Here is a 61,713-nt window from a genome sequence, read left to right as displayed (position 1 = left end):
TTCCAAAGCCTTCAAGTGGTAAAAATTGATTAAAAATCCTTTAAAGTCAGAAAAAAAAAATCCAAAATTTTCTTGGAAATTTACAAAAATATTTAATTCTATTTCCAATGCCTTCACCTGGTATAAATTAGTAAAATATCGTTTATAAAACTGCAAAAATTTTCTATTAACATATTGAACAAGTACTCTACTTGAACAAGCAGATTTTGTAAGCTTTTTAGTATTGATGATCTGTAGCAAGGACACTTCCATAGTGAAACTGTGATATACACACAAAAATTGTAAAAGTTCCTCAATGTCATTTGTTTATCTAGATCAGTGGTTCCCAACCTTTTTGATGCCCAGCACCCCTAAAGTCTCTTAATTTGATCTCGCACCCCTAACACTATATGCTATAATCATTTATTAATAATTTGATTATAAAATTTTTGATTTCATTAATTAATAATTTGTATTTTAATTTTTATGGTAGTGTACTATATTAACAAAAATAAAATACTTGGAAATTAAAAAATATAACAAAATATTTTCGAACAAGTTTTATCTATTAGAAAACATTAGAACTCACTTTTCCCTCTGCAACGTTAAACGTTTTCTGAAAGTCAAGCAAGTGAGTTTGGAGCTCATCACTTGTAATTCTACCTGCTCATTTTTAAACTAACTAAAGTTAATTACTTTTTAATTAACCAAAAAAAATCAAATCTACCTATATAAAAAACAAATCTTTCTTTATTGAAACAAAATTTTATTCAATTAACATTATATATAAAACTAAAGTAATTATATATATTTAGTGAAAAAATCCTAAATGAAACGTCGTTATACTCACAAGGTAGTTAACAAATTATTGGAATTCTATTCATGCAATATTATTTTAAAAAGATTAAGAACTTAATTTTAAATATACTCTAAATTTAATGACTTTTTTGTTCCTGTTTATTGCACAAAATTTTCTGAAAACGTGGCATTTTGTTTCTGATAGCAATTCGCATGTCTACCTGTGCATTCAATCGGTTTCTTGATTTAGTTTTTATTGACAAAAGAGTACTAAATCCAGACTCGCACAAGTAAGTCGTCGCGAATAGAATTAGAGTATCTAGTGCTTTTTCACAAAGTTTTGGAAAAATATTCATTGAATAACACTAATATTGTTCAAGAATTTTGCTTTCAAACTGCTTTCTGAGAAAATAGTTCATGCATAATTCAAAATTTTCATCTTTTAATGATTCATCATCAGACATGTGATTCAAATAAAAAGAATATGGGTTTATTATCAATTCTTCAGAAACTTCCAGTTCTCTTATTTTAAAATATCCGTCAAATGACTTGAATAGTATTTCCAAATGGTTCATAATTTCTTCTCGCACACTTGGAACTAAACACTGATTTTCATCAGTCATTTCTTTGAGTAATGAAAAGTTTGATAAATTACCTCTTTCAACTCGTCAACACCAGAGATTTAATTTTTTTTTAAAGCATATAATTTCACGGCATTTTAAAATATTTACATTTATCCCTTGCATGGATACACTTATGTCATTCAAGCAGCTGAAAATGTCTAAAAGTAAGCTAGTATTTGAGTAAATTATTTTCAAAACTATTAGCAGCTAGCAGGTTTCAAAATAATAAAGGTTTGAGTTAAGATTTTAAAAAGTTAAAATATATTTAGTCTTAAATTGAAAAAAGATATGAATAAAAGCAAATACAAAAAAAGTTTGTATGCTTACAACATAAATAGAAAAAAGTAGATTAAAAAAGGTAAACGGTTAAAGTTCAAAAAAGGAATGAATAGAAATAAAGTTGATGCATTGAATACTTTTGCTAATCTATAAAAATTGGTTTCACTAAAGCTAAAAACAATTTTTCTTAAATGGTATAACATACAGTAATTGCTGTGAACTTTACAACTAACTGATGTTAAATCTTTAAGCACCACTTTCTGCACAACTAATCTTAATAAAAGATTACATTATAAATGTAATAGACTTAACAGAACCTGTTCTTAACAGCTAATAAAAAACCTGCTGAAGATACTAATTTTTATCTAAGTATTGCAATTAAAATAGATGCTAGCTAATAAAATATTTAAAACAATTAATGGCCAGTTAAGAAAATAAAATAATTGAAGAATAGATGATTAAAATTCACAGGTGTAAAACTCTAAAAAAGCTTTACTGAAATGTTAATTCTAAACTAACAGCTATGAAATGAAATTAGAAAAATGAATTTACTTCTAGAGCGCTCTTGCTCTATAACGTATTAATAAAGTTAATTTATTCAGAAAATTAGCGCCAACTTCTTTTATAACAAAATGTACTTTTTAATTTTATAAACTTTATCAGAGAGTGAAAATCTCCTTATTTATCATACAAAAATGAAAAGCCATCTCGCACCCCCTGAAATGCTGCCTCGCACCCCCAAGGGGTGCGAGCACCCCTGGTTGGGAACCCCTGATCTAGATGCATTATGCTAGGAAATGCTAAAAAATTCTGTCTTTTTTCAGACAAGCTGTGTTTATAAGGTGATAATACAAGTATTTTGCTGATAGAGCTGTTTATTACTAACATAAATCATACACATATGGTTTAAGTGATGTACTGGAAGTTTGATAGAATTCAGCAAAAAACTGTTGTTTTTAACCTGTAATAAAACTAGATTAAAAGCTTTATATAGTTTCAAGTGTTAGATTATGTATTTTAGAGTAAGTTTAATTTAAGAGTATGATTTACAAAAGTCAGGAAAATTTTGGTAAAAAGTCAGGAAAAGTCATGGATTTTTTTTCAGCTTGATCAGTGGCAACCATGCATTTTATAAAAAACGGTTAATTTTATTTTCACTTACTCTAACAACAAAACTACCGTAAAAAATTAAACTTAAATAATTGTATTTATATTTAGAAATATAATTATTTAAAGAAAAATTGTATTAGTAGTATTATGAAAAATAATAGACTTAGATAGAGTTTCTAACCTAAAACATGGATAAACTTTAGTATGCAAATGTCTTGGATATTATAAATATCTATGATATTTTAAGCAACTAGCACTGTTTTTATAAAAAAAAAATTAAAGATTATAGTACAAAGTTACAAAAAAAAAAATTCAACTTTTCTCGAAACAATGATTACAACAGTTGTAAAAATGGCTTTTTTGAGATATAAATAAAGGCAAATGTTAAAGTAACTAGTTATTTTTTTACTTTTAATAACCGAGGTTTCATCTTTTGTAAATGTATTCAATTAAAACTATATTTAAATTATTCTTAAACTTAATTTTGCAATATTGTATAAAACTAGATAGCAATTTTTCTGTGTTAAATACTTTGTTAATTTAATTAATTTTAGTTAGTAGACAAGGTTTATAATGTTAAAACAGTTTAAACTTACACTGTGGATAAAAAATAACTTATGGGCTCTACATATTTTATGTAAAAGTTTCTTCACAAAAAACGTTATAATTAGAGGAGACACAAAAGCTAACTTTTATTTAGTTTTTCTTTAAACTTCATTGCTTTGTTTTTTGATTTTCTTCAATATGATTACGTTTCTATATTATTTTTAGAGTACATTTTTGTTTTCTATTTTTTATCCATTCATTTCTAAAACTTCAACCTTTTCAAATCTTATAGTAGCTTCGTGAGTACAAAAATTTAATCTTTTTTTTTCAACTAAATTCAATACTTCGCATGAATCTAAATTTATAAATAGTTTTACAAAAACTTTACAAGTTTGTAATTCAGATTATTTAACAACTCTTGTTTGTTTCTCTTAATACTTTAATAATACTGTACACAGAAGTGTATAACTTAAGCTCATTACAAGCATGTGATCAACAATCTTTAACTATACTTTTCTGTACAACTAGAATTTTTCAAGTATTTAAAAAAAACATTTCTACTGTTTTCTTTTAATCGGTAAACTGTACTAAGCTAGACTTTAATTTTCTTTAAACAAGCTAAATATTTACCTGCTTCATTAAAAAACGTATACAGGAAAAAACATTTAAACTAGTATGTACAAAGCAAAATTCTTACTTTGTTAGTTTTTTCCATATCTTTTTCTTGAACTTGTTAAAAAAATCCATTCTTGACCTTTTGCTAATTTGAAGTTTTTTGGTCCACCTACCAATTTAAAATATAATATTTTAATCAAAACAACATATTATAACAAAAAGTAACCGACTCTAACTGCCTCACTTATACGTCATAAGTAGTTTAGATTACAATCTTTTTTAGTATATTAAACTATTTCATATAACTTTTGCGCAGTTTTTCTTAAACTTACACAATTTTTCCTAAACTATTATTTTTTGTAATAAAATATATTATTTCCAATAAAACTGCATTAACTTATTCAGGGGTCGGCAGGTATTTAGTAGTCGGCGGTCAAATTTGAAAAATAAAAATTTTGCTGGCCGAATTTTCAGTTTTAGTTACAATGTGACCTTTTATTACTTAACAAACAAATTGTTTCCAAAAGTTTTTTTTTCTGTTTGTATAACTTATTTCAACAAAAAAATGATGTAACACTATAAGTAAATAAATTTCAATTAGGGGTGCACTGAAAATTGATTTGCAGTTAAGTGTGCACAAATTTTGATTACTCTGAAGACCACAAAACTGCAGTATTACAAAGTTATTGAAAAAAACTTAATACTTGTAAAACTTATATAGTATACTGAAATCACTATTTGTCTCTGCGTTGTGATAATAGTGAATAAGTTTACAAATTAAGTAGTGAGCCATCAGTATCTGCAAGACCCGTTAACTTATTTTTTTGTCTTAATCCCTTCTTAGTCTTTATCATTTCTAATAGTATAGTAATCACTTAAATAGTAACTTAAAATTAAAAACAACTGGTTATAAGCTACACAGCACAATTTAATATACAATATTTAATGACAAATGTAATTTAAAAACTACGTATTAACTCAAGTAAAATTATACAAAAAGTTAATAAAGCTAAAGAATAATTTAATAATTTCTTTAATAAGCAACAAAGTTCAATCTATAATTTGATACTTTCTTTTAAATCAACAAATTTACAAAAGTTCAAACGCTTAACTGAAATCCACTCAGAGATTCAATTCAATTCAAAAGTGGAACTGCTGTCATCAATCAGAGTTCATCAATAACTGACCGTTGTTACAACAAGAATAGCAACTTGTATTAAAAATTGGTCGTTAAGCAAACGTCATATTGCTTTAATAAATTTAAACTTCTCAGTGTTTACAACTACTCAATTTGTAAACTTATTCACTATTATCACAACGCAGGGACAAAATAGCGATTTCAGTACATTTTCCTTTCTTTTTACCCTTTTTTTGGCATTCTTGGCCAGGCTCCAATGATAAGCCTCTAAGTCATGAGTAGACAGGAAAAAAAATCACACATACTGGTTCGCTAAACAACTACTGACGTAACTCATTAAACTGCTTCTCTTCTCTTGTAGCTGAAACAGGTTGCCCGCCTGCAACTCGTCACACTTCTCTAGACACTGCTGGTGATTTCACAAATGTCACGAATCCATGACATGTCAGTTTTTTTAGTATCAAATTAAAAATTAAACCACTTTTGATTACATTAAAAAAAATTAAAAAAAGAGAGAAAAACTTGTATTAAATTTGTACAGGTATTTTAACCAAAAATAATAGTTTAATTGCACTAACTAAAAATAAAAATCAACTACTAATAGAATCATTAAATAAACTAGTTACCAAAGCAATAAATAGAAAGAAAATAAAACTATAACCAGTTGTTTTCCATTCACAACCCTTAAATATACATAAACGCTTAAAAGCAGTAAAAAAAAAAGATACTTACGCCGAATGAACGCTTAGAATTCATCCGAGCTAGATGCTTCGGCATAACTTATGGGGACTTTTCGTTCCCTTAAATTGTACGTTCTAGTTTCCTCACAAGTCGTAACTCTGGGAACATACGCTTTCACGTTCCTTATAGAAACCTTTACCAACCCAGAATTCTTTTGAATAATCATACTTTGCTCTGAACAAGAAAGCACTTTATATGGACCATGGTAGAGTGTGCTAAGTTTCCGCTTATTTTGTCTCCTAAGCCAAACCCATTCGCATTCGAAAATCCCTGGTTCATAATATGATTTATTATTGTGGCGCTTAAATTGCCTACCAATTTTAGCCATCATATTCAAAAATACTTTAGTTTCTAGAGTGTTGGGTGTGGTGATAACGTCAGTACCCTCAATTTTGTCGAACATTACTCTCCCCGAGAGATTCTGGGCCGTACCGAGAGCATATTGAGCTGGGGTATAAGGTGAACCTTCAACGAAGGTATTGTTTAAATCTGTCGTTATCAGAGGCAAATGCAAAGCCCAATTTGTCTTTTCAGATAACGCGCGAAGTGCAACATTGATAGTCTTATGTTGCCTCTCAATGAAACCGTTAGATTGAGGGCTGTATGGGGATACCAAACGATGATCTATTCCTAACTGCTCGAACGCTTCGGTTAACGCGGTGTTAACAAATTCACGACCGTTATCGGAAACAACTACTTGAGGGACCCTAAATGGACCTACCCAGCATTGAAAAAAAGCATTCCTGACAGTCAAAGCTTTCTTATCTGTGATAGGCATAGTTACAAGAAACCCTGTGGCTCGGTCTTTGGCAGTTAAAATATACTTATTATTACAAGATGACTCATTTAAAGGACCGACAAGATCTATGTGAACGAACTGGAATCGTTCCGTATTGTCTGGAAAAAAAAACAAATTTTGGACGATTATATCTTGTTACTTTGGTCGCTTGACATACCACACAGCTTTTGACCCAATGAGTCACATATTTTATTAATGTAGGCCAGTAATAGTCTTTTGCAATAGACTTGATTGTTTTATCAATACCCTGGTGCAACCTATCATGGGCCACATTAAATGCTGTTAGGCGCATAGGTTCGGGCAGAATGACCTGCTTATTATTTTCGTCTACCACTACCGCTAAATTTTCTGGTTGTAAATATTCGACCATTTTCTTCATGTTACGTGAAGTATCTACTAGCCCCAGTTCATTACATTGCAAGACCGCAATAACTTCCCTATTTATCATATTAAAGCTAGTCATATTTTCCCCGATCACTTCATTTAACGGACTACCTAAAATTTCCTCTTCACCGTCTAAATCACTGTAATCAGACTCGCTGTCTTCAGCCTCTGACTCAGACGTATAAACAAAGTCAGAATCCTGGTTATACGCACGAACATGCATTGCCGACTGTGAGGGTCGGCTTAAACTATCTGCTACTACATTATCATGGCCATCTATATGCCTTACTATTGGATTAAATTCCTTGATTGCGCATATCCAACGTTGTTCCGCTGGAGAATGATTACCCATTTCGTTTGTAATGGCCCTATCTACTGATTTACTATCAGTTCGTATTATTAAGGATCTCCCCAATATTCTGCTTTTAAAGTGCTAAGAGACAAATACACTCCGCGAAGTTCCTTATAAAAAGTAGAACGTACTTGCTTAAATGGAGGGAGCTTCTTTAAAAAAAACGCAAGCGGTTATTCCCCCATTTCTCCCTTCTTGTTCCAGAAATGTGCCAACGTGGCTGTCCGAAGCGTCCGTGAAGAGAACTAGGGGTTTTGTGTGGTCTTCATAGCTTATTGTTGCTGCTTCAACTAACAGAGCTATTGTGTCATGATAAGCTTTGATTTGACCATCAGTAAGTTTAATAATTGCCTTATTGATTGCCTTAGATCCCCCCGAAATTTCATTAAGCGGTGCCATTACTTCGGCTAAGTTTGGTATGAATCGATGATAGTAATTAATCATACCAATTACCCTTTTTAACTCTTTGCGCGTGTTTGGTAAGGGTAATTTTTTTATAGCTTCTACCTTAGATTCCATAACATCAACCCTATCAACACCCACTGTATGACCTAAAAAATCTACCTTAGTTCTAGCAAAAGAACATTTTGCTTTATTTAAACATAAACCGTTTGTCGATAATGTTTCTAGAACCTGTTTTAAATGTGATATATGACTGTCCGCGGAATCTGAAAACACAAGAATATCATCTAAATATACAAAAGTGAAGGCCCCACATGAGGACAAGATACTATCCATAAACTGCTGGAAACGAGTTGGCGCATTTCGCAACCCGAAAGAAGTCACCTTAGGGACGAATACCCCGGAATTAGTTATGATAGCAGCATATTTTCGTGAGTTTGGATGAAGAGGTAAGCTATAGTAAGCTTCTTTAAGATCTAACGTGCTGAAAAAACGGGTACCTCCCGGAATTCTTTCCGAGAGCGTATCTATGCGCGGTAGCGGGTATGAAAATGGGCGTGTGTGGGCATTCAAAACTGTATAATCAACACAAATACGCAAATCACCATCTTTTTTGGGCACTACCGTTATTGGTGATGCACACATGTTGGCATCCCCCTTTACAACCGCACCTCTCGCAATTAGGTCTGAATAATTTTTATCTACCTTTTGTTGACAAGTTAAATTACATCTTCGCGCCTTAATCATTCGAGGTTTATAGTTGTCAACTATAATTTCTAGAAAGTGGTTGTGTTTTCTTGGAGCAGTATAATCAGGAGTTTTTGTAAGCTCAGGGTAATTCAACAGTAGTGTTTCACACTTAGTCTCTAACGTAGTTATGTTATTACTATCCCTAACTTCCCCCGTATTAATTGACACAACTACCGACGCAGGCAAGTCAGCGGCCCTAAAAAGTTTAGTCGTTTTGTTAGACAATTGATGTGTCAATTCCAGCGTTAAAGGGCATATTATCAGTTTGTTTGTCATTAAAATGTCCATACCTAAAATTCCATAACTCCTATACTCTTGAGTAACCGAAAAATTATGTTTAATGGTTTTTAAATTTCCTAGCTTAAGGTCAACGTAAGCACTCCCTATGGGGTGGATTTCAATGTCGCCAATACCCTTTATAGTTCTACTGAACGGCTTAAAGTAGTGGTTTATGCCATTTGTTAGATTTTTAGGCAATATAGAAACTTCGCATCCAGAGTCAATTAAGAAAAGAACGTTTGTAACATTGTCCTTTGCAAATAATAAATTTTGAGGCAAAGTTTTCGGATTAATAGACGATTTATTTGAAATAGCAAACGACTAATTAGTTTTTACAGTTGGTTTTGTCGTGATATCATTACGCAATTGAGAGTGAGAGTTTGTTTCAGGTGACGGCTTACTAGGTTGCCATGGTTTGGCAGAGGTACGAATTGGTACGGCTTCTACCGGCTTATTAAGAGGAACTCTGTTCCCATCCTCATGTCCTCTCATTGTTTTGAAGATGGGAAATCGTTTTTTTGATCGTATTGTTGCCGTAACGGGGACATAGGGCAAGTTGCAACTGCAGCACAATAGTCTGCCCTATCTCCAAACTTTGCATGTTTGTGACAAAGCGCGTTCTGTTCGTAATTCGTGCGCTTGTTATACCCTTCCCCGAAATAACCCTGACTACGATTGTGTTCATAGCTGCGGAAATGTTCCCTTTTTTGTGGGATGTTCTCAGGCCATTTTTGTTTGTAAGAGTATCTCTTATTGTGGTTGAAACGCTGAGGTTCGTATGAAATTTTTTTTAGCATTTTCAAAGACCCTCTATTGTTCAATATCGCATATAAAATCCGTGCGCCTAATAAACTCGTTATATTCGAGCCCAAAACATTCCTTAGTTTTGTTTTTTAAATTATTAGGGGCATGTTTGTGCATAAAGTATTTAATTCTGTCTTCCTCTTTAGACTTTGCCCATTGCTTAGCTGACAAAAACAAGTCCTGGAATTGAACTGGCTCTGGCCATGATGGGCTTGCACCTAAGATACGAGGCAATTTGCTCCCTTTGCCTTGTAAAAAGTTAACAAGACTGTTATACGTTCTGTCTTCGTCATGTGTTTCAACAAAGTCTATTATATAAGAACGGGACCAAATTCTCTGGAGAATTTCAAACTTCTCCATTTCAGAGGTTATACCATAAGCCGTACACCGGTCTGCAAAAAAACGTAACTCCACAGCCGGATCACGTACGGCATCAATTTTTTGAAAAAGCTTACAATTTTCAAGAGTTTTATTCTTGAAACTTCTTTGTGTTGATATTTCGCCTAAAGCGTGCGAGGTCTGATTGTTAAGTGTGAGGCCGCTGTCATTTATGGTGTTTTTTGTATCTCCTATAAATTGCTTTTAGTTCATTTTTTAGTTTATTTTTTTTCTCTAAAACCTTAGCTTTCTCTAATAAGTGAGCTAAATCCTCAACATCTAAATCAACTTCATCTAAAGCATTAAAATCTACAATTTCATTATTTTTCCTAGTCTGCGCGCTTACTTCTGTGTCATGAGCGCTGTTTATGGTCGCTTGAATGTTGCTGGGAGATTGTGAGTTCGATATCACGTTAGAGTCGCCATTGAAGTCAGCAGATACTGATGGCTCAGTATCTGCAAGACCCGTTAACTTATTTTTTTGTCTTAAGCCCTTCTTAGTCTTAATCATTTCTAATAGTATAGTAATCACTTAAATAGTAGCTTAAAATTAAAAACAACTGGTTATAAGCTACACAGCACAATTTAATATAAAATATTTAATGACAAATGTAATTTAAAAAATACGTATTAACTCAAGTAAAATTATACAAAAAGTTAATAAAGCTAAAGAATAATTTAATAATTTCTTTAATAAGCAACAAAGTTCAATCTATAATTTGGTACTTTCTTTTAAAGCAACAAATTTACAAAAGTTCAAACGCTTAACTAAAATCCACTCAGAGATTCAATTCAATTCAAAAGTGGAACTGCTGTCATCAATCAGAGTTCATCAATAACTGACCGTTGCTACAACAAGAATAGCATCTTGTATTAAAAATTGGTCGTTAAGCAAACGTCATATTGCTTTAATAAATCTAAACTTCTCAGTGTTTACAACTACTTAATTTGTAAACTTATTCACTATTATCACAACGCAGAGACAAATAGCGATTTCAGTACAACAGAAAAAAAAAAAAAGATTACAAGTTTTCAAACAAAAATATTATTAGATAAAAACTGTATTTATGTAAACACTATTGGTTTCAAAAATAGTTAAAAATTTATATAATTGGTCATTGAAAATATTCTCTTGAATAAACTTGACTAGCTTTTAATTCAGGATGAAAAATAACTTCTATAACAATATTTTATACTTAAAACTTAAAAAAAACTTTAGAAGTATATAACTTTTTTATTCATATTGGTTATAATTTTTTTAAACTAAAATGAGATAATTATTAGTTAGATATCAAAACGAAAACCGTCTTAGAATTAGAAACATTGGCAGTATGTATAATTTTAAGCAAAAAGCATATATATTTATGGCATTCAAGCTTTGTTGAAAAGACTATTTATTTAATTATCAACATAAATTAAAACCTTTAAAATATGGTTCTCAAAGTTTATTTTGCTAAGCTATAACTTAGTAGAATTTTTTTTAATAGAACTCTTGTTTGTTGTTTATACTTTTTTTTTAGTAACTCACTTAAATCTTGTGCTTAAAATTAATCTATCTAATTGTACTTAAAAATTATTTAAAATCACACCCGAAAGTTATTAAACAAACTTTTAATGTTTCGTTTAAATCTCATTAAAGATTCAACAGCTATTTATTTTCAAAATTTGTAAACTCAGGTTTTTTTTTATACATAAAATTTTAATTTATAATAATAATAACATTCTATTAACACTTAACCAAGGGAAGATTTTAGATACTTAAAACTATAATATTCTTACTGCAATAACATTCTAGATAGAAAAATTGCTATTTTTTTTAAAGTATACTCTTGCAAAGAGACTCTATTATAATTTTATCAAAATCTTATATTCTTGTAAATTTTTTCTTTTTGCGTTTTGTATATAATTTTTAATTTTTAATAAAAAAAACTATTAGATTTTACGTTATAAAACAAAAATTTTATAATTATAAAACTTAGTATATTGGTAAGTTCAGAACTAAAAAAAGATAGAAGATGGTTTATAAGTTTATATTTTAAAAAGACTGTATACTTTCTTTAAAAAAAACTTTACTGCTCATATTGAATCTCTTATATAAAAAATAAGTAATTACATCTTGTGAACACATTATTTAGCAGACTTATGAATTGCCGTAATTGTTTAATTCTAAATAAACCTTTAATGAAAGTAGATCTGTACTATAATATAGCTAATATATAAATAACATAAAAATACACATTTTAATCTTATTTATAGTCAATATAAATCTAGTAAATTGTAAAGAAAAATTTTAAAAGTATTTTACGAAATCGTTCTTTTATAAAATTTTCTTTAATAAAAACTTTTCTAATAAGACTACTGTTTAATTTTTACTAACATTTATTTATAAAAGATTAAAAAAGCATTTCGACTTAATGTTTCAAATGTTTATTAAATATATTCATTGAAATATATATAAGGTTTTTTAAAAGAATTTTTTACTGTTGATCAAAAATTTTTTTTTAAATATACAAACTAGAAATGAACAATAAATAAAGTCAACGAGTTTGTTAGTTTATTTCAAATAAAAAACAACCTGTTAAATTGCAAAAAGAAAAAATCAGATATGATAACTTTAGTATATAATTTTTAACAGTACAAAAAAATAAAGTTTTGCTAAAACTATTGCTGCTAAAACTTTTATTTCAAAAAATATCTAACAAATTTGTATGAAAAAATACGAAAAGAATTCTAAAAACATATAACTTTTATTTTACAAGTATAATTTTAGTGAAAATTATTATGTACAGCATATTTATATTAAAATTGTTATTTTATGAAACAAGGTTATAAAAGTTTGATCATAAAACAATTAAAGTAAAAAAAAACAACTTATATCAATAATAGGTTTGTTTGTACAGTTTTCTTAAAGATAAATTATAACTTCATTAACTACATAGTTTTGTCCATACCTTTTAAAACGCCCTCCTTCGATTTGTTTGAAGATGTTATAAAGGCTTATGGTTTTTAGGTAAATTTAATGATTTTTTTAAAGTTTCAAGTTTACATAAAACAAAAAAATCCATTGACCGTGTAAGTTTGGACTTTTACAAACGAGAGAGTCATTAACTTTTTTTTTTATCCAGAATAAAACCGGAACTTTCATCCGGCCCGCTATCAAAGTGTTCTACTTTTATGACAACTAAGTTTTTTTACTTAAAAATTAAGTTAAATTTAAAATTCTAATTTTATAGTGTTTTGTTACGTAGTTTTAAGCCTTATCAGATTTTTATACGATAAAAAAATCACATTATTAAGCTTTTCTATAGACATTGAATTATGTTTATAGCTTTAGTTATAAGTTCTGAAAATATTTATAGCAACAATTGATCTAACTCTAATACAGTTGCAAGTTATAGTTTACATATACACTTTAAAACAGATTTTAAAACGTTTTTAATTTTTTTCTTTTGTATACATTTAGTTATTATTTATGTACTGTTATATTATTTTTACAATTAACTTTTTTTTTAATCAAACAGAGAAAAATTGCTTTGAATAAAACTAAAAAAACAAAACTTTTTTTTTTTTTAAATTAAATTATCATACTTAAGTTGCATAAAGTTTTTAGACTACAAACAAACAATAAAAGTTTAAATCGTGATCAACGCTGTTTTCAGTTTTTAACTACTTAATGTTTACTACACGAAAACTGTTAAAATATGTTTTAAGGATGTATTACAAAGTTGAAATTGTTTTTCAAAAGAATTATTTTTTGATACAAGTATTTTAAACTGTAAAGGTAACCTGTAAAAAAGTAACAACATTTCTAAAACAACTTATTGTTAAAAGTTAACTATATAACACCTTTATATAAAAACTTATTATGGTTTTTAGGTTTTATTAGCTTATAGACAAACATTTAGGTATTTAGGTATGTTAACCTAATTAGTTTGCTACTTTTGAAAGTTAAAGTATACAATATAGTTTTGATCTTTAAGGTCTAGTTTTTACGTAATATTTTAAAGTTTCAATTATGATTGTTTGCAAAATAATAAAAAAAGTCAGTTATAGACAATTTTAAAACTTTTTGCCATAAACATGTTATTATTTCAGAATGAAAATTATTAGCAAATTACTTCTGGTGTTATAAAATAGCGAAATTTGTAGTAAAAAAGTTTATAACCAGCTATGAGTGGAAAACTATTGTTATTATTGGTGTTTATTCAATTAAACGAACTCTGTGTTGAATCATATACATTTTTAGAAGTTAACAGTTTGCCATGCCGTCGAATTTATCCGAAACATACAGGTAATTTCGAGTTTTATATTAAGAAAGTTTAACTTTGGCTACCTTTATTGAACAAAAAAATTATCCGAAAACTTTAGATATAAGTTGTCGATATTTGAGTTTTATCAGCAATGTTTTTTTTTGTTATAAGGCTTTATTGCTTAGTTCTTGATTTACATATAGTTTATAATAAAGAACCTTTACAAATTTAAAAAAGATTTAAAAAACGTGTTATAATTTTACATTTATTACACGAACAACCTAAACAACTCAAAAATGAGTTAATTGTAACAGTTTTTCCTAAAAAAGCATAACTCACTAAAGTATTTATAAAATTATATATTTAATTTGATAACAAATTTATGAAATTTTAAGTAGAAATTGTATGAATGTTAAGAAAAATTTCTGGAAAGTTTGTTGGTTGATAAACCGTTTCTTAAGTTACCTTAGTTTTACATATATACTCATGCACAATATAACTTTAAACCTAGAACTTCAGTACTTGAGTAAAAAAACATTTTATTTATGTCTATAGAAAAAGAATTTTAAAAGTGATCAAAGTAAATAACCCTTTTGTAAGCAATCTCATAAAAATCTAACAAATGCATAAAAGTTTATGTATTAACAATTTTTTAAATTAGTCATAATTTGTTAGATTATGATTACAATTAGTTTCTTCGGCGTTGAAACTATTAAAGTCGCATTTATTTTTTTTTTATACAAAATAAATAAATATTTGTAAATATTTTCAAGAAATTAAAATTTAAAGTTTACATATTATTAAAATTTGACTATATAATCTGTATACTAAACTGAACAATAAAAAAAATAAAACAAAATTAAAAAATGATATAATATTTAATTTATTCGTTAACAAAATTTAAAGATAAAAAACTATGATAATTTTTTTCTATACTGAACGAAATATTTCGAAAAAAAAGAAGAATTACGACTTGAGACTTTTACTTTTACCATTTTGTAGTGCACAACAGTTATTACTGCGTTTTGTTAATTAAAGAATGAAATAATTTTTAAAAGTCAAGTTGTTTTTAGTTGTACTAGCATACATTAAAAAATTTTTGTCAGTAATAGATTAAAAGAGCATTACTCATACAAATATTTACAAATAGTATGTCATTTAAAAAGTACTTTGTGTACTTGGAAATTTATGGAAGTTGTTTATGTTACGTAGGATTCTATTTATGTTTAAGCTTTTTAAAACTAATCAATCACATTTCTCTAGTAACACACATTTAATTAATATAAACATCCACCTTAAGGTAAAATAAAGTTTTACTAGCTTATTTACTAAACTAAGTTCAAGTTAAATACATTTTGTTATTTTAAAAACAAACTAATTAGGTATTTTGAATAGAAAAAAACCGTTACACTGTTTTTGTAGAAACTTTTTTAACAAAACTTGAAAACCGACTCTGTTAAAAAATAACTTTCTAAAAATTACTGTGCTGTAAAGTTTCCGTTTTCTATTAACTGTTTTAGCAACCTTCTGACTAATTTCTTACGACAGCTGTTAAAGTTAATGCCACAAAACGAAGACCTGACATGTGCTGTGGGTTGAAACCGTTCAACTCAACCACCCATATTTGCTGTGCTGGTAAGGTTATTTCAACCGAAACTCACCATTGTTGTTTAGATGGTTCAATTTTACCGATAGGAAAAATATGGTAAGTTGTTTAAAGTTTTTCATATTCATATATTCTAAACGTAGTAAAGCTAATAAGAGTTTGTTATTTTAATTAAATTTAAATTGAGATTTTTAATTTTTCATCAAAAAGCTTTATTAACTGCAAAAAAAGTTAATTACGTTAAGAATAAACATATAAAAGTTTAAACTGTAATAAACTACAAAAACAATAAATTGTTTATAAAATAGTACTTGTTTTTGAAAAATATGTACATAGATACAAAAAAAACTAGTTATAACATGAATACTGTTTATTAATAGAACAAATGTTCATTGCACTTAAATGGTACAGTAAACATCTTATTAATATCTATTGTAACCATTATGAACATATGGATAAAGAATAAAATTACGAAATATTTTATACTATAATTACTTTTCTTATAAACACATAAACTTGTTTTTAATAAAATGTACGCACCAGGGTTGTTATATTCGGCAAACTAATGACCCATGCTTTTTATCCTGTACTAACACTGCAACATAAACGATTTAATAATTACGAGAATTTCTGTTTCACATGCATTTACATAGTTTTAAAAGTACTCTAGAGTTTTAATTTAATTTGACTACAGATACCTTTGTACCAATCAACTTTTTGTTTATAAAACATCAGTATAACTAAAGATTTTTGCAGCTCACTACTTTTATAGGTGTGTTAGATAAATCAATAATTACTTTAGTTTGTTTATAAACAAATTTTAGGTAATTATTAACTGATGCTTTTAAAAATAATACAAGTAAGCTAGCTATTTTTTGAGTTTGTTTAGTTTATTTTTTAAAATTAGTTATTAATAAAAAAGGGAAAATTTTAAAATTTTATAAATAAAAATATTTATATTTATAAAGTTTCAGGAAACTTTTAGGTAGTATACACTGTTCAGTATAGTTTTTTTGTTATGAAACGTTTGTTATTTTTAATGGAGTTTTAGTAAGTAAAAAAAGTAAAAACAACTTTAAAATATTTAAATAAATTTTTTCATCGACGTATAAAGTATAAACAGTTTTAAGTTTGTTAAAAATTTGTAAAACTAAGTTAAACAGGATTAAAAAACGTAGATTAACGCTTAATGGTTTTTGTTTGTAATTTAATGTGATATACATATATGCTGTAAATAAGAAAACGTGTGTGTAAAATTTCGTGCTAAAATTCAAGTGTTTTATTAAATAAAGCATAAAAAGTATTAGGTGATAACAAATCAAAATCTTATTATCGAGGATTTGCTTTTATTTTAAGTTTAAAAGTTGTGTTTTCTTAGTTTTCAGAACCTTGTACATAGTAAATTAAATCTTTATGTAAAAATATCTCTTATAAAAAGACATAGTTTAAAGACATTCAATCTTTTTGCATTAATTTTTTAAGCAAGTAATACGTTATATAAAACTGTTAATCAACTTTAGAAAATAATTTTTTTTAAGTAGTTAGAAAAATTTAAATAGAAAGAAAAATTAGTATAAATAAGATTGCTATTTTTTAATTCAAACAATAATATTTCAATACAAATTCATTTGTATGGTTTGAAATTGGTAAAAAACAAGTTTATAAATAAAATTAAAAAAAAACTGTATATCTTAAAATTTTGTTATAAATCTAAAAAACTATTAAAAAAACCTAAGTTTTTGTGTACAAAAAAAAGTTTGTATTCAACAATTAATAGCTTAAATAAGACATTCTATAAGTTGTAATAAGCTAAAAAAAAATGCTTGGATCTCACTACAACTGTTCTTACAAAGCAGCACCTAGCACCTCTCAACTGCTACACAATTTGAACGGACGACAAGAGGCAATATTCTGGTTTTCGGTCAGTTTCCTCACATTCACACTTGGGTTCACAGTTTACCACTTGTGGACTTTGTTTAAAGAAATACAACCAGGGACGTCTACATTCAAAACTAAAAAAATGCTGTTCATTCAATGTACTTACCTCGTTTATTCTGCAATTTCTTTCGTTTCGCTCATTTCGCCTCGCACAAGCGTGCTGGGGCAACTAGTTTTTTCTGTCTACTTATCCTTCGCGCTGAAAGAGCTGATGGTCGTGATCATGCGGTTGCTTTTGATGGACAACGAAGTTTACGAGCTGTACGGGGCTGTCTCGCTTTCCCAGCCCCCTCTCGCCTGCTGCTTCTGTTGTTTGTGTCCTTCGGTGAAGCTCAGCAAGAACTTTTTCTACTTTGTAAAAATCGGAGTTTTTCAAGCTGTTTTTCTGCGACCCCTCTTGTGCTACTTCGGCGCCGTGATATGGTTGAACGGAAACTCCGAACTCGGCATAGAAAGCGGTTACATGTCAATCTTGGATTACATCGATGCTGCGTCATTGTTGATTGCTATGTACTGTATGTCCATGCTTTACAACGGCACCCAAGAACAATCAGACCCAAACGAGTTGAGCACAAAGTATTCTTGCATTCAGATGGTATGTCTGATATCTGGTTTACAGCACGCAATTTTGGGATTGTTATCGAAACATCAAGTTATCCCTTGTGACCCGGTGTTTAATTCACAGCTCAGAGCGTCAGATATTCACAGCTTTTTAGTTCTTGGCGAAATGCCAATCTTGTTGGTATTGTCGTCTTTCAGAAAGAGAAGAAGACTTTGTCAAAAATCAAACAGTATAGAGTAAAGTTATTTAGTTTTAAAGTATTAAACTATAGTCTTAAAAGAACTATAAAAGCTATAAACTTTGGAGATCCACTGATAATAAACTTATAACTTATAAAAAAAAATATTGTTTAGAGCACTAACTTTGCAAAAAAAAATATATGTCTTGATTGTATAAGCTGTAGACTATACATTAAAAACTAAGTTAATCATTTAACTAATTTTAACTTAATTTTTTTACAATAATGTAGATAAAAATATATATTTTTTTTTAACAAATTTAATATATTTTAAGATAAACTTGCCTTTTAAATAGTCAGTTAGGTATACTGAGACATTTTGCTTTAGTTAAAAGATTTTGATTTATGTATAATATCAAATGAAAATTCATTTGTAAAAATTACTAGTTTTTTTATTAACTTTTTGTATAAAAAAGTAGACTATATTTTTTGTTTACTTTATAAGCTTATATGTTATCAAACTTGATTTTTTTAAAACAATCATCGCAAACTTTTAGTTTAAATTGTATCATAGTGTAAACAAATACTTGTAAACTTTTTGTCAAATTGTAATACTTTATAGTTTAATACTTTATTTTAAATGTTCTTAAAATCCATAAAAAATAAAGTTCTAGCTACTAAAACGTTGACCACTAGAGACATTTTCAATGATATAAAGTTTAGGTAAAGATCATAATTTGTGTTTTGCCAAAATATGTGTACTATTGTTAATATTTTTGTTATTCTATTAAAATATTTACAACTCATAACTTTTATTGATTTATATAGTAATGTACTTGTTAGCTTAAAGCTAAATCTGTTATAGTTACTTTTGTTGATTTTAGCAACTAAAAATAAGTTATCAAAAGTCATGCAAATTCAAATTTTAAAGTTTTAAATTTACTAAAACTATTGTTGCTTAAAAGAAAGTTTCAAAATTATTATAATAAGGTAAACTTTTTATTAATCTAGACATTCTAAATAAAGAATTGTGCTTTTAAATCATTAAAACGTTCTTCAAACTTATGACATGTTTTTGAACAAGAATGGTAAATATACCTTTATATACAAAGTTATATACTTAAGTAAAAAATTTCAAAGTTTTAAACTAATAAAAAATTATATAACTTTCTGAAAAAATAACTAAGCTAATTACAAAAGCATTAAGTTTTTTACAAAAGACTTAATTTTTTTATTTAAATATTTTATGAAACTTAGAAATATTACCTTAATTAGTAGTCTAGCTATAAATCAGGGGTAGGCAGTGTATTATCAGTAAAGGGACAATTCTCCTAAAAAAAGTTGCTCGTGGGCCGCACTCTATAGAAAAAGTCTTCTGCCAACCGTAGCTTTAAAAAAATTTTTAGTAAACAATAAAAAGTACGATTTTCAACCACAAATGTTCTTTAACAAAGCACTAGTAACTGATTCTTAACAAAGTTAGAACCTTACTGTGAGTTTAATTTTTGTTTGTTTTAAAAACGTAGGTTATTCGCCTAAAAGTACATACCCACCCTGAAATAATCTTTAGAAACAGAATTTGAAAAACTATAAACAAACAAAAAATGCACACATTTAATTTTAAATACAAATTTATAACCATAAATGATTTAAAATTATTCTATTAAAGCTAATTTATTGATGCTTTTTATTCAACTGGTTTGAGTATCAAAAAAATCCAAAATCTTATGTAAATTTCAGCAAAAACACCATATATATAAATAAGTTATTTTAGAGCTTTTCTTTTTTAACTAAAAAATAAGGTTAGAGTGCATGAATTAAATAAAAGAAAAATACTAAATTTAATCAACTTATCTAAATCAACTATTTTTACTAATCTGTAATAAAAAAACAAGTTTAAATAAATATAAACTTCGTAAACTGTTTTTACAAGTAAGTAATTAATCAAAAAATTTGCTTTAGCTAAATTATTTTTTCTAAACAAGATCTCAGACTCAAATTTCTGCTTTCGACAGTTAGTCATAGGAGCATGTCCAAACAATTTCGACAAGGACATCTGGTCTTTGACCAAATTATTTTTATATAATAAATCTGTTATTTATCCATAAATCTGTACATTTTTGTACGAATATTTCTATTTTAATAATCAATAAAATTTTATTTTAAAAACCAAGTTTCGTAAAGTAAGGAACAACAGAGCACTGGTAAAGAATGAATATTAGATTAAGAACATAATTATAAGTATTTACCACCAAACTTTTTTTATTGTTTAAATTAAGTGTATTTTTATTCAAAAAGTACCTCGTAGACCGCATATTTTTCTTTGCGGGTTGAATTTGGTCCGCGGGTTACCGTTTTCCGATCCCTGCTCTAGTTCATAGACCAGTTTTCTTACTAGCTGCACACTATTTAAATAACAACACCCTACTGTGTGCTGGTCATACATTTAAAAAAATTGGTCTAAACTCTATAATACCTAAACATTTTTAAACAAAAAACCAAAAATCAGTAATGCTATTGTGATTTCGATTCAGCTATATAATATTTTGCTAAATTAAATAACATTCTGATCTATAAACTTGTGTTATCTTTTAGAATATGTGTACTACAAAAAAACTGGTTTTTAAGTAGCCGTATTCTTTAACAATTCTTTAAGTACACCTGGTTAAACTTTCTATAATTTTATTCCTAAACTTTCTAAATAAACATATACAATTTTAATAGATATAATGTTTAACAAATGTGTTAGGTTGACTGTTACAAATTAAAAAAAGTAGAAGAACAATACAATAAAAAAAAAACGAAAGTATCTTTATAAATGCTAAGCATATATTAGCTACAAAACCTTATTATCTATTACTAATTGAAAAAGTCGATCAAATAGCTGCTGCTTAGAAAATATATGCATTAACTGTTTCTTATATGTTTTTATAACCTCTTAACTTTGTATATATACCATTCGATAAGTTTTATAGTTAAGTTATAAGAAACACATTAATAAGTTAAAGTAGTTCTAAAGTAAGCTCGAAATGTAATATATCAAATAATAATACCAAAACTTTTGTTATAAAGTTGTGCATTTTTCAAAAATTTTTTGGATATTTTATTTAATGGTTATATATTTAAAATCACAGGTAAAGTAGGCAGTCAGTTTTTAAAAATTAGGTACTGGACAGTTTATATTCTTCATAAATTACTATATACGACAAATACAACTTAAAAACTGTCTTAATTTTATGCACTAAAGACTTCTAAGATTTAAAACATTATATAAATCATACCTAACATTACTAAAAATTTTCAATATACACATACTATGTTAGTTTTAATCTTTTTTAAAACTTGTCTTTTAAATCCTAATTAAATGTTTTGTTACTTTTAAAATTACTTAGTGCTTGAAGTTATTAGAATAGTTTCTGTTTAATATGTTTTTTTTAATAAAAGAAGCTATTAAGAACTACTTTTACTAAGATTACGTATTAAAAGCTGAAAGATAGAACTAAAATACCATTTTGGTTAACAATTTTTGATTATTACAACAACACTTTAGAAAACATTTGTTGCTTGTCAATCAAAACATATCCATAAAAAGGATAAAGTGATAAAATACCATTAAATTTTTTTAAACGTTTGTAAAAAATTTTTTGTCAGTTCATTAAGTTTGAAAATTAACACTAATGGGCAATTTCCCGAACATTACGTGCAGTAAATATTTTCTAATATAAGTTTTTATACTATCAGTCATTGCAACCCAGTTTCCGCTTGGGCTATCAATAAAACTTGGCAAATAGCTGATGGGAAAGCCCAACTAGAGTTTCTTAAAGAAGAGGCATACGAAGTTATAGTAAACCACAAAACGTTAGTTTTATTGATGGGTATGAAACTATAAAACTAAATGATTGTATAGTTTAATCTGTTATGTTAGTTTATTTTAAACAATAAAACATTAAAATAAAATATGAGTTTTATTGATTTACGTTTAAAAGAACTTAAATAAAATATTTTTTTATGAAGTTTTGTGTGAAGAACTATACTTATACAAAGAGAGTTAAACTTATTACTTATACTTTTATGCTTAGACATATTTTATTTAAGTAATAAAACGATGTTTATTCAGAACATAAAAATAATATTAGTAGAACTTAAGATAGCAAACTTAGGTTAGTATTTGTTTTTAATTCAGACTTTTATCGAGTTTGGAACAAGATATTGTAGTTGAACATTACAATGCAGATGAAGTTTATCAAAGAATTTCTACGTTTTTTAACGATTCGACTAATAGTCATCAAATTGAACACATAATAAACCTGGTAAACACTTGATTCACTTTTCTTAGCAAACTAGTTTAGCTTTTGTTTAATTTAAAAGACCTAAAAATTAAACTGAATTTTCATCCCAAATTAGTATTATAGAGAAACATTACAAAAGCTTCAAACTAATTTCAATACTTATGAACTTTTTTCTTAGTAAATGTTAGTGCTGCTTTAAATTTTCAAATAAAAAAAGTTGCTTGTAGAAATAAATAATTAAAATCTACTAGAGCGATCTTATTAAAACGTTTCTACAACAAAACTTTTGTATTTTAGGTTGTTTTCATTGAAGAAAGCAAAGCGAACATCTCCAGTATGATGCAAGATATTGTGAGTTTTTATAAAAAAATACTTTTCACCTTGCTTTTTACAACTTTACTTTATCTACTTACTATAAAAGAACGTGTCATATTGATGAAAACGTTTAAATAATGTGTTTTCATATTTTTAAAATTTAATTAACGATAATAAAAGGCAATAAAACTTTTTAATAATTAAGTTTGCAATAAATGTAATTCTCTCGTCAAGAACAACATATGGTGATCTGATTAAGTCGTAAGTACTTTATAAAAATAAGACAAAACTATACGCTTAGCATTACCATTAATTAGTTTTCAAAACTGAAAAAGCTAAATTTTAGAACTAATAAGGTTTTAATTATATATTCTATACAGTTTTTAAATTGCACTACTGGTAATCAGAATTCGCTGGTGTTTATAGCTGTTTTTTAGTATTGAAGTATAAAATTATTAAAAAATTAAATTTGTAAGTAAAATAAAATACGAAACTTTGAACGTTTATTTCAAAGTTTATCTAAAACAAAGTTTAATCTGTACAAAAATTAATTTTGTTTTAAATTAGATAACAAAATATTTTCAAAAGTATAAGTTTTTAATTGCCAATAACAAAATAATTAAGGTTTTTGAAGAAATACAACAAAGTTTAGAGAATTATGCTGATATAGATGAACTAAGGTTGCTTGTATTTGAACATAAACGATTATTAGAACAAATATCGAAGTTAAGCATAAAAAGAGAAAAGTACTTGCATCACCTTAAAATCGTCAAAGCAATTATTTCAATTGTCAACAGTGACTTAAAAATGTTGTCTCACATGAAATCGGTTTTCAACAAGCAAGCAACGTTAGTGAGTGAACTAGAATTCGCAATACTAAACTACACTAACTCTCAAAAGTTTGTACTAGATCAAAACAAAAACACATCCACAACATTTCAAATAAAAGTAAATTCAAAAAGTCTCGGTTTTGTTTTTCTGACTTACGAAATGTTTCGCGATCCTAAAGTATTTACAATCCCGTTTATCAGAGCAAGCAAAGTTAGGACGATGAATGTTGATGATAAGCACGGGTGCAATTTAAAAATGTGGTCAGAATTTTATACTACAGTAATAAAAAGAATACCTTTGGTTTACGAAGACTTAAAGCTTATCATGTCTAAGGATGAAAGTTTAGAAGCAATAAAAAGTAAAGTTATGGAAAACTTTTTCCACTATGGTATTGAAATAAACTAGTTGTATATAAAAACTGGCAAGATAAATATAGGTTAATGGTTTTATACTTTACTAGTTTGTACTTTTTGTGTATCATTTTTTTATTGATTAGTACTTTTGAATTGCTGCTTAGCACTAGTTAGTGTAGAATAAACTCTTTTTGAATATCCTTTAAATTTTTTCTGTCAAAACAGATGTCGTTTTTATTTGTTAAGTAAAGACTTTATACAAAACTTTTTAGTAAAATATTTGTTTTTAATCTTTGAAGTAAAATGTTTTAAAACTGTAATTTATTTTTCAAATAAGTAAAAACAAGTTGAATTACTGTATAAAGTATTATTTTATATTAAGTTTTCGTATAGTACTTAAAAACTTTAACCAAATATCTAGTCTAGCATACAAAGAAAAATGATTTATTAAAATCATTATTTTAAAGGCTAATTAGAAACTTAAAGTAAAAAGTAATGACAAAAAAAAAAAAAAAGTTTTAAAGTTGTTATTTGTTCTAATATTAAGTATATAGGTGTTTTTTGTTAGGTGTATGTAATTAACTTTGTAAAATTCAACGTAATAGGAAAAAGTAATATGTATTAGTAAAAAACTAGTTAATAGTGAAAATAAAATTCTTTTAAAAACTTTAAATTTAGTTTTTAAAAAGAATTTGAATTATTTTTTTTTTAAATAATGATTTTAGTTTTTTCAGTTTTATGAAATTAACTTAAAATAAAACTGCTTTAAGCTCCGATAAGTTCTAATATAAACTTTAACCAAGTTATCAATTATACCATTAAAAGCAAAAGGTAGCTAACTAAATAGTATCTAAAAAGTAATGTTAGAACAGGCCGGTGTATAAAAAAAAAACTTAAAATTTTAAATGCATACTTTATACATTGCAAACATTAAATAGATTAATAAAACATTTTTATGATAATCTTAAATCTAAAATTTTGTCATGCTATAAGCAGTAGGCTGACTATGAACGGTAAAGTGGTCGCAATGGGTAAAGGATATTTTAAGGAGACGATTTAAAAAAAGGTTGAATATTATTATGTTGTTACTGCACTACTGAGTAAGAGAATAATTTTGTAATAATACTTGATCGGTTATCGTGTATTATAGACTATTAGTTAATGGTTTATTTGCTTCTAAATTTATATGTTCAGATACGAATTGTATATAAAACCAAAATCTTATTAAAGTTTAAAACAAATTAATCAGTATTAATAAAGGCGATAACTAATTAAAATAGTTTTCGATTTTGAAGAAAAATAACGAGTCTAACTTAAATAAAATTACGATACATGCAAATAAATAAACATAACACGTAATTAGCACATAACGAAGCATTTTTAACTACACATAACGAGCTAATACTACAACAATACAGTGGGATTTCCGAGGTTTCCCATTCAATGGTCTACACAGGGTTTGGTATAGGGGAATGTTTCGAGGTTAATATTAAGAATTTAGGAAGGGTTAAATATTATATACCTCAAGCTGGACAAAATGCTGTTGCTGTCCAAATACTAGAAGTTCGCTTATTTAAGCTCCTAACTGATTAGAAATCTCAATTGACGATTAGTAATTAAAAAAAAACCGTCACTTAAAAGACTAGCTGATGATGATACAGTTACCGCAAAGCTGGCTAAAAACTTTACAACTTCTTAATCTAAAAAAGCGCCAAACTGGTTAAAAACTTCGAAACTACTTACAATAGAAAATCGCCCCGCATTAAGAAAATCCTGTCCTTATATGCGGTAATTTTTTCGAAAGAATTGATTTTTTTTTCGGCGATTAACTTTATTTTTCGCGGAAATTTCCTATAACCTAATCAAGAACATTATGGAGAAATTTCCTAAGGCGGAATTGTTTCATATTTTTTTAAAAGGCGGCAAAAAAGACAAACTTTTGAAAGTTAATATCTATATTATATTTTAAGAAAATTTACAACGCTAACATACCTTGTTTACCATAAATACGACAGACATAATTTTTTTTCGTATAACATTACTTTTAATTAAAAAAATTCTTTGAAAGTACAATTGAGTTTTTGTATTGATAAAAATATTTAAACTAGTTTTGTTTTAAATTTGCTTCAAAGTCTTCTTTGTTATAGAAAACAAAAATTGTGAAAACAAAATAACTTTGGGTTATGAAATTTTACGGTGCACAAGTTTTTACTAAAGTATGAGTTATTTTTTGTTAACATGATATTTTTTGAATTTTCACGTAGATAAGTCTAAAAGAAGAACCTTACTGATACAAAGAACCTCAAAATTAAGCCTATTTAAGTTTTTTATAATTTTTTAAAAAACCAAAACCGAAGTAAAATCATTTAGTTTATAAGTAACAAGTTTGCTAATGGGTCATCCATCAATGATAAATATAATTATTAATAGTACCCTAATTATATATATTTTTTTTGTATAACCTCATGTAATATATCACAAGAAATAATTCGGCATCATATATCTACAAAATTCATAAAATTAATGTCTAAAAAAGAATTAAAATCAAAAATGTTGAATAGTTTTTTTTTAGTATTAGAACTTCAATGGAATAGAGTCGAAATGTAAAAAAGGTTGTTTTTTCAATTTTATCATGAATAATATTTTAGATCTAAAAGACTTAAAAACTCATAATAAAAAAAGTTGCATCTAAGATACATAAAATCGACAATTAGGTTTAATCTAAAAGTATAAAGATTGTAGATACAAAGCATTCTCAAAACCAGCTTTTAGCAAAAACATTAACCTATCCATCACAAAGTAGCTTATTTAAAAAAACATAACAAACCAGAACAAAATAAAAACATACTTTGTTTTCGGTTTTATAAAAGTTGTGGTTTCATTATTCGTTTGTAAATAATCTTGATATCTTTTTTCATTTGTACTATTTCTAAAAAACATATTTTTTTTATTCTTTAATTTTTTTTCTAGTACATACTGCAATTAGAAAATTAATTTATCAAATTTACTTATTTCAAAATGGTAAGCATTATTTGAGTAAATAAAAACCTAAGTATTTATAAGGGTTGCTTTTAATGTTACAATTTAGACATAAAATAAGTTATAACGTTTTTAATCTAATTGTATTTTTACGATAAACTTTTCGATATGCAATATAATAACTGACTTTATTTTCGTTTTTCTGTAAAAATTTTGTCAATCAGTATAATTTTTGTATTTTGCGTAAACGGACTTTAGACTAATTTCGTTTTATGAACTTTTCACAAAATTTAACCTTTCCAATTGTTTCTTAACGACGATTCATTTTATTGTAAATTTTAGAGTTTTCAAGCCTTAAAATACTTGTTTTCATTTTCCAATTGTATACTCCATATTAAAGTTCAAATATTTGGTCAAATTCAAAATCTCTAAACACTATTAGACAAACACAGGATATTTATTTGTTTGTACTTTTATTCTTTTAACAGTCTATGTCTGAGATTTTTTAATATTAAGTAAGAACAAAAAAATCTTTAACATTCTCATGTTTTAAATTTAAACAATTTATTTTTGTTGCTAGATTTAAAAATTAGACCCAACAGAGTCTCATTTCAATTTTATTAAAATTTATCTTTTTCTGTTATCTTTTTGACAAACATCCTGTCAACTTTTTTACTCAACTCTACTTTATTTCAAGGTTTTAGTAATTCTTACGAAGTAGAAGTTTCTAATGTTCTCTAAAAGCACTACATCTCTTTATAAGATTATAACTTTGTAAGAAAGTGAACAAAATTACTTCTAACCAAATTGCATACTGCAAAAATTGAATAATAATTAAATAAAAGTTGTATTAATAGTATTATGAAAACTGATAGACCTACATAAAACTAGATTTTTACAAGCTAAAAGTATATTTGCTTCCGTAAAAAATGTTTATTGGATGTAAAAAAACTGTATATGAAAAGAAGTATTTAAACTAGTATGTACAAAGCAAAATACTTACTTTGTTTAGTTTTTTCCATATCTTTATCTTGAAGTTGGTAAAAAATCCCTTTTTGTTAACTTAAAACTTTTTTGGTTCAACCAACTAAAAAAAATATACTTTAATCAAACCAGCTCATTATAACAAAAAGTAACAGACTCTATATACCTCAGGTTTACGTCGTAAGCAGTTTATTTTATAACTTTTTTTTTAACAAAATAATTTTTTTTTGTGAAATTTTCTTAGAATTACACAAGTTTTACGAAACTAATAACATTCACTAATTTTTGTAATAAAATTTATTATTTCTGATAAATTGGTCCGGCAGGTATTTGGTAATCGCGGGCCAAATTTCAAAATAAAAATATTTGCGGGCGGAAGTTTAAACGTGACCTTTTATTACTTTAAAAATAGTATATTTCTAAAAATGTTTTTATTGTTGATATAATTCATTTCAACGAAAAAGAATTTGAAATAATAAATAACTAAATTTAAACTTGGTGTGCAATTTCTTTGAAGTTTAGTGTGCACAAATTTCAACTAGATCAATATTATAGTATAATGTTCAAAGTTGACGTCGAAAATTTTTTTTTTTTAATACTAGTATTTTTTAACAAGTTTATAAGAACATAACAAACACAATTTTAGTTTTATGTTTGAATAATTATTTAAGAGTATTAAAAGGTATTAGTACTTACTTTCTTACAGAACTTTTCAAGTGATAAACACTAATAAAATGTTTAACCTTGCGACTTATTTAACATAGTGTTATGTAGTTCATAGAATATAAAATTTTAAGTAGTTCATAAAAAAATTTAATTTAGATTTTTGTTTAAAATAAGTTTATTAAACAGTTTTGAAATTATATTAAAAAACGTTAAAGTTTGTTTTTTATTAAAACACAAACTGTAGTGATCTACCGAATCCAAATATTATGGATTCGGCCGAATCCGAATCTTATTTTCAAATTAGGATTCGGTCGAATCCGGATCCGAATATTTAAATAATTGGAAACCTAAAGATTTAAGCTGCTTGTAATTTAAATACAATATAAGTTTATAAATAATAAATACTTATTATATTATTACTTATTTAGTAAACCAAGTTTGAACAACAATTGTAACGTGTTAACAATTTTTTTTTGAGAATAATTATTTTAAAAGCAAACAAAAAACGAATGTATTGCTGAAAAAAAATTAAGTTACATACACAAGAACTTAATTTTAGTATTTTGATATCCACACAATCAACATTAAAAATAACTTTTAGTTTTGTTATGCAAAATTAATAAATCATCGAATTTAATAAATGCTTAAAGCAGAAAACAAATAACAAAAAATGTTAAAACGTTATACATTTAATTTGAGAGTCAGTTTTTATTGTGAAAATAATCGAATTAGAACATAAACTTTTGCAAGTGTTCATATTTATAAATAAAGTGTAATTAATAATAACATGGAGCCGAAATCAACTGAAACATAATACCAACTATAGTAAAGGTCTAAAAAAGAATAGAAGTTACAATTGTAATAAGAGATTTTTAATTTCCACTTAGGACTACACATTTACCATTACAGAAAAGAAGTATAAATTAACCTTAGCAACTGTTTAAAAATATAAAACGAACTACAATTGCAAAATATGTCTTTTTTATGCTTCAAAAGACTATTCTTGTTTTTTCAAGTTGTGGTGGAGAAATAAAGTTTTTCGCCGGTCTTTAAAAGCAATCAATTACGATTTTTTTCATAAAAATTACCATCTTCAGAAAATGATCTTTTAAAATACACAGAAGATGATAATGCAGCAAGGTATTTCCTTGCATAGCTGGCAAGATGTGGATATTAAAACTTTTATTTCTGCTTCAATTTCTATATCAATAGAATCCTGTTGCTCGTCCTCCTGGTTATCTGTGTTTGATTCTACTTTAAACATAGAAAAGTAAGTTGAAAACTTATCAGGATAAAAATTTACAGAGGGTTGTGGTTTTGGTTTCTCTGGTGACAATATAGGATAATCAAATTTTTGATCAGCCTCTTTTTCCTTTTTTAAATGAACTTTAGCTGCTCTATAACATTATTTTTGAGGTAAGAAAGGAAAGTCGATATCGTGGATCAACAGCTGTTGTGACTAGAAGTAATTTGTTGTCATTCTTGTTTAAGTTCTTGTTATTGGTATAGTTTAGTGGTGAGCATTGTACGACCAGAGGAGTTAAAATGACCGGTCTCCGACCGTTTTTGAATTACAATGAAATCCGGCCCGCAGATGAAAATGACCGGCCCGCGATAGAAGTGTTTAGCCCGCAAAGATCAATATTACAAAATTTTTATAAAACTTTTTATCATATTTTTACAAAAAAAACTGTAAGATTTTGACATAAAATCATGTTTTAAAATGAATTTTCAAATTAATATTTACGGATAAAAAACCATTTTTTCCTAATATTTTGTGTTGTTCTAACTTAGTTAGAATTTTTTTTTTGTTAAATTACCCGAAGCAAATTATTTTTTTAAATCTGATATTTTACATACCAACCTTTGTTAATTTCCATGTCAATTCTATTTGTAGACATTATATAAATATCTTACATGTCTCAATTTACATCTTAAGTTGTCATGTTTGAGAAATTTTTGTGAATTAGAAGGATTCAGAAACGTAATCAACCGTATCTATAAAATTAGATTTCGGCCAAATCCGATTTTTTTTAAAGTTAGAATCAGACCGGATACGGATGTCGATTTAAAGTTAGTATCCAATCAGATCCGAATAATGTTTCAAACTACGATCCGTCCGGATCCGGACTTAAAAAGGCATTATCCGGATACTGGATCTGGTAAATCATCAATTCGAAATGCTCCGGCCTGCCAAAGACAAATACTTTCCGGATCCGCCCCGTTTAAAAACGTAGCCCACCCGTTTCGACTTTCTTTCGCAAGTATCTCCTATACTTTTGGCTAAAGTTTGATAAACATTTGATAGTTCTTCTAATTTTTCATTAGTGTTAACAAACTTCGTAAGTGTTTTTGCATGCGGGATCAAGCTTGAGAGCAATACATTGTTTTTACTACACTCCTTTGTTATAAAAAAAAGGTGCGAGCAGTAGAATATTTTGATAAACCAGTTGCCATTCTTTAGCTGTAATATTCTAATCTTGATTGATTTTTATAGTTAGGCACATAGTACTAGACACCTGTTTTTAGCTTATTCAGTCCCTCTAGCATAAGATATGTTGAGTTCAACCTAGTATCCACATCTTAAACAAGAAACAAGGCTTTTTGTTTTGTTTGTGGTTTTGAATGTTTATTGCATTGTCTCGCAAAAAAAAATTATTTTCCGTCTTTAGAACATTGTTTTGAAAATGAATTTTATATTTGTTACAACATAATGTCATACATAAAAACTATCAATTAAATATGTAAAAAATATTAATATAAAAGTATGTAAGCATCTACTACAATGTTACAAATTTAAGTTGGATTTTTTTTTCTTTGTATAAATAGTTGACCTTTATATGAAAAATATCAAAAAACAAACAACCTCATTAGAACTGAGATTTCATTTTAACTAGAAGGCTCTCCAAAAAAAACAGAATAAGATTATATATATTTTTTTTAATTAGGAAAAAAGTAAAATAAAATATATAATTCCTACAATCTTTGTCACAATTCATTTATGACTCAATTAAATAAATAATCAACAAAAACTAAATGGAGACTGAAAACCATATTAACTAAACAAATGATACTTTAAACAATTACATGGTCTTTGTAAACTATATATCCCTAGTAAAAATTCAATAATAAAATAAATTTAATAATTTTTCAAGTTAACCTTAATAGAGATGTTTAGAAAAAATATCCTGGTAAAGCCTGAGCTATGCAGATAAGATTTCACTGAACTGAGGAAAACCTTACTAAACTGAAATAAATTAAATCACCTTCAAGAATATTTAGTTTTTATACTTTCGTAAGAAAAATCCAAAATGTTATTTGAACCGAAATAGGTTCACGAGCAAATATAAAAAACTAAATATTTGATGAATAAGTAAGAGCGGTTATCCAAAAAGCTGAGATTAAACGCCTTAATTATGTACTTAGTTTTATTTAAGAGTCTAACAAAAATTATATATCATAGTCTTTATACTGTGTGCAAAACTCTAAATCAAAATTGATAAGGCTTTTATAAGTGTAAAAAACCATTTTATTATCCACTCAAGCGTAAAATCATTAACTAGTTTTACATTTCATTTAACTTTTGACAAACAATTAAGTAAAATTCAAAAAGTTTAAAGTGGTCTACCGAATCCAAAATTTCGGATTCGGCCGAATCTAACTTTAAAATTAGGATTCAGCCGAATCCGAATCTAACTTTGCAATTTAGGATTCGGCCGGATCCGAATCTAATTTTGAAATTAGGACTCGGCCAAATCTTGGATTTTTTAGATCACTAACAAACTGTTATCTATTTTTAAGAGCAGCTCATTTGATAAAAAAGGAAAAATTTATATAAAAAATTATTTTGTTATAAGATATTTAAAGTTAGCTCAAACATTATAGTTACTATCTCATACAAACGGACAAATTTCAACAAACTTATCAACAAAAGTTAGAATATGTTAAAAAATTAAAAATACAAAAAGATTCTTGATAAGGTTTTTGTGAACTTCAACTATTTTTAATAAATTTTTCATGAAGTTCAAAAACCCAGTTGTAAATTATAAGCTATTTTTTATTAACTTGTGTTTAACAGGTATAAGTAAATAGGATAACATTAAAATCTGTTGCGCAAAATTAACTAAATGTACTTTTGACTCATTATTTTCGTTAGTGGAACTCATCAACTTTTATTTTTTTCGATTCGAGTTTTTTTTTTCTTGGAGGAACTTATGATATACATACATGAATCAAATTTAAACTATGTTCATTTAAAATTTAATACAGACTTTTGTTACTAAAATATTCTTTAAAAATAATTTACTGTTATTTTCAATATTACAAGAAGTCATGTAGGTGCATCATTTGAACTTGCATCTAGGTATCAAGATGCAACCTACTTTCTTGAAACTTTGATTCTTGAAGCGTCTTAATTTAGCTTACAATAAAAAAGTACTTTATTTTTATTTTTTCAATATAATTCTGATGCTTTCCTAACCTAGAAAACGATTTTAATTATTTGAAACTTAATGATTATATTATGAAAATATGTTTATTTAAAACAATTTAGAAACAAAACTTTTTTAACCATATAAAAGAAAAATAGTACAAGCCTTGATTAAAAGCAAACAAAACGTTGGTTATATACTGAATAAAGTTTGTAAAAATGGATTTTTTTCTTCTTTTTTTGCTCAGTTTGCTTTGCCTCGTTTTTATAGTACGATGCTTAATTTTAATAAAACAAATGACAATATACAAAGAAGTTTAAAAAACAAAAATTGTCATCTGCCGACTCAAAACCAATTAGCGATAAAACGCTCTAATTGTCTGCAGCAGAAACTTTAATGGTTAAAATGGGAAATCTCTCACACCTAACTAAATATTCGGATTTCGAAGTCTCAAGTTTCAGTACACTTAAATCTATTTATTCTTAATATAATTTGTTACTACAAACTATTTTTAATAATAGCATTTTTACCAAAAATTCAAAGTACTTGATATTTAAGCAACGAAAGTTTTTATTACGAAATGAAACAATTTACTATTGAAATTAAAAAAAGAAATCTATTCCAGCAGTAATCTAGCTAATAATTGATAAATTAGACAAAAATATTGCAAAAAAATCAGCTCAAGCCAAAAAGAGACTTGAGGTCATCGATTGTAAGTTTGCTTTTCTTTTTGTCAGTAGAAGCACCTTCCATTAACATATTAGCCAAATTTTGTTTTCTGTTCTGAAGCTGAAAGAAAAATCAAACTTGAGTTTATTATCAGCTGTAAAGAACTGTAGCTGATTTTGTTAAATTATTAAAAATTTGCGTTTAAATAGACATTGCAGCTTTAAAATAAATTTTATAATTAATTTTTGCCGAACTAAAGTAAGCTAAACATTAAAAAAGTTAAGTTGATGTAAAACCTTACAAAAACATAAAACTCTTTCTTTACGAATAAACAGGTAATTACACATCTAGTTTCAATTTGTTAATTTCAATTTTCAACAAAACGAACGCTACTAAGAAAATACTTACATCTTAACAACCTATTTAAAAAAATTAAACAATTTTAAAAGTTACATAATACAGCCTTTAAATTTTAAAACATTTGTACTATGCAATATATTTTGACTCCGAGCTTTATAGTTTTACAATGATTTTTCAATTTTTTTTCACCGTGGAAGACACTCAAACATACAATAAAGTTAACCTTAACTTTACAGACAGAAATAATTTTCATTTATAATAAAAACATTAAAAGTAGGCTAACTTAAAATTAATTTTAATAGTTTTATTGTATTTGTTTTATGTAAGCCTCTTTATTTTTTCTCAAGTGTTTATTTGCAGTAAACTGTTGGACTGTTAGAAAGCTTTACGTTTTTAACTCAAAAAAAAACATTCAATTGTTTAAAAATTTTAATAGCACGGTTAAGTACGTATATAAATGCTTTATAAACATTTACACCTATTCTGTAAAATTAAAAAACCAGAAGTATTCTAAATCATACAGCTTTGAAACTTTATAAAACTCCAAAATTACGAGTCTTATTAAACAGATCTTGATATTTTTTGACAGATCTTGCTAAACAGATCTTGTAGTAACAGATAAACTTAAAAAACAACAAACCAACAGCTTTAATATAAAGAATTACTAATAAAAAAAAACAGGGAAATAAAATTTTAAGTAGGAATTATCGAAAAATAAAACAATTAAACTACTTTTTAAACTATATATTACGAAAAGTTTAATTTTTTACAGAGTAAAAACCGGTTTGCTTTGTTTAATTAGAAAAAGTTGTACAGTTAAGTTAATGTCTATAGTTACACTAATTAAACCTTTAAGTGATTAAAATTTTAACATAATTTATAAGCAATATGAAAAAGAACAAACATACTTTTAAAATACTTTCTTCAACAGAGTTTTTTACTACAAACTTGTGGACAAAAACTTCTTTCTTTTGGCCAACTCGGTATATTCTATCAAATGCCTAAAAAATTAATAGTATTAAAATAAATATTCACAAACCCCAGCTAATAGTTTGTAAATACAGATTCAAGTGAAGCAAGTTGGCTGAATTATATAACACACTAGAGCACTTAATATACAAAAAAAACTTAATTGAAGAAAAACTAAATATTTAAATGCAACTCTTTTGTACATTATTTATCTTACTCAAAAGAGGAATACAAAATTATTTTGTTAAATATAACTATTTTTTTATTAATTGTGAAGTATTTTTAATTTAATTAGTAATATATATTTTTTTCTTTTAAAAAAGGCATCTTAAAATAGTAATAAAAAACTTTTTTTTTTGTTAGTTTAAACCAAGCATATTTTTAACTATGGTAAAGCAGATTTTTTTATTTTAGCATATTTTCGTAACTTGTTAGTAAACAAACAAACGAACTTGTTTTTCTAAAGCCGGGTTCCAATGAAGATCGAGCATCATGAGATGATTCGCGCCAACAAGATTCAAGCCGACCCCGCCCGCTTGTAATGATACCAGCATTACCTAAATTGACAGTTTGGTTCTTCAAACAAATAAGCTTAATTAAAAAAAAAACATATACATATGTAAGTTATTATTTGAAAAGAAAAAACAACTATCTACCCAAATGAAAGTGTTTAAGCAAATAGTAGGATACAATTCATTTTATTTATCTTTTCACCATACCATGGGTCTTTTAGGGTTTTTGTTGAACTCATCAACCAGATCCATTCTTTTGCTAGCCGACACGCTGCCGTCAATTGATGCGAAACTGATGCCAGCTTCTGTGAGGTGGTACTCAACTACTGACAAAAATTTCGTCCACTGGCTGATGATCACGCACTTGTCAGTTGGGTCATTTTTCCTTTGAAAACGTGTTGAGTTAAATATTTTTTCCAGCTTCTACTGAGCTGTATTGTTAAACTACTAATGTAACACATGTCTTGTCACAATTTTTATTTTTCACAATTGATTTATTTATCACTCATACAACCTTTTTTTAAGCTATAAAAATTTGTCTAAATTAAGCTATGTACTTTATGTATATTAGAATGATAAACTGTTTATGCTTTTGAATTCAATTATAATTCTTTTTTTTTATACAAGCAGCAGTTAAGTTTGACACAACTTTTAATTTAAAAAAAAGTTCAACATTAATTCAAGATTTTTTTAGTATAAGTTAAAAGTTTTCCAGACAATATAAGGTTTCATATATACGAAATATTAATGGTTTAATAATTTAAATTATGAAAAACAATGGATTTTAAACAACCATATAAGATTACTAGGCAATAAATAGAATTAAAATACTTAATGTGCAAATATTTTGATGAATGGAAATTTTTTATTGATATTAGTTTTCTATAATGTCCTGCATAAAATGTTAAAAGGTATCCGTGGTGTGCGGCTCGATAACCAAAAGGTTTTTTCGTGCACCAGGTTCTAGGACCAAATATTTTGAGCGTATTTTTTTTGTCGTTCAATAAACTATATATTCTAGGTTTTATTTTCAATTAACCTAATTAAAGAAACATCTTTTTTACATAAGTATGTTTAGTTTTAAATTTAGGTGTCGTCAAACAGCGGCCCGCAAAGCAAAAATATACAGCTTGCGAGGTAATTTTTAGATAAAAGATACTTTTTAAACACAATAGAAACAGTTTTAGTGGTAAACACTTACAATTAGGATCTTAGTCGAATAATTATTCTTAAGTAGTGCTTAGTTTGTGCATTTTTGATTATAATAGAATATTTCTACATTGATTACTACAATTATTTCAAAATAACTGCAACCTATGAGATTTTTTCTATATAGTGCAGCCCGTGACTTATAAAAGACTGCTGACTTCTGATGTATTTATATAATTCATACAAAAACAAATTTAAGGCTTAAAATAGTAACTAAGCATCTAAAGTTTCTCTATGACGTTTGCGCAAAACTAATATCCAGAACATAATTAGAAATAGTTTGGTTTTGGTACTGGTTTTAATTAAAAAGTTTAAACATAACTGACTCATTTTCGAAAAAAGTTTATCTATTAATTTCGTTTAGCTCTCTTCAGAATAACTTTGCTAAAAACTATGAATATTGTAGAGTAATTTTAGTTATATATAATGAATTTGAAAAGTCTAACAAATTTCAGATTCATTATATATAACTAAAATTACTCTACAATATTCATAGTTTTTAGCAATGTTATTCTGAAGAGAGCTAAACGAAATAAATAAATAAACTTTTTTCGAAAATGAGTCAGTTATGTTTAAACTTTTTAATATTTAGAAATGATAAACATGAAAACAAACGGTGATTTGTGATTTTATATTGCATTGCAATCCATTGAAATGAATATGTTTAGTGGTCCAAAGCCTTCAGATCAAATTATGAAACGAATGGAAGAGACAATTAGGTCAATTGGCGCATCTAAAAGAGTCGCAAAAAAGGGAGAAATTTCTGTAAAGTCTGTTTAATTTTACAACTGCCTGCTCGTTGGTCTTTCTGCTGAAAATGGTATAAAATTGAGCTGTTTTTTGATGCTAAATTCAGTTGACTAAAGTTCATCAATAAAAATAGTTAAAGAAGATTAAAAATTATTATTCAGGATTATAAGTTTGTTTTTATGCGTAAAAGTTTGAATTTTTTGTTTAAATTTTTGCAAAAACTTATTTTTTATAGATAATCTAAGGGTCGGTAAACTGCTGCCCGTAAGTCATGTGCGGCCCTCAAGGCATAAAATTGCGGCCTGCCATATACTTTTGAGCTAAAAACATACCTATGAAAAAAGGAAAAAAATTGCAATATTTGTTTTAATATAATTGTGCTTTGTAATTGCTTATTTTAGCACTTTTGTTTACTTATTTATTTTTTATTACTACAATTAATTTAAAACACTAGGACCCGAGAAATACTTTTTTCTATAGTGGACGGCCCGCGAGAAACTTTTACTAGGAAAGCTAACCTTTACTTATAAAAGGCTGCCGACCTCTGGCTTAATCTTTTATTGACAAATATAAACTGGGAAACTAGGTATGAATATAAGTAAAAATTTAAATTTTACAAACATGCAAATACGAAATATATGACCTTGTAATATGGCAGTGTAAAATAAACTTTATTTTGCAACAGACCAAAGTCAAAAAAAAGTATCAAAATTAATCAGTTTTTTACAGAATAGAAACTAGCATAACTCAACTTTACTTTTAGAAATTTACATCAACTGTAAAAAATCATGCCTATTGGTAAACAATTTTTTAAACAATTTTATATCTTATATTAAAAAAAAACTTGCACATACGAAATAAAAAATACAAAATAAGTAATATTTTTAAAAATCAGCGTACTTTTCCAAGGGCACATAATAACCATCAACCGTCTTTTTCAAAAAATTCGGTTTTATGAAAGTCTAGTTGCAAAAATATCTCCCAGTTTTGAAATTGTTGAAACTTTTTGTGAAGAAGAACTAAGTAGAAAATAGTTCAAAACTTTAAATTTACAAACACCATTTTGTCGATTTGTTATGATAAAAATATTTTAAATAACTAGTTATTTGGATCATAGTTTTAAGAATTACTAAATAATTAGATTTTTCCTGGACTGAATTTGGAAAGATTTTTTTATTCAAAACTTGTCTAGATTCGTGAAAGTTTTAACTTTAATCGAGTAAACTACATCTTTAGAATGATACAAAACACGGCATCAATTTTGGATAAAATCCTAAACTAAACTAAATGGAGCTAACGAGACTATTTTGAAAAAAACTATTTCAATAGATGTATAAATCTAGTTAAATAAAATTAAAGTTAAGAGGGATTAGTAGATATCATATCCAACGCAAAAGAGCCGAAGCAAATCAAATACCTTTAATATATCACCGTAGTTAGTTAAATATTTTATTCTGATTCTTTTAACAATGAAAAAATTAAATTGTACATCTAAGTAATAGAAACATGATCGTTATAAAGGCAGTCAATGTTAATCTAAAATTTTGCACTTCTTCTCATTAATGGATATCTTTTAAAAGCATGGTTAAAACTTAATTTATTTTTATTTTTTGATATATAAGCAAATAAACAGGGTGGCCGCTTGTTTTTGAAATAAAACTTCCAGGTTTTCTAATTTTCTTACAGATTTTTGAAAGTACACGTTTTGGGTCTATTTTTAGTTTAAAGTTAAGTTGAAGATAAAAAAAAAACTGTGCTAAATAGTATAGCAACGTTGAAAAGATAAAGCTACTTTAAATGTGTTTTTGATAAAAAAAAATTTTGATGATGACAAAAAATGTTTATCTATATGATAGATTTTTTGTGTCAAATCAAATTTTTACTACTTACATGTAAAAATTGTTAAAATTCTAGGTTTTTTTTCAAAATTTCTTAAATTCCAGGTTTTCCCAGGATTTAAGGTCTAGTGGCCAACCTGAAATATATCTTTGATAACAGTAAATTTTTATAATTGTATGTTTTTTTCATCATATTATTTCAAAATAATTTTCAAATATTATGCCGTTAAGATAGACGAAACAAATCTTTACAAATAAGAATATAAATAGTTCTGTCAAATCTATTAACATTATAATTACAATCATAATCATTCAATAAAGCAACACTAAATTTAATGACTAAGTATTGAAATTTTTTATCCATTTAAACATAATTTAAAAAGACATTAAAACATGTTATAAATTGAAGTATTTCTCTTTAAGTACTTAAGCTAGATTTTTTACTTAATTTGTGAAAAGTTATCAATAGTAATTCTACAATGTCGACTTTAGTTTTTTATGTCATTACTATTAGATAGCTTATAACTCAAGATGTGTAAAATTATGCAGGAAAAACTTAAAGTCTTGATATTTAACTGTTTTAAAAACTTCAATAGAAGATTTTCAAATTTTCTAGATGAACATAAATTATTTAGATAATATTTAATAAAATAAAACGGCTCCACAGTTATTTTTAAATTTTTTTACTAAATAAATACAATTTTAAAATTTTACTCCAGCTTTGCTTAGATAAAAACGACTATAATCATTTAAAAACTAGTTTCAGCTTCTAAAACGGATAAGTAACAACTTTTTATTAAACAACATGTGATTTGCCTCAGTTTGTTTATAAAGATTTAATTATCTTTTATCCTGTTATTAAAAACAACAAACTAACTTAATATTCTGCAGTAACCCTATCATCAACCTTATTTTACTGCTCGTGTAAGATTTTTCAAGTTTGCTGCTCTTCTCCAAATCTGTCATTGCGCCAAGTAAAGCAGATGACGATGACTTTTTTCCTGCTAAAAAAAATTAAAATAAGCAAATGCAGTATTTAAGTACTTTTTAAACTTTTTAACAAAAAATAACTATAAAGGAACAACATAACATTTGGCGTTAAATACTAATTGTAAAAGTTCATATCCTTTAGGACTTTTCTTTATTTTGTATAGATCTGATAAAAGTATTACATATATATAAAAATTCTAATTTAAATAGATTTTTTTATAAAGCAATGAGCTTTAAAATGCACATTATCAATGGTTTTATATAACATTTCGAGTAAAAATTTATCATAATATATGCTAATAATTAGTGAATAATTTTCATGGCCAGATTATTAAAAAAATGAAATACTAAAAAATTATATAAACTTTTTAACATAAATATGAGGTGTGTTCACAAATTTACTGTATAAAAATATGTCTAAAAGCAGCTTTTTTCTTACGTAAGTGGTCACAAAGTATAAAATGGTATATGTAAGTTACGAGAAGAACAAAAAAATAGTTAAACTTTTTTATACATATAAAAGCTGTGTGAACATGATGTAGTCAAATTTTTTTTCGACTTACATATGCATTCAGTTTAAGTGCTTGAAAATTTATTTTAATAACCCTACTTATATTTTAATTTTTATGCTCTGCCGCACGTTGTTTTCACTGATGCTTAATCTATTTATTAGGAAAGCTGTTCTTTCAAATTAATAACTACTATTAAAGAGTTTATTATTTTCATTTATAATAAAGTATCTCCATTTACTTCTAACATAAATTAGATGAAAAGTGACACTTAAGAAACCAGTAAACTTATTACGGTGAAAACTAAATAAAAATGTCTTTGAAAAAAATCTTAACAAATGCTTTACCTAAGGTTAGCACAATTCTGAATTGTAGAGAGGGTGAACTCTTTAAATTATTATTTTTATTTAAAAAAACTATATACAAACTATATATAAACTTATATAAAATATATGTAACAAAATCAGTTCTCAATTTAAATTCAAAATGTCATGCTAAGCTATTTAAAAAACAATCCTTATAAAACACTGATGTCTATTTTACCTATTGACATCGAAGAAAAAAGATCTTCGAATGCTACTTCGCTTTTGTCTTTCTCAAGAAGGTCTTGATCAACAACGTTTTTGAGAAGACTAAGGTGACAACAACACTGACGCAATCTGCAATTCAGATTTCACTCAAATAAATTTGTTTTTATAAATCTCAGGTTTTGTATTAGTCAGGGTTATCAAAGGTTTTTTTTTTAAACCACGTTTTCTAAATCTTTTTCAGATTTTTGAAAGTAGAAGTTTTTTGTCTATTTATGTAGTTAAATTAAATGTAAGAAAGAAAAAAACAGTCTAAAATAGTTTAAAAAATTAAAAAGAGATTGTAATGCAAATTTAAATGTGTTTAAATTAGACAAAATTCTAGATAATACAAAAAAAAATATTGTACAACTTTTTTATTTAACCTAAAACTTCTATTTCTTTTACATGTAAAAATTGTTTCAAAATTTCGTGTGTTTCCAGGTTTAATACAAAATTCCAAGTGTTTTCAAAAATTCCTCAAATTCCAGATTTTTTTTTGCAACCCTGATTAGTTTAACAAAATTTAGTAGACATTATTATACTAATAATAAAATTTAAAGCTTTCAGAAGTAATTGATAAGTTCAGTAAGCTTAAAAAAAATTATTTAGCAAAAAATAACCAATTTATGCTCAAAAAATGTTTAAGTCTTTTTGTGCTTGACTTATCTAATCATGCTTTTAATACATTACTAGGAAAGAAATTAATAACAAACTGTTACAGTATTTTTAGGTACAATAGTGGTTTAGATACTTTTAATTTATAGTAAGTAGATAGTTTTTTTAATATTTATTCAAATAATTTGGCAAAATAACAGTGAATATTTTTCTTAAACGTAAAGACCACGTGTACAAACCACTCATTAAAAAAACTATATCTGAAAAGTATAAAATAGCGTTTAAAAAAAAACAACTAAATACTGAATACCTGAGGAGCATCACGAGAAGATGGCTAACTGTCATTTTGTCACCTTCACTTTCATCTTTCTTCATGTACTTCTGCATGGATGACTTAGACTTTGACTTCAACTGCTGATACACCTATATGGATTCAATATTTAATGAGAATAATGAAACTGTTATATAATAAAATACTTTTTTTTTAATTTTATTATTTTCATACACAATCTTCAAAAATTAGTTGAAATAATTGAGCTTAAAATATACTTTAAAAATTACAATTAATTGTTTTTTAAAAACAAGACGCTTTACAAGAATAAAAATCAAACAAAGTAAGTTCGTTGGAATGTAATAATAGTAATTATAAATCGAAGTACTCAACTTATTTTACTATATTAGTATCATTTTGTTATATTAGCCCCTACCACGCGCTAGTTTAGTAATAAAGCTATAAAATATTATAAACTGATTATTATCTAGAACAGGGGTCGGCAAACTGCGGCTCTTAAAGCCAAAATCTGCGGCCAGTGAAGTACTTTTTAGCTCAAAACTTACTTTTAAAAGACAATAATAATAAAAAAATATGGTAAAGAGCTTAGAACTAGGCTTTAATTTTGAATTTACTCTTTAGTTATGCTTCATTATTGCTTATTGTATCAAATTTTCGGTTTGAAATTGTTTGTTTATATATATATACTATTTAGATAAATATTTAGCTCCAATATAATTTGTCGAGCACTATCGATCAGAACTTGTTATAAAACCTTTAATATACATATACTATAAATATTTAAAATAATATGTGGCCCGCAAAATACATTTTCTATTTAGTGCGATCAGCGAGCAACTTTTTTAGAAAAATTTGATTAAAACTTATTATATTATTTAAAAACATGTTTGTATCATTGAGCAAATTATTTAGCTACTGAGTTCACTTTGTATAACATTTTTAAGTTCATAAATAAAAATAAGCAGTTAATCACGAGTTTCGTCTTATTTATTAATAAGACTAATTTAGTTTAGTATAATTATTTTTTTAAACTTAAGTTAACTCAATAAAATAAACTTAAGAACAAATATAATAGAACTAGCTTAACAAAGTAAATGTTACTAGTATACAGGGTATAATATCTAAAAAGCAGTCTTAAACAGCTTTTTTGATTTAAGTTTCAACCTTTGTACGTAGTACTCTAAGAATCTGTATAAATATTTCAATTTAAATACTTAAAAAAAAGATTAGTTTCATGAAAAGATTAACTAGAAAGAATCTTTATTAAAGTAACACAAAAACAACAACTAATTAAAAGTGCCATCAATTAATTTGAAATACCTTATGAAGCATTTTATTTAATTAATTTTAAATTTAGAAATAATAAAAATATTATACCTCATAAAGTAAACATAACATTTAGTTAAAAGCTTTGTTAAATTTAATGTAATTTAAACTTTTGCTGTTGATCAAAGACTGTTGTTAGCCTGTAAATTAAGGGCATAGGGGGGGGGGGGGGGGGGTAAAACACTTTTTTCGAAGTTTGATTTTATTTTATATATTTTTTACTAAGCTACATAATGCTTTTTACAGATTAAAAAAAATTAAATTTTAATTTAATAGTCAGTAATATTTATTTTACACATGCGGCAAAAAATTTTAAGTGCTTTTGTGTAGCAAAAATCCAAATGGTTTTTCAGTTTAGTCTTTACAGTCAAAAATTTAAGGGCATAGGGGGGGGGGGGGGGTAAAAAAAATTTTCACAATTTCATCTTATTTTATATAGTTTTTACTAAGCTACACTATGCTTTTTACAGATTGTAAAAATTCAAAATAATTTTTGAGATATAGCCGGTCAAAGTCGGAGGCAGCCATAGGGTTTTTATGGGAGACGCAAAATAAAACTGCAAAAATAGACTATTTCACTAAAAATCTATCTTCTCCTACGTTTTTTGAGATAACTACCTCAAATTTTCAGGAAGTGTTCCTTGATATATTTAGAAAATTCTGTCGGAATGATTTTTTTTTAAATTAAAAAATAAAATTTTATATAAAAAATAAACAAAAAAAACAGTTTTATTTTTGTTTTTTTATTATAAAATTTTATATTTTAAATTTGTTTGAATTTTGTTCCAACAGAATTTTCTAAATATTGCAAGGAAAATTTCCTGAAAATTTGAGGTAGTTATCTCAAAAAACGTAGGAGAAGAAAGATTTTTAGTGATTTCTAGTTATTTGCCGTTTTAGTTTGCGCCTCCTATAAGGATCCTATTGCTGCCTCCGACTTTGACCGGCTATATCTCAAAAATTATTTTGAATTTTTGCAATCTGTAAAAAGCATATTGTAGCTTAGTAAAAACTATATAAAATAAGATGAAATTGTGAAATTTTTTTTTACCCCTCCCCTATGCCCTTAAATTTTTGACTGTAAAGACTAAACTGAAAAACCATTTGGATTTTTGCTACACAAAATCACTTAAAATTTTTTGCCGCATGTGTAAAATAAATATTACTGACTATTAAATTAAAAGTATACAGATCTAATGATTTTTATTTGATTTTTTTAAATCATCAATTGACAAATTCACTGACAATGGGATCTACAGTTGAAGTTTATTATATATAAATATTTGTTAAACAAGGTTTCAAAAATAAATATAAAAATTCAATTTTATAAACACCTGTTTTTCATAACTGTCAAGTTCAATATCGTGTATCTTGAATTGGCGGGGAGGTAATGAAACTAAAGTTTTTCCCTCAGCATCCTTTTGAGCTTTTGTCCTTTGTTTTTATAAAGTTGATTAAAAAACTCATTCAGTATAAATTGTACTTTAAATATGACTTCCTAAAAGTTAATACAGTTAATAAGTTAACAAAAATAAAGTTTACAGAATAACGAACAATTTTCGTGTCTAAGTGTTTTAAGACATTTTCGTTACATTTTATAAAATAAATTATTAAAAAACAGTAAAGATAAAGATTTATTCAAGTCTCAGAAGCATTATTTTATTTTGAGTATAACAAATGTATTTGTAAAATGAGTCTTCAAAATAGGAGAAAATTAATATTGTCAATTTGTTACTAATTTAACTTGACGACTTAAACTTTCAATCACACTATTTATACTGTTAAACAAACTTAATTTTGTATTTAAAAATTCTAGGACTTGACCTAAACTCATTTAGTTTTTAGGTCCAAAACTATAGTCAAGTGTCGAAGAAAATCTTAAAAAAAAAAAAACTTTAGTTTAGATATATTTATAAAAAGTAATTGTTGATTTATTACAATAAGTAAACTAAAATGTTCCATAATTTTTGAACAGACTTTTCTGCATTTTGCTATGTTCTTATTGTGTTAGGTTGGTTAACTGAGTTAATCAAGAAAAAAATATTCTACAAGTTTTTCTTTATATATAGTTAGTGCAGACTTTTAACTAGTTTCAACTGGTAGACAACTTATTGTTTTCTTGGAAGTGGGTTACAACTCCTTGTTTATATTGTTCTAAATAAAAATTGTTTTTATTTGAATGGTAACATAATATTTTGCTATTTATTATTTTTGGTTTGGTGTGTATTAACAGCAACTGGTGGAGTTCACTTAAGTGGCAGTAATAACAAAATTTAATTAATGCTGTGTTTTTTGTTGTAGTGTCGGTGAACACTTGTTTAGGGGTTTTACATTTACATTTTTTCCACACTTCGTAGTTTTAATGTTTTTATATTCTCCAATTGATTGATGTGTCATATTTTTTGTTAAAAATGGATGAATTTTTCTTTATTTTTGATCAAGTAGGTTTTAAATTTAAAGGGGCAGGTAAAATAAAGCATAATTTTACATAGTCGCTTGACACTTAAAAGGTTTAAAGTCGAAAAGGAAGAAATTTGGGACTGGTGGTTTTTATACAATTGAAAAAAAAAATCATAACACATTTAGCCACACATGAAAAGTTTAAAACTTATAAAATTAACCTTCTTAGCACAAAGCAAGATACTAGAGTCTGCATCCGCTTGTTAGCTTGTTCGGTTCCCGTGGCAACATCTCTCTTCCAAGTTCTCGAGTCGTTGAATGGCGAACAGTTGAGAAAGCGGAGAAAGGCAAACAAATCAGTCTCACTATTCTGAATTGGAGTACCTGTAGCATGATTTTTATATGAAATACATTTAGCTGAATTATTGAAAAATGAAGATTTTTTATCAAGATAACACTTTTATAAACTGAGAAATCAAACACTTAAGTCGGCAAAATATAAAAAGTAACAATTTTAGTAAAATTTTTGATTTTAGTTTTTTAGGTTATTTGATTTTATAACTCAAGCAGAAGATGATTTGTATGTTTAACAAAGATATATTTAAAACTTACAAAGTATTATATAGCACAAGGGTTGGCAAACTGTGGCACGCGGGCCAATGTTATTATCATCAAATTGTAATGAAAAACTTAAGTTTGCAAGCCAGTTAATTTTAACTAGCTCACGTGAAATTTTTCATCATAGTTTTTTATACATTTCTTACTTATACATGGTTGCCACTGTTCAAGCTGAGAAAAATTTCCTGCTTTTTCCTGACTTTTTACCAAAATTTTCCTGACTTTTCTAAATCAAACTCTTAAATTAAACTTATTTTAAAATTCATAATCTAACACTTGAAACTATATAAAGCTTTCAATCTAATTTTAATACAGGTTAAAAACATCAGTTTTTTGCTGAATTCTATCATCAAACTTCTAGTACATCACTTAAACCATCTGTGTATGATTGATGTTTGTAATAAACAGCTCTATCAGCAAAAAACTTGTATTATTACCTTATAAACACAGCTTGTCTGAAAAAAGACACAAGTTTTTAGCATTTCCTAGCATAAATGTATCTAGATAAACAAACAACATATATGGAAATTTTACAATTAAAACCTTGAATTAATAACGAACTTTAACAACTAAAATCTTAAAACAATAACAAATTTTTACAGTTGAAACCTTAAAAAAATAAAGAACTTAATCAAATACTAATTTTTTAAATTTATGTACTAAAACTTATTTTCTCCGTTTTTTTATTAGCACTTCAACCTCTTTATCTAATGAAGATTTGGTTTCCTTCATCTGAACTGCATTCGGCTTCATTTTCTTGGCAGTCAAAATCATTTTCCTCATTTTATTTAAATCGCTCTCATCTGCTGCCCCTACACTTGTTGAAGAGAATCTTTTCTCTAAATCAAGCCACAACTTGTGGGCTTCATTTCTTTTCTTTTGGCATTCATTTATTTTTACTATCATTTAGTATAAAATTTGTAACAAATAAATATACTCTTACTTACTTTAAAAACTTAAGTCACTCTACAAAAAATACAAATAATAAGTAAATTTAATCTTGGCATATACTTCTCTTATAACTTATTTTATAAATTTAATTAACTTTGAAAAAATTATAAAGAGGTAAAGTATACACATTAACTTGTAACATAAAATACTAGACTAACTGCTTAGTTATAAAGAACTCAATTATTTACTTAAACAAAAAAAACTTTGATTCTAAAATTATGCTAGATAAACTTTTGTGTATATATCAGTTATATTGTCCTTGCTTCAGATCATCAATACTAAAAAGCTTACAAAATCTGCTTGTTCAAGTAGGGTACTTTTTCAATATGTTAATAGAAAATTTTTACAGTTTTGTAAAGGATATTTTACTAATTTATACCAGATGAAGGCATTGGAAATAAAATTAAATATTTTTATAAACTTCTAGGAAAATTTTGGAATTTTTTTCTGACTTTAAAGGACTTTTAATTAATTTTTACCATTTGAAGGATTCGGAAATTAAGGAATTTTGTAAATTTAAATTGACAAAATCTAACTATTTTTTTAATTTTATCAAATTTCCTGACTTTTCCTGACTTTTTTCAAAACCCCCCATTTTTTCCTGACTTTTCCTGACTTTTGTCATTTTTTTAAATTTTTCCTGACTTTTCCTGATTTCCTGACCGAGTGGCAACCCTGCTTATAAAACCATAGGAAATTTAAGCTTAATACTAGGTATGAAAATAATATCTTTACAGTCAATAAACTTTTAATTAATATACTTTCATTAAGTCAGTTTAAGCAAGGCAACAGTTTTATTTATAACAATCTTCCAAATGCACAAATGTAGCAAACTAACTGAATTTAAAGTTACTGGAGCGATAATTATAAAATAATAAACATATAAAAAGCTTTTTTTTGTGCCCTTCTTTTTTCAATTTGTGCCATAAACTATTTAATCAATGTGAAAGTATTGAAAAGAAAATACATTTTATGAGGATCTATACATGTTTTATAGCTAAACAAAAGTACCATAAAAGGAAAACTACTTTTTATAAGTAAAAACGATTTGTAAAACTAAACATCTTTTTATTATCTTAAAACTTTTTTCATACCAGTCATAGCCCATTTTGATTTTGCATAAATTTCGCAACAAGCCACGGATTGTTGACTTTTAGGGTTCTTTATTTGATGAGCTTCGTCTAAAATTAGCCTTCTCCACTCAATATCAAATAAGGTGTCTGTAAATATTTTTCGAAGTATAAATGTTTAATTATACATTTGAAAAAACTTACTTGCTGCTATATCACTTATGCACTGTCTATTTTTTATTTGACTTATAGATACAAACTATCTAATATCAATATCTTTTTACAGATAATAAAAATATTAAAGAAGAACTAGAACAAAAACATATTATAAGAAATGTCATGATAGTTTACATTAAAACAAATTCAATCTACTTTTGCCGAAAATCAAACAAAAAAACTACTAACAATAACTAATTTCAGAATGCTTATTGTATAAATTTATTATGCATATGTTAAAATGATGTACTACGTATGTAATTATTTCAAAAAAGTTCTACTCATTGAACAATAAAATTTTTATCAATGTTTAAATTAAGTTAATTCTTAAATAGTCTAACAACTTGACTGTTTTTATTGACCGGTTGCCTCCATGATTATGACAAAAGTAGAGTTTATTATTAAAAAATTATGTACTACAAAAATGATGAAACATAAGTAATAAGACAGAAACATCCACCAAAAAAAAAATTTAACCAAATCTTAGTTAAAAAAAACTCGATGTCTTTTTTATTTTGTAAAAAGTATAAATGTTTCAGTTTAAACTAGATTGAAAAGCTCTTAACCTGTTTTATCTTTGGACGTCTTTGTTTTCTTTTTTTCATCACTTTTTGGCAAAGATCTTCTGACTGTAGAAACAATTATACAAAATTTAATATAACTAAAAGTGAAATAATATGTGGTGTTTATTAAAAAAACATCATTAAAGTTTTAGCAAAAAAAATACTAAACTAACTAATATCGTAAGTGGTGATGACAATATCGAATTCCATTAATTTTTTAGGATCTTTTTCCCTTTTAGGCCCATGAAATAGATGAATAGACAAAAGTCCTGATTTACATCTGTAATTATAAAAATATTTTTAATTTATTTATAAGTTTATCTTATTTATTTAGATTATAAAATATTTAATTCAATGTGTTCATTTAAAGTAAGAGCTTAAAGAACAACCTAACTAAGATTTTACCCTTGATGGCTATATAAATTACATTGCATTTTATATACATTTCTTAATAAACAAAAAATAACTAAATAAAAAGAATACATAACTAATATTTAAGTTAAATACCTTTAAAACTACTAGTTTTCTTATTTTGCTTTATATGGATTAATTCAAGAAACTTGACCGTCAATAAATAAATGTAAGCATAAATCTGATAACTTATACTATAAATCTAACAATTAAATTGCACACATAAAAATTTTGTTAAAAATTATGTTATTATAACTATTTAATAATCAAAATATGTTTATGATACAAAAAACTAAATGAATATTATTTAACTAAGACCATACTAATTTTCACCATTTCATGATTGCGTAATAAACATTAACATGCCTTTATTTATAAACTAGATTACTTTTGAAAAAACAACATTTATAATAGATTGCATTCTAGTCAAAAATTACACAAATAAGGTTGAACCTTATTATCAGTATCTAAATCTAGCCATAAAACAAAATCTCTTTGTCTATTATTAAAGATCTTTATTTTTGTATATTTCTCAATTTAAAATAAAAATACTAGTCCTCAAAAGCTATCTTAAGTATATAGATAAAATTGAAAAACTTAGTAAAGTAATAATACAGAAAAAATAAAACATTTTTAGTATAAGTCTAACAAAATCCAAATGATAAAGTTATAAATATTGAAAATGCATAACGTATACTTCAATTGAAGATTGGTGTTAGTAACAGGGTTGCCACTCTTTGAGCCAAAAAATCTTCCCTGAGTGACCAAAAATTTCCCTGAGTAACCTTAAATTTCCCTGAGTTTCCCTGAGTATTTTTCAAATCTTAAAAAAAAATTTTCTCTTCTAACACAAATTATTAATACCTCATTCTCATTGTTCTTCTTTAATAATAAAAGGAAGGTTGTATGTGTATGCTTCTGCATTAAATTTATGAAAAAAACTGTTTTCAAAAACTCAATCTTTAAAGGTTTAAACCAATTAAAAATTAAAAACTAAATTTTTGCACAACTTTGTGTAAACTTGTTAGTTAACTTTCTAAATAAAAGAATAAAATTTAATTTGTTTGACATTTTAATTGACAAAATTTAATTATACTATAATAATAATTTCACATGAAGAACTCACTTAAATGCATACATAATAACTTCATTATGACTTGTATGTCTTTCCTAGCAACTGTTCTGAATGCAGTAAATAAAACTTAAAAGCTTAACATTATTGTAAAAAAACCTGCAAAAAGAAAGTTTAAAGAAATAGCTAAAGAAATAAAGAAATTTTAACAATTCAGAACTTAGTTCAACTGTGCTTGGTTCTAGACTGTTTGCATGTAGATGATCTTTGATCATTCTTCGGGACCTTATTGTCATCTCTCCCATATTAGTTGATATTACTTCCTTATTTAAGCTAAAGCCCCGCTCAACACTTGCCTGGCCATTGTGAAGCACAAAAACAGCCTCAAGGACTCTTGTTAAATCTTTATACTTTCTTGGGATATCGAGTGTGTCAAAATAAATGGTGTCTAAACTGAGATTATTATTAAAACATTCACACTAAAAAATTAATTACCATTAGTGCTACTACTTTTGAAATTATTATTTATAAACAAAAATTTAACCTCTATTTTTTTAACAAAAGTAATACAACACTAATCTGTATTCATTTTAATTTTTTTACTGAAAACAAGTAGTTGTAAACAAATAACAAATAACTTTATTATTTACAAAATAAGAACTAATAGTACAACATAGTGTTTTTTAAACTACAGAAGTAACTAAAAATAAAAAGTTTATTACAACTTTTCAATGAATAGTTAACAACAACTTTCATTTCTCTAAACTGTTTGATTTTACTTAAGTAAATATAAATTTAAAACTTAAAAAAACTACAATGTTAATACTAAGAATATTGAAGAACTAGCCGCAAGGCTAAAAAAATTCTAAATAACCACTTAAATAATAAAAATTACTACTTTTGAACAAAATATTGAAACTGGATTAACTAAACCTAATTCTAAATCTAGAAAAAATTTCCCTGAGATTTTCAAAAACTTCCCTGAAATTTAGAGAAAAAATCAAAACTTCCCTGAGTTAAAAGAAAAATGCCAAAATTCCCTGAGTTTCCCTGAGTTCCCTGAGTGTGTGGCAACCCTGTAGTAAAAATAAACTAGTTTTGTAAGTCTAAAACTTGAAAACAGTTTGAACTTCTTAAGTATTCTGAGTAGCCTTTGTTAAAACAGCATATACTTAATACAAAAATTAATTAAAGTAAATAAACCTGTTCATTATTTCAGCTTTCCAATGATAAATAAGTGAAGCTGGAGCTACAATCAACGTAGAGCTCGTTTTTAATACTAAAATAAAAACTTAAGATTAGAAAATACACAAACTTAAGTTGAAAAAAATAACATTAGATTATTTTTATAATATTTTGAGCTATTTGAGAAATCAATTTTTTTTTAATTAGAATGATTCATAATATGCTAGCTTCATAAATTATTTTTTTAAACAAATAAAATTTATTGAAATTAATATTTTGAATAATTTGATTATAAAATTAAATTTAATAAAAAAAATTAGTATAATAAATAATTAAGTCTTGGAAAAAATAAACTGACATTTTTTAACTTTTTCTTTATTGATATCATCATTTATTACCAATTTAGAATTTTCTTTTTCAGATTGAATATTGTCATCTTTTTTTCTTGGATGAAAACTTGAGTTCTATGTTTTAAAATATTTTTAACATACAATTAAAAGTCTTCAATTAAATTCAAAGTTGACTCACATTTTGTGAAAGTACAAGTGCAATCATTGTAAGAGTTTTTCCAAGTCCCATATCGTCTGCAAGCACACCACCACTTACATCTTGTGATTCTCTCCATTTGAGCCAAGCTAAAGCTTGCCTTTGATGTTTCATCAAAGTTACCTGTGTATCACAACTTTTTAAACTATTTGGAAAAACCAACTTCAAAAAATAATCAGTAAAATCTAAATTTGGTTTCTAAAAATTTTTACAGCTTACTATAAAATTGAAAATGAAATATCAAAAAAAAATCTAACCAATATTCCAGTAGGATCTTGGACTTCAGTGGTAGCAGGTGGGCATGTTTTAAGAGAATTAAAAAGTTTTTCTAAAGCTTCTTTACTTACCTAGAAAATTTAGAGAGTTTAATTTTATCAAGTTTTATTAAAACTAGTGAATATACAAACAATTCTTACCAAAGAGACATTTTCTCTTCCACCAAAACATGATTTTGAAAAATCAAACTTAAATGATTTTTTTAAACTTTTTGCTTCACCTCTATCGTTTCCACTGATTTTTAATTCTTCTAAAGACCTTCTAAAACCATCATTTACTTTTTCTCTTGCAGATAATTCTTTTTTAACTTCTGTATTGTTTGTAGCATTTTCACTGTTCAAACTAATTTTCATGTTTTCTAATGACCTTCTAAATGTTTCTTCACTTTTATCATGGGTATTTATTTCTTTTTTCACTGTATTAAGCTTACTTTCATTTTTAGCTTGTAAATCTTTTATTTTAATCTGTTCAAACTTTTCTTCAAGCTCTTTAATTTTCTTTTGTAACCTACCTGTCCCATCAGGAATGTTAAGTGTTTTAGCTTTTTCAAGGTACTTTTTTTTAATATCTATTTCTTTCTGGATCTTTTTTCCTTCTTCACTTATGGTATAGTCAGTTATTTTTGTTTGAATAACCTCTGGAGTTGATTTAAAACTTTTAGTCATCCCATATTTGTTACAGTCTGTTTTAGAGCTTTTAAAAGTTTTTTCAGTTTTTATTTTTTCCTCAAATGGAGTACTTTCTAAATGTTCTTTAATTTTTCTTAAAGGCTCATGTTTGTATAAATTGTATTTTGAATGCTCATTTTTTAAGTTGTCACCTGATGACTCTTTTTCGTTTTTATTGCTTTCAACTTCATTAACATCGGGTTTCATATTCATTTGAAGGTCTATTGGAAGCGCCTTTTTAATATCATAAGCAGACTTTTTACCTTTTATACCATCTCTAATACGAACCATTAAATAATCACCCTTATCAATATCTCTTACATTAGCTTTTAATAATTCAGCTTCAGAGATGTATGCATCTGTATTAGGGGTAGTTTGAGTTGTTAAAAAACCAAACTTTTTAATTTTATCGTAAAATTTAACACAAGCTAAAACTCTGTTCAGTTTTTCTGTTTTTAACTCTTGCTCATTTCTGTTATAAATCAAATCTGCTTCTGTTGGTCTAGCAACATTAGCTACATACTTTCCTTTGTAACTTTCTTTAATGTTCACCATAATAAAGTCTCCAACATCAAATGAAGTTATGTCTGCTTTTTGTAATTCACTTACATGTAAAAATGCTTCCGTTTTGTGTTGTGTTTGACATTGTACAAAACCAAAACCCTTGGACTTGTTAAATAACTTTATTTTTGCTAGACATTTATTGTTATCACTTAAATTTTGCTTTTTTGACTTTAAATTTGGATTCTCTTTTATAGTTAGGAAAATATTTTTAGCAACAAGACTACCACTCGGACTTCTATAGCTATCAAAGTCTACAATATCACTATTTTTTAAAGTAGTAGTTTTGTTTTTCAATCCTAAACGATCAAAAGAAAAAATTATGTCATTTTCAATACACTTGAGTATACCTGACTGGTCAGCATTTATTGTCATTATTTTTCCTTTCATATCTTATTTTTGTATAAGTACTAAATATCAACTGTTATTTCATATAAAAGTTTAGTTATATATTTTAAAACTGATAAGTAATAGTTGTTTTTGATAAACTAAAACTATATTTACTTATTATAACATGTAGAGTAAATACTTACTATCTATAATTGTCATAGGAAATAAAATATAAATTAAATTTAAATGTATATGAATGCAAATGAATAAAAAGAAAAAAGGTACTATAAAAATTATATTTTTAACATAAAAAAATACTTAACAATACTCTTATGTGAAGTACATAAAATTAAAACAGTTTAAATAATTTGATGAATAATTTTTAAGTTTACATAACATAGCGAGATAATTAAAATTAATGTATTTTAATATTTTAATTTAAAATTTTCGCATTTTTCATTTTAAGTTTAACTAAAATTTGTCCAAAAAACGATCAAATATCTTAAAAAATGTTAAAATCTATATATTAAGTACATTTAAACATAAATTTAGTTTAAGATCATTACTGACCTCTTTAAGGTATTTTATAACAATTATTTAGAATTGTTAAAACAAAAATAAATAAAAACATCAATTTAAGTAATATTATATTCTACTTTTACATGCTAAATGAACAGTATGAATCACTGGTTTTACTTATAAACTAAGTAAAGATTAGAAATGTCTAAATACCATTTTACTAATATTTCAAAAAGAAAAACAATACTCTATATCATAAAAGGTACAGATTTCACTTGTTTACCAAAAAAACTTGAACTATCTTAATATATATAAGTTTTTATTTGTTAAAAGTTTACGTACTTTTTGCTTTAAAGGTTGCAATCAAAGTTCTCGACTTAAAAAGGAGAATGATTCAATAATAAATTTTTAAAATTTTATTACAATACAATGTTTCACTCGTTTAAAAAAACGAGATCTTCAGTTGTTTAAAATCTGTAAAAATTTATGCGATAACAAGTACAAGTACTTGTTATCGCATAAATTTTTACAGATTTTAAACAACTGAAGATCTTGTTAAAAGTTTACAAAGAATTAATTGTTTCAAAATATACTCCATCGCCCATCATTGGACTAAATACAAAAATTTCAACTAGGGCTCTAGGTATAACTGAAATATAAAACTTTACATCATCATATATTAAGTTTAGATTTTTGTTTTAAAAGTCTTAATTTTAACTTATAGTAAAGAAGCCAGAAATTCATAAATTTTTGGTAAAAATATGTTTAATCCTTAAGAAAAATTTTTAAAATACTTTTTTTTATGTAAAGTTTTGACAATACAAATTTTCTTATAATACAATAAACATTTCCTGCAAATTTGAGGTAAATTGCTAAAGAAATAATAATGGAAAATTACAAAACTTGGAGATCATCAGCAATGAAAAATGTTGTTTTTATACATTCGTATCAGAAACTTTTTACAAAACTTACAATATCTAAATTGTTATAAAAAAATTATATTCTATAAAAGTAATTTAGTAGTACATAACTTGAGATTTCAAATAATAACTGATGTTAATTTTTGTATAAAATAAAGTAGGACCACATATACCTTTAGTAAAAGTGAAATTTATATTGTTAAAGGAATGAATAAATACTATACAAAAAGCAAAAAAAAAACTGCAAGTACATCTGATAGTTTTACTAGCATACATGAAAAAGAAACAAAAGCTTTAACATCTGCATTAAAATATTATTACTATATATTCAAAATGTCATATATAGCTTATATTTTTTGGCAGGAAAATATAAAAATAGAAACAATTATCTAAAGGATGAGACATAAACTTTATACAATATTGGACAGGGTTGCTTTTCTTTGTGTTACAAAAGCTATCCTTAGGTAGCAAAACATGATTCAACCATTAAAAAATCTTAAATATATTTCTTTAATAAAATTTTCAAATCATTAAAAATAAAGTTTTTGAACAATGTTGATTATATGATAAAGTATTGTAATGCTGAAACTGGGACAACTAAATTTTAAACAAGATCTAGAAAGAAAAAAAAGGTTAGATTGAGAATTGTGCATATCATCAGGATAATGTAGCAAACCATATTTGCTGAATCAGCATTAAAAAAAACATTTTTTTAATGCTATTTTTTATTACAACCATTCAAACTTTATTTTTGATTTATGTTTAATATGTTTGGGTAAGGTGGGTTAGGGATAGGAGTATAAACAAAAAACATGTCTGAAAATTATTAGTTGCTTTATAAGGTATTACTTATTACAAGTCAAAGAGTAATAGCTTATATTAAAAAATCTTACTATATCTGTTATTTCAAAACAAACTTTAAATCATTAGTTTTCAAATAAACTGGGTCAATTAAGAGAATGAAAACTTCAAGATGGACTTAAATGAAAGGTCAAATTACCAATTAAAGAAAAAAATTGAAGCAATTTAAGGCTATTAATCTTAAATTGCTAACTATTCATATACTTATATTTATTCTACAGTTTTTATTATATTTTGGTTACTTAATTGCAACAGTTATAACCACTTGATTGATAAATATTACTACAAATGTTTTTTGCTTTATTAATTGTGGTTTCAATAATTTAAAAGCAAGCATATAAACTTTTCTTTGGTTGTACAGCTTTAAAACTTAGAAAACATCTATTGTTGGACAAAACGTTAAAAGGTATCCAAGTGGTGTACAACTTGATACCCAAAAGGTATTTTTGTGCACCATGTCTTCGGAACAAATATTTTAAGCGCTCTTTTTTGTTGTTTCAAAGCTTGTGACTAAGGTTTTTAAATCTTAAAAGCAAAATTAGTTTTGAAACAGTTTGGCATCTTTAAATTGTGTGCATTTATAGTTTTTATTAGACTTTGATATGAATACATGATCTTTTAGAAAGTACATATTACAAAAAAAGGGATTTTTTTTTTACAGCTTAATTTTCTTAATTAGAGTGTATTTAAAATTTGTAGAAACTATTTCTGTCTCAAAGTAGGTTATTTACCAAAACCATGTATTTTTATCACAAGTGTTCTGTCAGCTGCAAAGCCTAACTTTCCCTAACGTCATTCCTTTATGTCAAACTTATAACACAGTTCAATAAAGTTTTTATGATGAAGAAGAAGTATAAAAAACATTTCTTAAAATATTTAGTTTATCAAATATTTTTGATTTAATTTCTAAGATAATTTTGGTAAAAAAATTGCAATTTAATAAACAGGCTTAAAAAAGCCTAGAATAATTAACTAAATTAAAATTGATTAATATTTAAATTATTTTACTATGATGGACTATAAAAGTGTTTAGCTAGATAATAATACTGTGCTTGAACATTTTTTTTTTATATATTATGTTCATTAATATTACCTGTAATATCTTTTGATCTTTTTTGTAAAGTACAATAGCTTAAAACGTATAGAAAAACAGATATACATAAAGGTTTCAACAAAGTCTAAATAAAATACTTAGGCGACTATGTACACCTGTATTATACAAACTAAGTTTCAAAAACAGCTAGAAATGTTTTTAACAAAAATAAAGCAACAGATTAGATCCTTTGATTTGAGGTAATTGGTAAATTCAAAAATATTAAATCAATACACACACATTTTCAACATTATTTGACGTAAAGCAATTATTTACAAATTACCTCTACATAAATCAACTAAAGTAAGTACTAACAAGCTTAATAAAAAAACTAAGCATCAAAATAGCATACATAAAACTTATAAAAATAGTGTTGTAAAATTCAGTTTCAACAACGAAATTTGTAATCAGATAGATTGTGTGACTATTAGATCACCACTCGGTCCAACCCCATCAAAAATTTTTGTAAGATACATATAATCTAAAAAAATTGAAGAATCGTCTTAACGTGGTCTTTAAATCAGGTATGTTGACAATTTTTTACTTATATCTTAAACTAAAAGCGGATCTTTATTTAATAAATTTAATTATATACATGAAAAGATAACTTTCACTTAAGAAGTGGAAGAGAAACTAACTTTAACTTTTAGATTTATTGGTTACTAAAGATAAAATAATGTCCTAAGTTAGGACATTATTTTATCTTTAGTTTGTCGTCAAAAACATAAAGTAGAAAATGCCTTGTTGTTTCCCTGTAAGTATTTGTTAGGACTCCTAACAAATACTTACAGGGAAACAACAAGGCATTTTCTACTTTATGTTTTTGACGACAAATAGGAAATTATGTCAAATTGTTTACAAAAATTAGAAAGAGTTATTTTTTTTGTTCCTGAATAAAATTAAAAACTTATGTTCGTAGTTTAAAAAAAAAATGATAAAACAGGTATACAATAAACTTTTTTTGTACTGTTTCCAAAATGTTTACATGTTTTGTATACTTATGAGTACAACTGAACTGGGACACGTTCAAAATCCACCCATGATCAAAATCCACCCAGTCAAATTCGAAAACCGCTTACTGATGAAGAGTAAGGGTTAGGGGTAACAGTGATAAATAAATAAAAAATAAATAAAGAAAATGCAAAAAATATCGGGTTGATTTTGAACGCAGGTGGATTTTGATAGTATACCAACTAAACTACAGAAGTACTAGTTAGTATATAAAAACGCCATTACTTACAATTTTATATATTGTTATTTTTAAGGTATATATTGAGCATCGACCTTTAAAAAAGTAATCATTTGAAGAATATTGTTACTCAAGTTGTATAAAACCAAAAACAAAATTTCCTTTTCATCAGTCTTTTATGTTTTGTGCTTAATGTTAAATATTTTAAACATATATATATATACAGAAAATTTAGTCAGTTGTATGTTTATTATTAAACCTTGTTTTAAAAAAGTTTTATATAAATAAAACTGTAATATATTTATAACTATTGTAAATTTTTAATACTACTGTTGCAGTTTGTACATAATCTATTATCCTAAGTGCTTTATTAGCAAACAAGTTCAAAAAACTTTATTCTTCATTCGTTTTCGCAGATCTATAACTCAGTCTAATCATCCAAAAGTAACAAAAAAAAGCATAAATTGCATGATCAATAACAAATTGAATAAGCTTACTAGTATCAAAAAAATATTTGACAATAATAAAAATATTACAATGATTGTCTGCAATTGGCTTTGACAAACTTAAAGGTTACAGTAAAACCAATTTAACTTCTACTAAAATTTAAGATATCCAGAAAAACAATCTATTTTAATCCACTACTTTTAATTTCTGTCAAAAAGATTATCGGAAAGAAGTTTTTGGAACTTGGTTGCTTGCATTTTTCTAAAAATAATTAGCTGCATAAAGTTTTAAACTGGAAATTTCTTTGTGATCAAGCCTTTCTGATATGAACATCATTATCAATTTTCACAAAAACAAAACTTGAAGATACAAGCAAAACAGACAGAGTATTCAAATGTAGGACCAAATCTAATTGTTCATTTTATAGTGAGAGCATTCTAAAGAGTAATTACAAAGCAACAGTCAAAAAAGAGCAGTTTACATTGGATTTTCATTTATCATTTATTCATTATCAGGAAATCTCAAATAGCAACCCTGTCCAAATATACCAAATTAAACAATATGTAGTTATCTTAGAATAAATGGCAAGCTCTACTTAACATAAGAGCTCGGTAAGAAGAAAACCAGACAATTGTTCTACAAGTTATCTGCAAAGAATTGATATTGCTGAAGTAGGTAAAGTAAAGTTATTAAATATCAGAAAATAATTTAAAGCTATGTGTAAAACACTTAAGATCTATTAGTTTCTAATTATCAATTATTAACGTATCTGACTTAAAAACTTGTGAAGAATTTTTGTGTATGAAAAACTATTTATAAATTTTGGTTCATATGAAATATCAGATTTAGTTCGGAAAAAAAGGCAATTTTTTTACTTACGAAACTTTCTATAAGATTTGAAAAGGTTGGAAGTATTAGAACAGAAAATATATCTTAAAGAACTCAAAAACGTTTAATAGTCTGAAAATTTTAAAAAATAGAAATCATCTTGAAGCATATTTAAGAACTATAACAATGAAAATTAAATAAAACCTGATTAGGTTAGTTTTTGTACTTTCTAACTATAACGTTTTTTGTGAAGAAACTTTTAGATTAAAAAGGTAGAGCCGATCAGTTATTTTTTATCCACAATGTAAATTTGGACCGTTCTAACTTTATAGTTATTCAGTTAAAATTAAAAAACTAACAGTTCATTTTTATTCACAATGTATCATTAAAAGCAACTTTATGAGTTTTTTTTACCTACTCAAATCATGATGAGCATTTTGAAACAACCAAGTGTACAAGAAAATATTCTAATTGTAATACTCCAAGAACATTTTTAAGTATACATAAATTTTTGCTTAACATAAATATTACAAATGAAAAAATACATTCCAAACTTATTTACAAAGGAATAGTGTAACCACTATTTTTAAAAACCCAAAACAAAGTTTTATTTCAATTATACAACTTTTTTTTTAGTTTTATTATGTCTTGTTTTTATAATCAAACAAACAATTTTTTGATGGTTTGTTTTTGTTTTACAAAGTTGTGGTTTCATTATTTCTTTGTAAATAAGTTTCAAATGTTATTTTGTAAATAAATAGTTCAACTAATTTACTGTTTGTTGAGTTATAAAAGGTGAAAGTCATAAACTGAAACTGCTGCCCGCGAAGATTATTTTCAAAATTTGGCCCATGACTACCAAATACCTGCCGAACCGTGAATTAGCTAATAAATTTTTATCAGAAGTATAACACAAATTAATAAAACTTGTATAAATTTCAAAAAAATGGACAAAATTTTTATCAAACAATTAGATTCATTAAAAAAGTTTGTAAAATAAACTACAGTAACCTCTCGCCTATT

General features: G+C 26.1%; 2 protein-coding genes across 2 annotated transcripts; one reads left to right on the top strand and one right to left on the bottom strand.

The window, feature by feature from the left end:
• Positions 1-17,652: 17,652 nt before the first annotated feature.
• On the top strand, positions 17,653-18,573 carry LOC145828611 (organic solute transporter subunit alpha-like). Its single transcript, XM_082936368.1, has one exon. It carries the CDS (start codon positions 17,653-17,655, stop codon positions 18,571-18,573), a length of 921 nt encoding a protein of 306 aa, XP_082792494.1.
• A 15,388-nt stretch (positions 18,574-33,961) lies between these two features.
• Positions 33,962-54,886, bottom strand: LOC145849948 (transcription termination factor 2-like). The gene is made up of 17 exons (XM_082955076.1): positions 53,415-54,886; positions 53,256-53,345; positions 52,981-53,121; positions 52,811-52,916; positions 52,471-52,546; positions 49,958-50,064; positions 49,788-49,850; positions 49,030-49,155; positions 46,588-46,750; positions 45,301-45,400; positions 42,659-42,771; positions 41,708-41,823; positions 40,543-40,666; positions 36,076-36,253; positions 35,809-35,913; positions 35,296-35,388; positions 33,962-34,147 (listed from the first exon to the last, which is right to left on the bottom strand). The coding sequence occupies exons 1-17, from the start codon at positions 54,876-54,878 to the stop codon at positions 34,034-34,036; spliced, it is 3,279 nt and encodes a 1,092-aa protein (XP_082811202.1). The 5' UTR covers positions 54,879-54,886; the 3' UTR covers positions 33,962-34,033.
• Between the last annotated feature and the right edge of the window lie 6,827 nt (positions 54,887-61,713).

Source organism: Thalia democratica, chromosome 2 (assembly GCF_965202585.1).
Source record: "Thalia democratica chromosome 2, ktThaDemo2.hap1.1, whole genome shotgun sequence".
NCBI lineage: Eukaryota > Metazoa > Chordata > Thaliacea > Salpida > Salpidae > Thalia > Thalia democratica.
The sequence above is the reverse complement of the archived record's forward strand: the minus strand, read 5'-3'. Positions and strand labels throughout refer to the sequence as shown.

What these genes read in the sequence shown, in the direction of transcription:
- LOC145828611 (XM_082936368.1), top strand. Translation starts at nt 17,653, where the DNA reads ATGCTTGGATCTCACTACAACTGTTCTTACAAAGCAGCACCTAGCACC.
- LOC145849948 (XM_082955076.1), bottom strand. Translation starts at nt 54,878, where the DNA reads ATGACAATAAATGCTGACCAGTCAGGTATACTCAAGTGTATTGAAAAT. An exon ending in TAAAGAAAAAGTTAAAAAAT is followed by an intron (nt 52,547 to 52,810) that starts GTCAGTTTATTT and finishes TTTTTATTTTAG; the next exon opens with TATTAAAAACGAGCTCTACG. An exon ending in CTTCTCGTGATGCTCCTCAG is followed by an intron (nt 41,824 to 42,658) that starts GTATTCAGTATT and finishes TCTGAATTGCAG; the next exon opens with ATTGCGTCAGTGTTGTTGTC.